Source organism: Pseudophryne corroboree, chromosome 2, assembly GCF_028390025.1.
Source record: "Pseudophryne corroboree isolate aPseCor3 chromosome 2, aPseCor3.hap2, whole genome shotgun sequence".
Lineage (NCBI taxonomy): Eukaryota > Metazoa > Chordata > Amphibia > Anura > Myobatrachidae > Pseudophryne > Pseudophryne corroboree.
In genome coordinates this window covers 484932599-485004687 of record NC_086445.1, presented here as the reverse complement: position 1 = coordinate 485004687, position 72089 = coordinate 484932599, and the positions used below count along the sequence as shown (strand labels likewise).

General features: G+C 44.4%; 5 pseudogenes; 3 read left to right on the top strand and 2 right to left on the bottom strand.

Annotated features, from left to right (window-relative positions):
* Positions 1-35650: 35650 nt before the first annotated feature.
* On the bottom strand, positions 35651-35768 carry LOC135052391 (5S ribosomal RNA; annotated as a pseudogene).
* A 142-nt stretch (positions 35769-35910) lies between these two features.
* Positions 35911-36028, bottom strand: LOC135051930 (5S ribosomal RNA; annotated as a pseudogene).
* Positions 36029-38376: 2348 nt separating this feature from the next.
* LOC135051928 (5S ribosomal RNA) lies at positions 38377-38494 on the top strand (annotated as a pseudogene).
* A 142-nt stretch (positions 38495-38636) lies between these two features.
* Positions 38637-38754, top strand: LOC135051780 (5S ribosomal RNA; annotated as a pseudogene).
* A 3619-nt stretch (positions 38755-42373) lies between these two features.
* Positions 42374-42491, top strand: LOC135052299 (5S ribosomal RNA; annotated as a pseudogene).
* The last annotated feature ends 29598 nt before the right edge of the window (positions 42492-72089 follow it).

Below are 72089 nucleotides of genomic sequence, written 5' to 3'. Positions count from 1 at the left end.
TGGACTAAAGCATCCGCCAACTCCTGGACAGTCTGTGGTGCAACGTGGCGTTGGTGGATGGAGCGAGACATGATGTCCTAGATGTGCTCAATTGGATTCAGGTCTGGGAAACGGGCGGGCCAGTCCATAGCATCAATGCCTTCGTCTTGCAGGAACTGCTGACACACTCCAGCCACATGAGGTCTAGCATTATCTTGCATTAGGAGGAACCCAGGGCCAACCGCACCAGCATATGGTCTCACAAGGGGTCTGAGGATCTCATCTCGGTACCTAATGGCAGTCAGGCTACCTCCGGCGAGCACATGGAGGGCTGTGCGGCCCCCCCAAAGAAATGCCACCCCACGCCATTACTGACCCACTGCCAAACCGGTCATGCTGGAGGATGTTGCAGGCAGCAGAACGTTCTCCTTGGCGTCTCCAGACTCTGTCACGTCTGTCACATGTGCTCAGTGAGAACCTGCTTTCATCTGTGAAGAGAACAGGGCGCCAGTGGCAAATTTGCCAATCTTGGTGTTCTCTGGCAAATGCCAAACATCCTGCACAATGTTGGGCTGTAAGTACAACCCCCACCTGTGGACGTCGGGCCCTCATACCACCCTCATGGAGTCTGTTTCTGATCGTTTGAGTAGACTTGCTGGAGGTCATTTTGCAGGGCTCTGGCAGTGCTCCTCCTGTTCCTCCTTGCACAAAGGCGGAGGTAGCGGTCCTGCTGCTGGGTTGTTGCCCTCCTACGGCCTCCTCCATGTCTCCTGATGTTCTGGCCTGTCTCCTGGTAACGCCTCCATGCTCTGGACACTACGCTGACAGACACAGCAAACCTTCTTGCCACAGCTCGCGTTGATGTGCCATCCTGGATGAGCTGCACTACCTGAGCCACTTGTGTGGGTTGTAAACTCCGTCTCATGCTACCACTAGAGTGAAAGCACCGCCAGCTTTCAAAAGTGACCAAAACATCAGCCAGAAAGCATAGGAGCTGAGAAGTGGTCTGTGGTCACCACCTGCAGATCAACTCCTTTATTGGGGGTGTCTTGCTAATTGCCTATAATTTCCACCTGTTGTCTATTCGATTTGCACAACAGCATGTAAAATTGATTGTCAATCAGTGTTGCTTCCTAAGTGGACAGTTTGATTTCACAGAAGTGTGATTGACTTGGAGTTACATTGTGTTGTTTAAGTGTTCCCTTTATTTTTTTGAGCAGTGTATATAGCATTACGGTACAGTAGGCCACTGCTGTACCTACCTCTGTGTCGTCAAGTATACTATCCATCCATACCTGTGGTGCATTTCAGTTTTGCACAGTTTGCTGACCACCAGTATATAATATATAGCATTACGGTACAGTAGGCCACTGCTGTACCTACCTCTGTGTCGTCAAGTATACTATCCATCCATACCTGTGGTGCATTTCAGTTTTGCACAGTTTGGTGACCACCAGTATATAATATATAGCATTACGGTACAGTAGGCCACTGCTGTACCTACCTCTGTGTCGTCAAGTATACTATCCATCCATACCTGTGGTGCATTTCAGTTTTGCACAGTTTGCTGACCACCAGTATATAATATATAGCATTACGGTACAGTAGGCCACTGCTGTACCTACCTCTGTGTCGTCAAGTATACTATCCATCCATACCTGTGGTGCATTTCAGTTGTGCGCAGTATATATAGTAGTAGGCCATTGCTATTGATACTGGCATATAATTCCACACATTAAAAAATGGAGAACAAAAATGTGGAGGTTAAAATAGGGAAAGATCAAGATCCAGTTCCACCTCGTGCTGAAGCTGCTGCCACTAGTCATGGCCGAGACAATGAAATGCCATCAACGTCGTCTGCCAAGGGCGATGCCCAATGTCATAGTAGAGAGCATGTAAAATCCAAAAAACAAAAGTTCAGTATAATGACCCAAAAATCAAAATTAAAAGCGTCTGATCAGAAGCGTAAACTTGCCAATATGCCATTTACGACACGGAGTGGCAAGGAACGGCTGAGGCCCTGGCCTATGTTCATGGCTAGTGGTTCAGCTTCACATGAGGATGGAAGCACTTATCCTCTCGCTAGAAAAATGAAAAGACTTAAGCTGGCAAAAGCACAGCAAAGAACTGTGCGTTCTTCTAAATCACAAATCCCCAAGGAGAGTCCAATTGTGTCGGTTGCAATGCCTGACCTTCCCAACACTGGACGGGAAGAGCTTGCGCCTTCCACCATTTGTACGCCCCCTGCAAGTGCTGGAAGGAGCACCCGCAGTCCAGTTCCTGATAGTCAAATTGAAGATGTCACTGTTGAAGTACACCAGGATGAGGATATGGGTGTTGCTGGTGCTGGGGAGGAAATTGACAAGGAGGATTCTGATGGTGAGGTGGCTTGTTTAAGTCAGGCACCCGGGGAGACACCTGTTGTCCGTGGGACGAATATGGCCATTGACATGCCTGGTCAAAATCAGGGCCGTCTTAACCGCAGTGTGGGCCCCTGGGCACAGCAATACACTGGGGCCCCTACTCATCCTCCAACGGTAGGGGTGGGGGTTGCTATCAGTGGCAGCTTTGATGTCTCGCGGGTGGTAGGGGGTGTTCTATCTTCCGCACAGCATGTAGGACCTGGAGCAGTAATTTATGCTAATTACTCCTTTACTGAACAGATGGGGCAGGCGGCAGAACACTAAACTGTAGAAGGAGGCATTGGGCTGAATGAAGGGGCCCCGGTACATGACTTCCAGGGTGGTATGGGGTGTTTAATACATAAGGGAGGTGTAGATAGTGGAGTGGGCTTAATTTTCACCATTTTCTGCTGAGAGAACAGCTTACTTGACTGCAGATATCTCAAGTTCCTTAGCTTTGAATGGGATAAAAAAAAACTAGAGAGTCCCATCTGTTAGGGGGTACTGGGACTTGGGTATCACAGTTCAGGAACCAGAGCAATCCACCAACAAATATATAAAACTGCATATTAGGCATGTGGAGCTGGAGCAGGGACCTGCTGCTGGAAGGCTGATATCTCTGGTTTTGGGCATAGTAGAGACAAGCTGCCAGTGTCCACCGAAAGTGGAGAGTCACAGATTTTGAAATGTACCCTCAGAAAAACTCTAAGTCATACAGAGCCCGAACTATCTGGCTGGGAAGAGCAATTAACAGGCTTGGATGGGGACCACTGCTTTGAAGTCCGATATCTCTGGTTCCCCAGGGCCGATTTTCAAAAATCTGGTACCCCTGGAAAGAGGGGACTCTCAGCTATCAGCCTAGGGCCCTTATACTCCTGGGGCCCTTGGGCAAGAGCCCATTGAGCCCATACGAAAAGACGGCCCTGGTCAAAATACAAAAAAAATCACCTCTTTGGTGTGGAATTATTTCAACACAAATGCGGACAACAGGTGTCAAGCCGTGTGTTGCCTTTGTCAAGCTGTAATAAGTAGGGGTAAGGACGTTAACCACCTAGGAACATCCTCCCTTATACGTCACCTGGACTGCATTCATCATAAGTCAGTGACAAGTTCAAAAACTTTGGGTGACAGCGGAAGCAGTCCACTGACAACTAAATCCCTTCCTCTTGTAACCAAGCTCCTGCAAACCACACCACCAACTCCCTCAGTGTCAATTTCCTCCTTACACAGGAAAGCCAATAGTCCTGCAGGCCATGTCACTGGCAAGTCTGACGAGTCCTCTCCTGCCTGGGATTCCTCCGATGCATCCTTGAGTGTAACGCCTACTGCTGCTGGCGCTGCTGTTGTTGCTGTTGGGAGTCGATCGTCATCCCAGAGGGGAAGTCGGAAGACCACTTGTACTACTTCCAGTAAGCAATTGACTGTCCAACAGTCCTTTGCGAGGAAGATAACTCAGGCCTTGGCAGCCTGGGCGGTGAGAAACGTGGTTCCGGTATCCACCGTTAATTCAGAGGCAACTAGAGACTTGATTGAGGTACTGTGTCCCCGGTACCAAATACCATCTAGGTTCCATTTCTCTAGGCAGGCGATACCGAAAATGTACACAGACCTCAGAAAAAGAGTCACCAGTGTCCTAAAAAATGCAGTTGTACCCAATGTCCACTTAACCACGGACATGTGGACAAGTGGAGCAGGGCAGACTCAGGACTATATGACTGTGACAGCCCACTGGGTAGATGTATTGCCTCCAGCAGCAAGAACAGCAGCGGCGGCACCAGTAGCAGCATCTCGCAAACGCCAACTCGTTCCTAGGCAGGCTACGCTTTGTATCACCGCTTTCCAGAAGAGGCACACAGCTGACAACCTCTTACGGAAACTGAGGAAGATCATCGCAGAATGGCTTACCCCAATTGGACTCTCCTGGGGATTTGTGACATCGGACAACGCCAGCGATATTGTGCATGCATTACATCTGGGCATATTCCAGCACGTCCCATGTTTTGCACATACATTGAATTTGGTGGTGCAGAATTATTTAAAAAACGACAGGGGCGTGCAAGAGATGCTGTCGGTGGCCCGAAGAATTGCGGGCCACTTTCGGCATTCAGCCACCGCGTGCCGAAGACTGGAGCACCACCAAACATTCCTGAACCTGCCCTGCCATCATCTGAAGCAAGAGGTGGTAACGAGGTGGAATTCAACCCTCTATATGCTTCAGAGGATGGAGGAGCAGCAAAAGGCCATTCAAGCCTATACATCTGCCCACGATATAGGCAAAGGAGGGGGAATGCACCTGACTCAAGCGCAGTGGAGAATGATTTCAACGTTGTGCAAGGTTCTGCAACCCTTTGAACTTGCCACACGTGAAGTCAGTTCAGACACTGCCAGCCTGAGTCAGGTCATTCCCCTCATCAGGCTTTTGCAGAAGAAGCTGGAGACATTGAAGGAGGAGCTAAAACAGAGCGATTCCGCTAGGCATGTGGGACTTGTGGATGGAGCCCTTAATTCGCTTAACCAGGATTCACGGGTGGTCAATCTGTTGAAATCAGAGCACTACATTTTGGCCACCGTGCTCGATCCTAGATTTAAAACCTACGTTGTGGTGGGGGGGCGTGGCTTGGACGCTGTAGGAGGAAAACGTGCTGTGCAGGAGCTCCTGCATATGCAAGATTAAAACCCACAATACTAGGTGTTCCTTGCACTGGGCTATACCCTGCCTGACCTTACCCATTGCTGTGAACGTCTCCCTGGTCAAGGGGAACCCGGCGGGAGGCCGCAGCAGCATTTTTGAAATTAAGGCCTACTAGAGCTCCAGAGACCGGGACCTCGAGGTTGCCGCCGTCCCGATTTTGAGCTCCGGGCCCGGTTCGCGGGCGGAACGGGACCCGTATCGCCACCAGACTCTGTCTGCCTCTCCCCAGCCTGCCCAGGACCCCTGGCTGCCCGCAGGACGAGGTAACAGCCACCAGACCACGGGGGTTATATATTAAAAGTGCACTTTTCTGACCTGTGCACTGGCCGGCGGCCATCTTGGAGCCTCAGACTGCATCTGTGTGAGCCTCCCCAGAGGAGAGCCGAGTTCCCTGCTGAGAGTCCAGATGAGAGGGGGGAGACGGGGACCCCGGAGCCCTTGGCCCACATCCGCTGACACCACCAACGTTAACAGGGTACCCAGGGCCCTAAGATATAAAAGGCCTGTGACAGGAAGCTGGAGGCGCCAACTTGAATACTGGCAAATAGCCAACACTGCAGTTCTGCCTCTGTCAAGCATCTTTCATTGCAAAATACACCAGCTTCTCCGTGCCTCTATACATGAGGTAGGCGCGGTGCATGCTCACTCCCTGATACTCAAATTTACCTGCACAAGAGAAAGCTAGACATACGTATAAGGATAATACATCCCCGCTAAAGACCGCCGACCGGATGCCGTGGGGTGACTCATCTCTTGCCAGGCCGTTCTGATGTGATCTCCAACGCGATGTGTGGAACTCCCCACCACTCCTGAAGAAGTAAAACTGCCGGTGCATGCATATAGAGCCGACATAGGTTTCTCTCTCCTCCTCCTGGGTCCGATTTAACGTATATACGACACTAGGGTGAGGATTTCCACAACGGGATTATGGCGCCCAAACGCCAAAAAGACCCGACTCCAACCCGCCAGGTCGCCTTCTTTAAACAATCCCCGTCTTTCCAAAGCCAGAAACATTCCGGCATACTGGACTCCGCACCTAAGCAACTCCGGAGTGGCGATGACATATCCGTGACCCCTAGGGTGAATCAAACAAAACTATCTCAACTCGATGATGATGCACCCCTCACACTAGGGTCTATGCGGCAATTACTGGCTTCCTTTAAAGATGACATCTCGATGGAAGTTAAGACAGCGCTTCAAAGTTGCCAACAGTCGGTAGACGCTATAGGCCACCGCACAGATCATCTCGAAAATAAGTGTGAGGAGGTGGTGAAGTCACATAATGAGGTGATTACCCAACTTGAAGAACTCCAGGCCGAAGTCGCGGATCTACGGCAGAAGACGTGTGACCTTGAGGACAGGTCACGCCGTAATAATATAAAACTCTGAGGCATTCCAGAAACCGTCACCAACGCAGAGCTCACTCAATTTGCGACGGACCTCTTCATGGCGCTTCTCCCAACCAACTCTATTGAAGACTTTCTCATCGACCGCATCCATCGCCTACCGAAGGCTAGAAATGCCCCGAAGGAAGCTCCGAGAGACACTCTAATGCGGATGCATTACTTCCATATCAAGGAACGAATATTGCGGGCGGCTATGCGCCAGGACCTGCCAGCCAAGACCCTTGGAGAAGTACAAATCTACGGAGACCTTTCGGCAGCCACCCTAGCCTTGAGACGGTCGTTCTACCCGGTGACTTCGGCGCTTAGGAAAGCTGATATCCTATACCGTTGGGGGTTCCCGACGAAATTGTTGGTAAGACGTAATGGCGTTATGCACGCGATAATCACACCAGAAGCGGGTCTGAAAATACTGGACTCCTGGAGGAGAGAAGATACATCTGAAAAGGCTCCGGCAGCTCTCAAGCTGACGAAGGAGTGGTCGAAGGCAGACAATGGACATTAGACACTGATTTCCTCTACAAGGTTGTATGCCAATGTCAAGCATGACTTTGTTTTTCCTGCATATCTTTATGACATACTGTGCCACTGCTATGCCCTCCTGGATGTTATCCCGGGGGAACATACAGTAGTTATTTTTCCCTATCCATTTACGCTGCACCAGTTTAACTTAGGATGTGTATTGTGTAATGTTATTTATGTTATATGTTGAGCTCCCCGTGAGGAGGCATAGGCCTTGTAGACCCTCGCGGTCAGTTACTTACTTAAATTTTTAGGTTGAATGCTTTAGGAGTGGTGGGGAGATAACTCCCCGCACCTCGCCCCGACCCCATGTGTTGCCTTACTGGGCAACCCTATTTAGCACCCTTGTGGTGCCCGCTCTATGTCCCCTTCTTACTATTCCTTGTACCCTCCCTGTTCTTCCCGTCTCTCCAAGTTTTAACACACACTCATTCTAGCAGATCCTATTACATAAATTTTAATTGCAACCTGATAATAGCACAGTACTCAGATATGCCTAATGGTTAATGTACTATCACTAAATGTAAAGGGGCTGAATTCACGGAATAAACGACGATTGGCCCTACGTCACTTTGCAAAATGTAAGGCACATATAGTAGCCTTGCAGGAGACCCACTTTATGTTCTCGTCACCCCCCTCTTTCAGAGATAATAAATTCCCCTCGGGCTATATGTCCAATGGCCCGAAAAAGAAAGCAGGAGTGGCAATATTATTTTCAAATTCTTGTGAATTTCTCTAGAGTGCCAGATCTCAGACCAAGAAGGCAGGTACCTTATACTGACAGGCAAATTGGAAGATAGGCCGGTCACTATAGCTACGCTATATGCTCCCAACACTAAACAAATACCTTTCCTTAGGAAATTCTTCACAGTCCTTCAGAAGCACCTCACGGGTGCTTTACTACTGTTGGGTGACTTTAACATGGTCCTTGATCCAGCGGTGGATAGATCCCAGGCCCGCCCCCCTCCCAAGGGAGATTCGCAACGCGACAGCTCCCAAGCCTTTAGAAATATGATGCATGAATATGACCTTTATGACGTTTGGAGGGCTAAGAACTGACTTGTAGGGACTATTCGTTCTTCTCCCCAGTCCACGGCTCTTACTCTAGGATCGATCTAGCGATATCGGATAAGTGGACTCTCCAACAGATTGCGAAGGCTTCTATCCTGCCAGTATCGTGGTCTGATCACTCTGCCCTCTCAGTCCGGTGGAACCCCCGCCAAGTGAGGCCCACTCCTACCTTATGGCGCCTTAGGGACTATCTCCTTTTAAACCCGGACGCCCATCGATCTATAGCTCAGGCCCTCTCCCTATATGTTGAAACTAACACCCCAGCAGAAACGTCCGTATTCACGCATTGGTGCGCCCTCAAGGCGGTGATTAGAGGAGCATCAATTCAAGCGGCTGCTTATATTTGCAGGACCTCCCGGGAAAAACAGGTAGAACTCGAAGCCCGTCTTAACGACCTAGATGCTCTGCTTAAGTTGAACCCCTCTAATAAGAAAATATATCGAGACTTGACCCAGGTCAGGGATGAGCTGAATAAATTAGAATTAACGGAGGTCCGTAAAAACCTTTTCCATCTGCGGCAGAAGTTCTATATGCAAGGAGATAGGGCGGGTAGAATGCTTGCTCGCAAATTGCGGGGGGAAAATGCTAAGGAAAGGGTGAAATATATCATCAATTCACACAATATCAAGATAACCGACCCATCAGATATAGCTAACTCCTTTGCCTCTTATTACTCCACCCTCTATAATCTAAAAGACGATGTCTCTACCCCACAACCTACACCAGCTAATATAGCAGCCTTTCTGGAAGAGGTCAACCTTCCCTCCCTCGACCTGGATACTGTGCAGACTTTAAACCAACCATGGTCGCAGAAGGAAATTAGCCAGGCTATAGACTCACTCCCACTAGACAAAGCCCCAGGCCCTGATGGGTTTATAAACAATTTCTACAAATGTTTCAAAGATAATCTGGTCCCTATTCTGGACGGAGTTTTTAATCACGCCTCCTCAATAGGGAACTTTCCAGTTGAGATGCTGGAAGCCCGCGTAGTGGCTTTTCCTAAACCAGGGAAAAATTCAGCCATGATGCCCAACTATCGCCCCATAGCTTTATTAAATACCGATTTGAAAATCTATGCGAAGTTAGTGGCCAACAGGCTTAACCCTCTACTTCCCTCTATAATCCACGGTGACCAGGTGGGCTTCGTTCCCGGCAGACAATCCCCCGACAACACTCGGCGAGTGATAAATGTGCAGGACGCCTTCTCTAGATCAGAATCTCCCCTACTATTGCTCTCGCTTGACGCGGAGAAGGCGTTCGACCGCCTCCACTGGGGATACCTGCAGACGGTTCTACGAAAGTTCGGCCTCACCGGTAGAGTTCTCTCATCCATTATGGCCTTATATTCTCTCCCCTCGGCAAGGGTGTGTGTGAACGGACTGCTCTCATCTTCTTTTCCCATTACGAACGGCACTCGCCAATGGTGCCCCCTATCCCCATTAGTCTTCGCTATGGCAATGGAGCCATTGGCTGAGAAAATTCGATCCTCGCCCTCGATTAAGGGTGTGGAATTTTCGGGACATTCCCATAAGATTTGTCTTTTCGCAGACGATGTCCTTTTGACGCTCACTAGCCCTTCCTCCTCCCTGAGAGCGCTACACACACTCTTGTCCAAATACTCAGCAGTATCCTACTATAAACTTAATAACACTAAGACAGAGGCCCTCCCTATTAATTTCACACCACCCCTCTTGTCCGAACTGAAGGCTTCCTACTCGTACTCATGGCAGGATAGAAGCCTCAAATATCTGGGAATCCATATTACTGCGAAGCTAGACGATCTGATAGCCGCTAACTTCCCCCCTCTTTTGCGCAAATCCACAACTCTAGTCTCGGACTGGATGATGCAGCATGTATCATGGCTGGGGAGAATAGCCGCGTTGAAAATGACCATCCTTCCCAGACTTATGTACCTGTTCCGTGCCATCCCCCTCCTCGTTCCCAACTCCCTTCTAGCCAAATTTAATGCAATATTTAACTCCTATGTTTGGAAAGGCAAGAAACCAAGGTTAGCCAGGAAAACAATGACTCGACCCCAACTAGACGGGGGCCTGGCATATCCGGATCTACACTCATACCAACTGGCTTGCCGACTGGCACAGATAGGGGCATGGTATACCCAACCCACGTATAAATCATGGGTACAACTTGAACAAGGTCTTATAGCCCCGCTACCCCTGACCGATGTATTGTTACTCCCTAAATCTGAGGGCACAGTTTTAATCAATCAATCTCTCTCTGTCCAATCCACTAGGAAAGCTTGGCTAGAGATAGTGCGAAGTGGAAATGATATAACTCTCCCTACCACGACCATATCATTGAATGGAATAGCCTCCTTGATCCCTGATTTGAGATTTGATGGCTGGATATCACAGGGAATCCGGTCCTTACAGGATATTATGGCGCATGGTGCCCTTCTTTCTTTTTTGCCCAGATTCAAGAAACTTTCTTTCTACCACATGGGGAATTTTATAAATATTTGCAGCTTAGACATTGGCTCCATGGAGTCTCGACACCCACTACCCCCCCCCCCCCCCCGCCTCCTTGCCTAAATTTGTTCAAAGGTCCCTGGAAACAGGGGAAGGTAGGGGTGGTATTACCAAATGGTATAATTACATCAATAATCCCCCAAAACTGCAGAAAGCCCCCTCCCAAATAAAATGGGAAGTTGATCTGCGATGCTCAATCTCAGAGGAGGAATGGGAAACGATATACAGATCCTGCTACACAGTTTCTAAATGTATATCACATATAGAACTATCCTACAGATGTAGCCACCTTTATCTTGACCGATTCTCCGCCAAGATGGACGTTTAGTCACGCTAAGGCGATAGCTGAGTTTAATCACAGGCAGGCGCGTTGAGGCGATTCTAGATACTCAGCATACATTACACATCTCCACCACTGGGTGGCTAATGCTCCACTAATCCAGTACTTTTGATCGTACAGTATAGTGGCGGATTGATCTACAGCTCTGGCAATTGGTCAGTGACGACTGTAATGTTAATACTGTAGGCGTAACGGGAGGCGGTGGAAAAAGATGGTGACCTACACTGTGCTTTTAAAATACATGTACAGTACATGAGCGTCTGAGTTCCCTAAGGCATAATGGGAATGGTGGGCTAGCGGGAGGCGATGGAAAATACCGTGCTTTACAAATGCGAGCGTCTGAGTCCCCTAAGGCATAAACCAACACCAATGGGGAGGGGGCCGGGCGCTGTTTGCTGTACTTTTACACATGAAATTGGGAATCTCTCATGAGGCGTTGTGGGCTAGCGATGAAGGCTCCCACCTCCCACGCTGGGGGTCCAGGGTTCGAGACCAGATGTGCCTTTTTTTTTTTTAATTGTAATAATATACTGTATTATTTTATTTTCATTGTAAGACAGTCAATGGAAAGGTGCACACAAGTTACATATAAATCAGAGTACATCTGCAGGAGCGATTCTTTACGCTAAATGCAACTACATAGCGGCAATGAGTAGAAATGAATGTATTCTGATGCAACGAATTGAGCAAAACAGTACAGTAGATCTTTAGCGTTTGTGTATTGCACAGGACCTGAATTCCCTCCCTGTCTACTGCATGATCTGTGCAGGCTCCCAGGGGGAAAGGGCGATGGGGGTAGGGGGAGACGATGGAAAATACCGTGCCTTTGAAATGCAATTATATGAGCGTCCGAGTCCCCTACGGCATAAACCAACACCAATGGGAAGGAAGTGACAACCTTTTTTTTTTTATGTGTTCCCGTAACATTCACTTTAATATTTTTTTTTCTCTCTAATACATCCAATGGAAGGATGCACACAAGTTTCACATAAATCAGAGTAGATCTGCAGGAGCGATTCTTTACACTAAATGCATCTACACAGCGGTAATGAGTAGAAATGAGTGTATTCTGAGTGAGCAAAACAGTACTGTAGATCTTCGGAGTTTGTGTATTGCACAGGACCTGAATTCCCTCCCTGTCCACTGCATGATCTGTGCAGGCTCCCAGGGGGGAAGGGCGATGGGCTAGCAGGAGGCGGTGGCAAATACCGTGCTTTACAAATGCGAGCGTCTGAGTCCCCTAAGGCATAAACCAACACCAATGGGAAGGAATTGCCAACCTTTTTTTTTTTAATGTGTTCCCATGAACAAGCACAAACAGCTAATTAGTACCCTAATAGAACATACTGTACAGAGATACTAAGTACGGTGATTTGGCATCCGGTAAAACAGCTGTTCATGCTAATTAGTACACTAGTAGAACATACTGTACAGAGATACCAAGGATGGTGATTTGGCATCTAGGAACTTTCAGAGGAGCTTTTATCTCTCTCCATTATACATAGAAAGATTAAACTTACCACTCTACGTTACAAGCTGTTCGTGCTAATTAGTACACTAGTAGAACATAGAGTACAGAGATACTAAGGACAGTGATTTGGCATCCAGGAATTTAGGGAGGAGCTTTTATCTCTCTCCATTATACTAAGAAAGATGACAATGGAGAGATTAAAGCTCCTCCCTAAGTTCGTGGATGACAAATCACTGTCCTTAGTATCTGTGTACAGTATATTATACTAGTGTACTAATTAGCACGAACAGCTTGTAACGTACAGTGGCAATTTTAATATTTCTATGTATAATATAGAGAGATAAAAGCTCCTCCCTAAGTTCCTGGTTGCCAAATCACCATCCTTAGTATCTCTGCATAGTATTTTCTATTAGGGTACTAATTAGCACAAACAGCTAATTAGTACCCTAATAGAACATACTGTACAGAGTTACTAAGTACGGTGATTTGGCATCCAGGAACTTACTGAGGAGCTTTTATCTCTCTCCATTATACATAGAAAGATTAAACTTGGTGCTGTACGTTACAAGCTGTTTGTGCTAATTAGTACCCTAAGAGAACATACTGTACAGAGATACGAAGTATGGTGATTTGGCATCCAGTTAAAAGCTGTTCGTGCTAATTAGTACACTAGTAGAACATACTGTACAGAGATACTAAGGATGGTGATTTGGCATCTGGGAACTTCTAGAGGAGCTTTTATCTCTCTCCATTTTACATAGAAAGATTAAACTTGCCGCTGTACGTTACAAGATGTCCGTGCTAATTAGTACCCTAATAGAAAATACTATACAGAGATACTAAGGACGGTGATTTGGCATCTAGGAACTTACAGAGGAGCTTTTATCTCTCTCCATTATACTTAGATAGATTACAATGGAGAGATTAAAGCTCCTCCCTAAATTCGTGGATGCCAAATCACTGTACTTAGTATCTCTGTACAGTATGTTCTACTAGTGTACTAATTAGCACGAACAGCTTGTAACGTACACTGGCAATTTTAATCTTTCTATGTATAATATAGAGAGATAAAAGCTCCTCCCTAAGTTCCTGGTTGCCAAATCACCATCCTTAGTATCTTTGCATAGTATTTTCTATTAGGGTACTAATTAGCACAAACAGCTAATTAGTACACTAGTAGAACATAGAGTACAGAGATACTAAGGACAATAATTTGGCATCCAGGAATTTAGGGAGGAGCTTTTATCTCTCTCCATTATACTTAGATAGATTACAATGGAGAGATTAAAGCTCCTCCCTTAGTTCGTGGATGCCAAATCACTGTACTTAGTATCTCTGTACAGTAAGTTCTACTAGTGTACTAATTAGCACGAACAGCTTGTAACGTACACTGGCAATTTTAATCTTTCTATGTATAATATAGAGAGATAAAAGCTCCTCCCTAAGTTCCTGGTTGCCAAATCACCATCCTTAGTATCTTTGCATAGTATTTTCTATTAGGGTACTAATTAGCACAAACAGCTAATTAGTACACTAGTAGAACATAGAGTACAGAGATACTAAGGACAGTAATTTGGCATCCAGGAATTTAGGGAGGAGCTTTTATCTCTCTCCATTATACTTAGATAGATTACAATGGAGAGATTAAAGCTGCTCCCTAAATTCGTGGATGCCAAATCACTGTACTTAGTATCTCTGTACAGTATGTTCTACTAGTGTACTAATTAGCACGAACAGCTTGTAACGTACAGTGACAAGTGTAATTTTTCTAAGTATAATGGAGTGAGATAAAAACTCCTCCCTATGTTCCTGGATGTCAAATTACCATGCTTAGCATTTCTGTACAGTATTTCCTATCTAGCCAGAAACCCTGTATCCTGTGCAAGCTAGGCGGACAACTGGAGGGGACCCGAAACACGGTTGCTTCCCGTTTCCCTTCCCAGTGTCACATAAACTAGTGGTTGATCTGCCCCGAAAGCCAAGAGTCTCCTCTTTTGTATGGTACAAGTCCTGAGTCTCTAGTACACCCAGAACCAGAGATATCAGTACGCAAAGTGGACCCATTTTCCCAAAGACTATAATGGGACCGTTAATTCAGACCCACCATAGGTTCCGACGCTTGCCATGAGCCTTGTGGGGGTCACAGAAACTTGGGGTTGGTACCCTCCGGCAGCTAATTGTCTCCCCTTCCATACCAACCTAGTGATGAAGGCTCCCACCTCCCATGCTGAGAGTCACAAAGTGCCAACCTTTTTTTTTCTATGTTCCTGTGACATTCACTTTATTATTTTTTTTCTTTGTTGTACATTCAATGAAAGGGTGCACACAGGTCTCACATAAATCAAAGTAAATCTGCAGCAGCGATTCATTCCGCTATATACAAATACACAGCGGTAATGAGTATAAATTAGTGTATTCCGACGCAACTAACTGAGCAACACAGTACTGTAGATCGTCAGCATTTGTGTATTGTACCTGACCTGAACTCCCTCCCTGTCCACTACATGACCTGTGCAGGCTCCCAGGGGGGAAGGGCGATGGGGGTAGGGAGAGGCGGTGGAAAACACTGTGCTTTTGAAATACAAGTATTAACGTCCGAGTCCCCTAAGGCATAAACCAACACCAATGGGAAGGAAGTACCAACCTATTTTTAATGTGTTCCTGTAACATTCACTTTATTATTATTATTTTTCTTTGTTATACATTCAATGGACTGGTGCACACAGGTTTCACATAAATCAGAGTGGGCGGTGGATTTTCCTACATACAGTAGTATACTGTTGCACATGTCTTGTAACCTGATCGGAACTCCCTCCCTGTCTACTGCATGTACTTTGCAGGCTCCCAGGGGGGGAAGGGTAAAGTGGGATGGGGGTAGGGTGAGGCAGTGGAAAATACCGTGTTCAAAGAAAAGGCATAATCAAAACCATGAGGAACTTTGCGGTGTATCGTTATGCGCAAAGACCTCACTTATCCCTATCACCCCTGTGTATTTTAGCTAGGGGATTCTGACGCTCCTTCAGCATTGCCCCATGACCTACCAAATCTGTGCTGTTACTTGCTCCATAGCCGAGGGCCTCCATTGGGCGAGGAGTCACAGGCGGTAGCCATTTCAATTAAGTCTGCCCTGCTACAGAATTGTATGTATACCATATGGTGCATAGACCCTAAACAGTACAACTGCTCCTGCAGCTTTGCCCTAGTTTATGTGAATAACTCCCTCCCTGTCTACTGCATGACCTGTGCAGGATCCCAGGGGGGAAGGGCGGTGGGCAAGCGGGAGGCGGTGGAAAATACTGTGCTTTTGAAATGCAAGTACTGTATGAGTCTGAGTCCCCAGTATGTTCTTCTAGTGTATTAATTAGCACGAACAGCTTGTAACGTACAGTTGCAAGTTTAATCTTTCTATGTATAATGGAGAGAGATAACAGCTCCTCTGGATGTTCCTAGATGCCAAATCACCATCCTTAGTATCTCTGTACAGTATGTTCTACTAGTGTACTAATTAGCACGAACAGCTTTTAACTGGATGCCAAATCACCGTCCTTAGTATCTCTATACAGTATGTTCTATTAGGGTACTAATTAGCAAGAACAGCTTGTAAAGTACAGCGGCAAGTTTAATCTTTCTATGTATAATGGAGAGAGATAAAAGCTCCTCAGTAAATTCCTGGATGCCAAATCACCGTCCTTAGTATCTCTGTACAGTATGTTTTACTAGTGTACTAATTAGCACGAACAGCTTGTAACGTGCCGCGGCAAGTTTAATCTTTCTATGTATAATGGAGAGAGATAAAAGCTCCTCAGTAAGTTCCTGGATGCCAAATCACCGTACTTAGTATCTCTGTACAGTATGTTCTATTAGGGTACTAATTAGCTGTTTGTGCTAATTAGTACCCTAATAGAAAATACTATGCAGAGATACTAAGTTTGGTGATTTGGCAACCAGGAACTTAGGGAGAAGCTTTTATCTCTCAATATTATACATAGAAAGATTAAAATTGCCACTGTGTGTTACATGCTGTTCTTGCTAATTAGTACACTAGTAGAACAAACTGTACATAGATACTAAGTACAGTGATTTGGCATCCAGGAACTTAGGGAGGAGCTTTTATCTCTCTCCATTGTAATCTTTCTAAGTATAATGGAGAGAGATAAAAGCTCCTCCCTAAGTTCGTGGATGCCAAATCACTGTCCGTAGTATCTCTGTACAGCATGTTCTTCTAGTGTACTAATTAGCACGAGCAGCTTGTAACATACAGTGGCAGGTTTGATCTTTCTCCCCCGTAAATTCCTGGTTGCCAAATCACCGTCTTTAGTATCTCTGTATAGTATTTTCTATTAGGGTACTAGTTTGCACGAACAGCTAATTAGTACCCTAATAGAACATACTGTACAGAGATACTAAGTACGGTGATTTGGCATCCAGGAACTTACTGAGGAGCTTTTATCTCTCTCCATTATACATAGAAAGATTAAACCTGCCATGTACGTTACAAGCTGTTCATGCTAATTAGTACCCTAATAGGACATACTGTATAGAGATACTAAGTTCGGTGATTTGGCATTCCGTTAATAGCCGTTTGTGCTAATTAGTACACTAGTAGAACATACTGTACAGAGATACTAAGGACGGTGATTTGGCATCTAGGAACTTTCAGAGGAGCTTTTATCTCTCTCCATTATACATAGAAATATTAAACTTTCCACTGTACGTTATAAGCTGTTCATGCTAATTAGTACACTAGTAGAACATAGAATACAGAGATACTAAAGACTGTAATTTGGCACCCAGGAACTTAGGGAGGAGCTTTTATCTCTCTCCATTATACTTAGAAAGATTACAATGGAGAGAGATTAAAGCTCCTCCCTAAGTTCGTGGATGCCAAATCACTGTCCTTAGTATCTCTGTACAGTATGTTCTACTAGTGTACTAATTAGCACGAACAGCTTGTAACGTACAGTGGCAAGTGTAATTTTTCTAAGTATAATGGAGAGAGATAAAAACTCCTCCCTATGTTCCTGGATGTCAAATTACTATGCTTAGCATTTCTGTACAGTATTTCCTATCTAGCCAGAAACCCTGCATCCTGTGCAAGCTAGGCGGACAACTGGAGGGGACCCGAAACACGGTTGATTCCCGTTTCCTTTTCCAGTGTCACATAAACTAGTGGTTGGTCTGCCCCGAAAGCCAAGAGTCTCCTCTTTTGTATGGTACCAGTCCTGAGTCTCTGGGACACCCAGAACCAGAGATATCAGTACGCAAAATGGACCCATTTTCCCATAGACTATAATGGGCCCGTTAATTCAGACCCACCATGGGTTCCGACGCTTGCCATGAGCCTTGTGGGGGTCACAGAAACTTGGGGTTAATACCCTCCGGTAGCTAATTGTCTCCCCTTCCATACCAACCTAGCGATGAAGGCTCCCACCTCCCACGCTGAGAGTCCCAAAGTGCCAACCTTTTTTTTTCTATGTTCCCTTGACATTCACTTTATTTATTTATTTTCTTTGTTATACATTCAATGAAAGGCTGCACACAGGTTTCACATAAATCAGAGTAGGTGGAGGATTTTCCTACATACAGTAGTATACTGTTGCACATGTCTTGTAACCTGATCGGAACTCCCTCCCTGTCTACTGCATGTACTTTGCAGGCTCCCAGGGGGGAAGGGGAAAGTGGGATGGGGGTAGGGCGAGGCAGTGGAAAATACCGTGTTCAAAGAAAAGGCATAATCAAAACCATGGGGTACTTTGCGGTGTATCGTTATGTGCATTGACCTCGCTTATCCCTATCACCCCTGTGTATTTTAGCTAGGGGATTCTGACGCTCCTTCAGCATTGCTTCAAATCTGTGCTGTTACTTGCTCCATAACCGAGTGCCTCCATGGAGCTAGGAGTCAAAGGTGGTAGCCATTTCAATTGAGTTTGCCCTGCTATAGAATTGTATGTGTACCGTAAAGTGCATAGAACCTTGACAGTAGAAACTCTCCTGCAGCTTTGCCCTGCTTTATGTAAAACTTGTGTTTTGTCAGTTTGCCATGCGATCGAGCCCGGTGTAACGTAATGTGCATAGACCTCACTTATCTCTATCGCCCCTGTGTATTTTGGCTAGGGGATTGTGACGCTCCTTCAGCATGGCCCCGTAGCCATCGCTGTCTGCCACGAGGTGGGGGTTCAGGGGTAATGGTCATTTTGCCAGTGTGCTATGCGATTGAGTCCGGTGTACCGTAATGTGCAGACCTAGCTTATCCCTATCGCCCCTGTGTATTTTAGCTAGGGGATTGTGACGCTCCTTCAGCATTGCCCCATAGCCTGTAACATCTGGACTGTTACTTGCTCCGTAGCCTAGGGCCTCTGTGGGGCAAGGAGTCATAGGTGGTAGCCATTTCTATTGAGTCTGCCCAGCTACAGAATTGAATGTGTACTGTACGGTGCATAGAACCTTAACAGTAGAACCGCTCATGCAGCTTTGCCCTGGTTTATGTGAATAAAAAAATAATAAAGTGTCTGGAAAAAACTAACATACATTTGTACTTTAGGAATCGAACTCAGGACTCTGAGTATAGGAAGCGGAACACTTCACCACTTCGCCGCAGACAGATGAATAAATCCATTGGTTTTGATTATGCTGTAATGACTACGGGATTAGGACGCTAACATACTGTACAAAATTCCTAATCTCAAGAGGCAATAGTGAACTTCTAACACGTCCATTTGCGACAGTGTACACTACTGGTTTTCTGTTGTTTTGTCTGCGGGACTTGGACGCTCACATATTCATAAAGTACTGTAGATGGATCATATACTGTATGCTGTATTATCTGTGTCTGTATCGTATATACTGTATTAAATAATGCAGCGTAATGAGTATTTACTGTATGCAGCGTAATGAGACGCCTTAGTAAAGTAGTCCTTATTATATATTTCAGTATTGTATTTTACGGGAGACCACACGCATGCTCAGTGGTGATTGTAAAAAGCGACATCTGGTGGCTGATCGCAGGTATTACACGTAAAGGTAACGCCAAACGCTCTGTCTGCCTCCGTGCGACTAGGTACGCCTCTCTGTGACTAGGCGCGCCTCCCTACGCTGCGTATGCTCGATCGGGACAAACGCCTCAGCCAGTCAAGATAAAGGTGGCTACATCTGTATAAACTTCTTCACCGCCTGTATTTCACCCCTTCCCGCCTCCATACGATGCAACCCTCCACATCTAAAATGTGCTGGAGGTATTGTGGCATGGTTGGTACTTTACTGCATGTTTTCTGGGATTGCCCTGTGCTTACCCCCCTGTGGACTTCGGTCTTCCACCTTATAGACTCAGTGCTAGGCCAACATATCTCCCCCCATCCACGACTGGCCCTCTTACATCTATACTATGGTGATTTAACGCCAGGAGACCGCTATATCCTCGGCCATATCCTTATCTCGACAAAACTTTCAATTGCTCGCCTATGGCGTTCCACCGAGGCTCCACATATCTCTGCTATAGAAATGGACGTTCAGTCGCACTACGAATTCGAGACTGCGGGTGTGGCCTATGCCTCTACCTCAACATCCCCACTGCTCCGATGGTTCCCGTGGTCCACCTATTGGCTTAACCGTTCACCAAACCCCACGCCCCCTCCAGACGCTTAGGTATATCCGCTGCTAGCTTAATCTAATCCCTATGACGGCATGTTTATTTTTGCATTGCTCTTTTTACGTACAATGTTTTGTATAATGCTCTATATGTTATTTTGTATTATGCTGACTGTTGTGTGTACCGCCCCTACCCCCCCCCCTCCCTTTTCTTTTCTGTATCCCTATCCCAATTCCTTTGTTTACCCGCACAATAATAAAAATGAATATTTAAAAAAAAAAACCTACGTTGTATCTCTCTTTCCGGCAGACACAAGTCTGCAGAGGTTAAAAGACCTGCTGGTGAGAAAATTGTCAAGTCAAGCGGAACGTGACCCATCAACATCTCCTCCTTCACATTCTCCCACAACTGGGGGTGCGAGGAAAAGGCTAAGAATTCTGAGCCCATCCGCTGGCGGTGATGCAGGGCAGTCTGGAGTGAGTGCTGACATCTGGTCCGGACTGAAGGACCTGCCGACGATTACTGACATGTCGTCTACTGTCACTGCATATGATTCTCTCACCATTGAAAGAATGGTGGAGGATTATATGAGTGACCGCATCCAAGTAGGCACATCAGACAGTCCGTACGTATACTGGCAGGAAAAAGAGGCAATTTGGAGGCCCTTGCACAAACTGGCTTTATTCTACCTAAGTTGCCCTCCCTCCAGTGTGTACTCCGAAAGAGTGTTTAGTGCAGCCGCTCACCTTGTCAGCAATCGGCGTACGAGGTTACTTCCAGAAAATGTGGAGAAGATGATGTTCATCAAAATTAATTATAATCAATTCCTCCGTGGAGACATTCACCAGCAGCAATTGCCTCCACAAAGTACACAGGGACCTGAGATGGTGGATTCCAGTGGGGACAAATTAATAATCTGTGAGGAGGGGGATGTACACAGTGAAAGGGGTGAGGAATCGGAGGATGATGATGAGGTGGACATCTTGCCTCTGTAGAGCCAGTTTGTGCAAGGAGAGATTGATTGCTTCTTTTTTTGGTGGGGGCCCAAACCAACCAGTCATTTCAGTCACAGTCGTGTGGCAGACCCTGTCGCTGAAATGATGGGTTCGTTAAAGTGTGCATGTCCTGTTTATACAACATAAGGGTGGGTGGGAGGGCCCAAGGACAATTCCATCTTGCACCTCTTTTTTCTTTCATTTTTCTTTGCATCATGTGCTGTTTGGGGACAATTTTTTTGAAGTGCCATCCTGCCTGACACTGCAGTGCCATTTCTAGATGGGCCAGGTGTTTGTGTCGGCCACTTGTGTCGCTTAGCTTAGTCACACAGCGACCTTGGTGCGCCTCTTTTTTTCTTTGCATCATGTGCTGTTTGGGGACAATTTTTTTGAAGTGCCATCCTGCCTGACACTGCAGTGCCACTCCTAGATGGGCCAGGTGTTTGTGTCGGCCACTTGTGTCGCTTAGCTTAGTCACACAGCGACCTTGGTGCGCCTCTTTTTTTCTTTGCATCATGTGCTGTTTGGGGACTATTTTTTTGAAGTGCCATCCTGCCTGACACTGCAGTGCCACTCCTAGATGGGCCAGGTGTTTGTGTCGGCCACTTGTGTCGCTTAGCTTAGCCATCCAGCGACCTCGGTGCAAATTTTAAGACTAAAAATAATATTGTGAGGTGTTCAGAATAGACTGAAAATGAGTGTAATTTATGGTTATTGAGGTTAATAATACTATGGGATCAAAATGACCCCCAAATTCTATGATTTAAGCTGTTTTTGAGGGTTTTTTGTAAAAAAACACCCGAATCCAAAACACACCCGAATCCGACAAAAAATTTTCAGGGAGGTTTTGCCAAAACACATCCCAATCCAAAACACGGCCGCGGAACCGAATCCAAAACCAAAACACAAAACCCGAAAAATGGTAGGTGCACATCACTAGTATAGACGGGATCCGCAGGAGACATGGGCACTTTAAGACTTTAAATGGGTGTGAACTGGCTCCTCCCTCTATGCCCCTCCTCCAGACTCCAGTTAGATTCTGTGCCCAGTGAGACTGGAAGCACACTGAGGAGCTCTCCAGAGTTTCTCAGAAAAAAATACTTTGTTAGGTTTATTATTTTCAGGGAGACCTGCTGGCAACAGGCTCCCTGCATCGTGGGACTGAGGGGAGAGAAGCAGACCTACTTCTGTGAGTTCAAAGGCTCTGCTTCTGAGGCTACTGGACACCATTAGCTCCAGAAGGTCCGATCACTTAGTGCATCTAGTTGCTCGTTCCCGGAGCCGCGCTGTCACCCCCCTTGCAGAGCCAGAAGAAAGAAGCTGGGTGAGTAAAAGAAGGGAAGACTTCAGTGACGGCAGAAGACTTCAGTGTTGAGGTACCATGCAGCGGTCGCGCTGCGCGCCATGCTCCCACACACACAGTGGCACTAGCAGGGTGCAGGGGGGGCGCCCTGGGCAGCATGAATACTGAAGTTTTAACTGGCAAATAAGTATATTAAAAGTGCCTAGGCACTAAATATAGACCCCCTCCAGTATAATTATGTAGATTTGAGCGGGACTGAAGCGCGCCAGTGAGGGGACGTGGCTTAGCCCTCACAGCTCTGACCAGTGCCATTTTCTCTTCACAGAAGCTGCAGAGACACTAGCCCTGACCTCCACACTGCTGTACAAGTAGCAGAGTGCAAAACTGGGGGGCACAGTAGATTTGGTGCTATTATCTTATATTATGAAAGCGCTTGCAGGTCTGAGGCATTGTATGTAAGGTCTCAGTACCGGGTTGGGCGCTCGGTTGTGAGCTGGCAAACTCCCTCTGTGTCTTTCTAACAGGCTTTGCTGTGGGTCTGTCCCCTATAGCCCCGTGTGATTGTAGGTGTCGGTGCGTGTGTGTCGACATGTCTGAGGCTGAGTGCTCTTCCCAGGAGGAAGCCGGAGTGGGGACAGAAAAGGAGGTGGGAGTGACCCTGTCGGCACCGCCGGCTGCTGAGTGGGTAAATATGTTGAGTGTTTTGAATGCAAATGTGGCTCGGTTGACTAAGAAATTAGAGAAATCAGAGTCTAAGAACCAGACATGGAAGAAATCCATGGAAGATGTATTGTCACAGAAACGTGCATTTACCCAGATAGCAGATACAGATACCAACACGGACTCTGATTCCAGTGTCGACTATAGTGATGCCAGATTAAATCCTAAACTGGCTAAGAGCATTCAGTACATGATTGTGGTGATAAAAGACGTATTACATATCACGGAGGACTCTGCTGTTCCTGATACTAGGGTCTGTATGTTTAAAGGAAAGAAACCTGAGGTAACGTTTCCTCCCTCTCATGAACTGAATGCTCTTTTTGAAAAGGCTTGGGAAAATCCTGACAAGAAGGTACAGGTTCCCAAAAGAATTCCAGTGGCATATCCGTTCCCCTCGGGGGACAGGGAAAAGTGGGAGTCATCCCCCACAGTGGACAAAGCTCTATCGCGTCTGTCCAAGAAAGTGTCGCTTACGTCTCCGGACACGGCAGCCCTAAAGGAGCCTGCGGATCGTAAGCAGGAAAATACACTAAAATCCATTTATGTCACTGTGTAACCATCGCAAATCACGGCCAATGTTGTGTCCTCAGACACAGCCCTCGAATCCTTGCTAATGCTAACAGGAGGCATCTATCACGTACAGACATCTCCTGCTGCATTAGAATTTTTATTTGACAGAATTGCACAGCTGCTTCCTTGCAGCTCTGCAATTCGATACAAAAATGAATTGGGCCCTTAGTCCTTGGTTGGGACTGTGCGGTGCACACTGTAGTAAGTAAAGAACTAGCAATAGGCCATCTGCTCCAAACCTGGCTAAAAATATACTATTTGATTTGACACTTCTTTGCCCTTCCTTCTAATGTCTCCTATTTATTTGTCTTTCCAACATGTTGTCTTTATTATCCCATATCGCTCTCTCCATCCCGTTTGCTTTTGTCTCAAATTTTATATGTATAACTCTCTTTGTCTGCATCACTTTTACCTGTCTCCTGCAGCGGCTACTAACACCATCAGTCTTCATCAGTTTGTTCAAGCTTAAATACTTGGCCACTCGCATTGAAGGAAAAGCAGTGTGCGGTGGATACAATTTTCGGCATAGGAAATATATCTTAAAATTGATCTAAATGCAACCAAATTCACAAACACAGAGCAAAATTTGAAAATGGTGTGCCTTGGGCGCCCCCTTATCAGTGGCTCAATCAAGCCCTGAGGAAGAGATTGCAGATCTCGAAACGCGTTGGTATTAGGATACCTACACGTGGGAACTACCAACATCCTCTCACTTGATTTGGGACGGACGGACTCTGTTGGATAAGCTTAGGAGCCAGTGTAGTGTGAAGTCTGGACCACCCTGCAGTTTACACCACCTGCGGCTCCTTAGCTACCTTCTGGGTACGCTTTTGTTTTATCTTTGTTTTTATCATATTGTTTGTGGACTCACATTCCTTATGTGTTTCATATGTTAATAAACTGTATATGTTTTTTATATATCGTAAACAATTGGCATGTTATTATAGCCATCCATTTTCCATTTGCAAGTAAACCATTGTGTTGGTCATTATATTGAGCCACTGATAAGGGGGCGCCCAAGGCACACCAATTTCAAATTTTGCTCTGTGTTTTTTTTTGGGGAAAGAAGGAAATCCCTAGGTGTGTCCAAGGCAGCCCATCTTTTAGCGCCAAATAAGCCCCTTTGAACTCTTTTGATTGGTGCAAATTCACAAACAAGCTATCTTTGCTTTGAGCCTATATTCATGATGTCTGGAATCATTAATGTTGATAACAATGTTTTTGGTTTTATCTTATCTTGTAATACACTTTAAAATATATAGTGGCCAGTCAGGTTTCCATTTACAGTAGTAAGAAGTAAAATTTTCTAAATGTTCAGCGGAATATTTGCCTCAGTGCACATTTAAGGGCCTTTTCATTAAGCACTGCTAATTTAGTATCCACATTGTTGCGAGTAGCATTTGAGGATACTAAAACACCACAGCAATGTTGAATTTCAGCTGTCCTCAAGATCTCTCAACTTATAGGCAATATGAGATAACCCATTGAAGTGTATAATAATTTACAAACTCTGAATGACAGAAACACATCACTTCCAACCAGAACTCAGGATGTGACCATGCAATTATTTTTTTTAAATTCTGTACTGCATCTCTGTACCACCATGGCAGTGCATGAATGTGTGGTGCAACTCAGATGCAAGTGTAGATGAAACACATTGCACAAGAAAAAAAGACATTGGCCCCTACAGGTGAAAACACACATTGACCCCCACAGGAAACAATAAAACAAATTGGCCCCCATAGGGAAGGGGGGATGTATAATATAGCTTTTGGTATTACAATTTGCTTCAAATATTCACTGCAGTTTTAAAGGCCCAGTGACTTATTTATTAACATTTATGTAGCACTAGCATATTCCATTGCACTTTCTTTCAAAGTTGGGTAGGGGCGGATTGGGAACTGAATGGTTCCTGGGAAAATGTATAGAAGTTTCCTCACACGGGCAGCACAAGGGGTATACCGTGTAACCATAGCAGCAGCACCACCCCTCACATGTCAAGAAACAAAATAAACCCCACATTCACATCGGCCCACCGGAAATATTCCCTGTGGGCCTTATGACCAATCTGCCCCTGTTTTAATCTACTGCACTATGTTGTTTGTTAATGTCTAAAGATGTATGAAATTATGTTGATACTTGGTTACTAAGGTAACATGTCTCATTTCCGGTGACCCTCTGATTGGCCGCCAGGCAAATAAATACCATGTGACTCACACTTACTGCATGCCTTGATAAAGGTTCATTCTGACCAAAACACATCAGCAAGGGGAGTGAGAGCAGCTTACTCCTACTCATTCAAGTATCAGAGGTATGTTTTTCCCACTCATGTAATGTCTGGACTTGTTAATGTGAACGTGAGAGTACACCTTTATTCCATCTTACTTCTGAAAATGAATATGTAGACAGTATATTGCTCTCCCCTGGCAACTTTTGTATTATATTTTAAATTTGATACATATTTTATCTCGTTTACGGGATGTGTGCTATTAAAAGCATTTTTCAATTTACAATTTCTGTGGAATACTTTTTCTTATGTAAGCCCATCACCACATGGGTCTACGAAGAAAGAGAAGGAAGACCATATGTGAATGACACAGTTTTTAATAACCATTACCTGTTACCTGAGTGGCTGAATATCCTTACAAAGAGCTAGATATAGGGTTGAGTTTACCTAAAAGTAAAAAAAAAAATTAAGAGCAGACTAGATGGGCCGAGTGGTTCTTATTGGCTGACAAATTCTCTGTTTCTATAAAATCTTGAGAATAGTGACTGTAATGGTGGAGTTTGGGGAACTCTGACTCAGGCAATCAGGTAAAGTGGCTTTATCAGATTTTTAAAGATTTACTAACCTTAGTAACTTCTAGGGTGGCCAATCCCAGGATCAGGATCGGCGGGATCCCAAGATTTAGACCAAAAATTGTCCGGGATTAAATACCGGGATTTGGAAGGTCAAATCCCAGGAATTGCGGGATAAGGCGGCTTTGTTTTTTTAAAGATGGGCAGCGTTAAGCATCCTCAGGAGGCTCAGGCACTGCCCGGCTCCCCCTGCACAGTGTGACGTGAAGTCAGAGGTCACGCTGTGCAGTCAGCCGGTCGCCGTCACCCGCTACCAAGCCAGAAGGTAGTGTCCCACCCACCCGCCCCCGTAGTATGGTGAGTTATGTGTAGTGTGCTTGAGGGGCGGGGCGGATGGACACACAGGAAAAAAGTCAATCCCAGGTATTCCAGGATTGACCATTTTTCAATCTCGATACCCAGGATTAAAAAAATGGCCCGGGATAGGCCACCCTAGTAACTTCCTCTGTGCTACAGTGTATTCCAGCCAAACACTGTATCATTTAAGTCAGCATAAGCTGCTTGTACGTCCTGGAGGAATGGCATTTATTTAGGATGTGTGTTGTTTTAATCAGTGGACTGTTCGGACCTTGCTCCTCCCCCTGTTGTTACGTGTCACATGCTTGTGACATTGTGGGTCAATTAGCCTGGTAGGATTTAGACTTAACCATACTGGTATTCAGGCGCAGTTTCTCCAGTCTGGCGCACTCTTCCTTTGCCGGCATCTGTGGGAGAGGTAAAGACCTCCAATTCAGCTGCAGAGATAGGGAGTAGAACCGCGGCAGCGGCTGTGCAGCTCTGAGTAGCTGAGGCTGTAGCAACCAAGACCACCCAGCATCTGTTCACATGAGAGTCGGAACTGAAAGTATCTACATATGCTTCTAAAAGGTTTCCATATATCCAAGTGATGAGAATTAACATATATAATTCTAGGGTGTTTTTTTACTTTTTTTTAATCATATAGGACCAGTCACCCCTATCAGGAGGCTGTGAAAGCATCCCCACCTCCCCTCTGTTTGTCAAGGTAAGGAATAAATAGGTTGGAGACAAATACGTAATATACTCAGTAGGTTCATAGAAACAATTAAAAAATATATTACCAATATGAAATTTGTTTATGAGCCTATTCTGGAAAAGTGGGAATGGCCAAAATAATATAGCTAATGTTTTGTGAATATTTTTCTTTTTGGTATTTGCAAATTGTACTCAATAATTTAAATGTTTTAATGAACAGTGTATGGTGATAACAAAAATTCATAAAGAAATGTATTACAAATTAGACAAAAACTTATATGCAATGTACATGTAAAATATTCTCCATTTCAGTGCTCATTGTTGCAGAAACTCAATCAAGAGTTTAACAATCTGACATAGAGCAGGTAATTTTTAATTTTTTGGATAATGAGTATCTTAAAAGTTTGTGTCAGCATTTGCTTTGAAAATACCATAACCGTTACCAGTAATATTTATTTCAACGGCTCCTATTCTTCCACAACGTAGAAAAAAAAAAAGAGATTTAAATGTCTGTACTGCTCTAGAAAATCTTTAGAAAAGCAGTCTTTATACAAGAGATAACCTATAAAGCACTCGGTGGAAAAAATGCAATTAATATGATAAGTTAGAGGTTTCAAAGCAAAGTCTCAATGAAAAGCACCGCAATCTAAGCATGCCAAAATACAATTTAACTGAACAATACAGAGAAAACTGAATAGACATCAAGATTGAGATTTCCGTTGGTAATGCAGATTTTGTTTTTGGAACAATACCATTTCTGAAGGATAACAATCAACTGAAACTGCTTAGGCTTTATACAGAGCCAAACAAGCTTTGAGATGGGCCTGTCAATCTTACGGAGACGTCGTGCAGTCTCCAGAGAGGACCACTGAGGTGGAAAGAAGTTCTAACCATATGCAGTAGCATTTCTGTACTGTGTATTAGTGACAGACCTATCAACAAGCATGAAACATATTTATTGTTAATAAGTTTTTTTTATACCTTCTGGGACAATATGAGCCTTTCTACAATGGGGGATTCCAAATGCTTGATATTGGAACAAAGCAAATAAAAATAAAACTATAAAAATAATAAGATTGTAGCAGACACCTTTTGTAATTGCTTTATGAAAATATTAAGTATGGCTGAGTCACAAAGTGTTGCTTATTCGAAGATTGTTAATAAATAGATTGATGCTAACAGTACATTTTAATGGGTAAAAATGCTTTTACCCTGAATTCAACTATTGTGGGTGCAGGTATTGCCATTGCTATGGAGCCAGTTGCTTAGGCGCTAGCCTCCCTTACACCCATATCATAAATGTTTGGAGAGCAGCACTCTGCAGTGTTTCCTAAATGCGAAAGCACTCACTCACTCATCACTAATTCTCTTACTTCTCAATATGTTAGGAAGCTGAAATGTAACATAGGTATTCTTCAGGTGGGAAATAGGAAAACGACGTAATTAGAATTTTAATAAACCTCCCCTAAGGGGATGAAAAGGGGGATGACATAATGACGTCATTACAGATGCGTGGCTTGCGTTGCGTGAACGATAATGCCCAAATGGACAAATGGATCAAAATTGTGTTTGTACCTCCAGTGTGTAGAATTTAATCAAAAGAAAAAATGCAAAAATCCCTCACTCTCTGACTCTCTGACTCACTGACTGACTGATCACTAATTCTCTTACTTCTCGATATGTTAGAAAGCTGAAATTTTACATAGGTATTCTACAAGTGGGAAAAAGGAAAACTACATAAATAGAATTTTGAAAAACCTCCCCTACGAGGATGAAAAGGGTGTTGACATAATTACATCATTACTGATGTGTGGCTTGCATTGCAGGAACGATAACGCCCAAATGGACAATCAGATCAAAATTTGGATTGCACCTCCAGTGTGTAGAATTTCATAAACTAGAAAAATACGAAAGCCCTCACTTTCTCGCTCACCCACTCACTCACTCACTGACTCATCACTAAGTCTCTTACTTCCCGATATGATAGCAAGATAAAATTTAACATAGGTATTCTGCAGGTGGGAAACAGGAAAACTGCGTAATTAGAATTTTAATAAACCTCCCTAAGGGGATGAAAAGGGGGTTGACATAATGACATCATTATTGATGTGTGGCTTGCGTTGCGTGAATGATAAAACCCAAACGGACAATCGGATCAAAATTTGGATTGCACCTCCAGTGTGTAGAATTTAATAAACTACAAAAATGGTCCTGTCACTTTTTACCATATCTGCTACGGGTGCTCCTCGGGTAACGGCAAGAACCATGGATTAATATTTACTTCCATTAAGTCGTCTCAAATTAACAGCTCTATAGATTTACCAAATGTTTAACACTCATTTATATTTACAACCATATAAATCAGAAACTCCCGTGTGAAGAACGGGTGGAACAGCTAGTATAAATAAATAAATATATAGCGTTGGTTTTAAAACTCTAATTCAGTTAAATACTGTCAACTGAGCTTCATCTGTTTGTGCATTTTTCCTGGTACTCTTTCCATTGTGCCGCTTCAAGTTTTTTTGTTTCTATGCAGCAAAAGTACAGGTAAGTTATTTCCAGGTACTCTAGGGGGGAATTCAATTGGTATCGCGTCCCAATCTCCCATCTAGGAGGCGATATCAAATTGATTTGCACCTATTAGTGACAGGTTTAGCTGTGTAAAACAATTAAACCCGACTAAACTAATGGGCGCGATAGCGAAAAGTGCCGTTTGGGCACCCAGACGAGTCACCTTCCTCACATTTCAGCTCGCCACCCATAGGACTTGTGCAATTTTCAATGGTGTGACCAATGGTGACCTTTTCCTTAATATAATGAAACAAAGAACGGACATTCATATTTCGGACATACCTTACAAAACTTAATCTGGGATGTAGTCAGGAGACCGCCGGGATTCCGCTTGCTTCAAAGCCTGACAGTCGGCATGCCGACTAACAGGGACTATTCCCACTTATGGGTCTCCACGACACTCATAGGTTAGGAATAAAACCTGTGCAAGTCACCAAGCCTGCTGCAGGGTGAGCACAGCGAGCCCACAAGGGTCTTTGTTGCACTCACTTCCCCTGCCAACAATCTAAAACTCGGGATTCCAGCATTGGTATGGTGACCGGTGTGATCCTAAACACCAGTCACACAAAACCAAGCAATCCTACTGTATATGGTGCCTTCAGTATAAGAACAGTCTATTTAATGGGGTTAGTGACTGGCAGGAAGTGCTATTCCTTGTTGTTACATATTGGATGCAGTTGAGGCACCCCCCCCCCCCAGTAAATTAGCTCTCAATTTTAAAGCACAAGCATGTATGTATGTATGTATGTATGTATGTATGTATGTAATGACCTCTGTTGCCCAGAGCATGCAGACATGTCTGCAGTACTCTAAAGTATTTTAGCTGTTAAATTGAGGTTTCCCAGATTGTTGCATACATATCTTCCAACAACTCTTTACTCTCTTCTAAGGAGGTCACTCTGTCAGCTGCAGTGATTGGTTGATTGGTCATCTTGCAATCTAATCACCAGATTGAGGCTGTCTTCAAGAGATTGAGATTATTATTTCATAAGGATTTTCAAGCATCTAATGACTTCTTCATATTCCCCATGGTCAACAGGTTTCAAGTTAAAGTCAGATATATAAGAATGGGAAGTAGCAGAAAGTTTTATGAATTCATAGCTGCCAGAGGATCTTCTGAGAGAGTATGTGGTGAAGTAATGTGGCATGAAACTGGGTGCCTGGATCCTTATGCTTCTTTTTAATGTCGAGTTCCAATTTTTCCCCATCAGAAGTGTACAGGTGCACAGTATATCAAGCACCAAAAATGGCCCAATAACCAGTACAGAACCACCATCACAATTGACCCAATAAACAGTACAGAAGCACCATTACCATTCATCATCCCCCAAAATTAGAGAGTCATCTAGTGCCAAGTGGAGGCCATCACTATGAGATTGAGAGGCACGGAGAGGAGTAGTAGTGCGTAAAGGTGTGTCCTAGGTATGCTAGACAAGGAGACAATAGTGCTGAATAAAATATATCCAGGAATCTTCCACGGCCAAGTGGGAATTAAGAGTAAAACAGACTAGCTATCCCTGTATTCCCAGAGGACCTTGGGTATAAAATGCTGAAGCGGAGGGCGCTACTCCGCAGACTACAATGTTTCTCCATAGTGGTACACGTGTGTGTGTGTGTGTGTGTGTGTGTGTGTGTGTGTGTGTGTGTGTGTGTGTGTGTGTGTGTGTGTGTACCACTTAGCTCCAGGGAAGACCTGCGATTTACCCGCTCCAGATGCTGGTCCAGCATCCTTCACTGCTACCTGCATTCTGCACACACTCACATGCATGTAAAACCCATTACAGAGTCTCTCACTGTTTAGAGTTATCACCCCTCTTTACAGAAGCTGAAAGGTGAGGAGCTTATTATATATTTGCAAATGAGTTTATTAAAATTTTTGCATTTTGTGTACAAATAGAGGACCAACTTCATTACTGGTTTATGACAGTTTGCTGGGGGAATTTATTTAGCATTTTCTTGTGTAAATAACCCCTCCCTTTCAAACACCTGTTTCGGCTTACAAATGGCTTTGAACAACATCGTTTTCATGTGCTATGATATTTATCTAAGTTCTAAACAGCAAAACATTAAGAACCTGATGAGCACCGTACACCAGTCTGCAGAGCATATCCTGCATATTATAATTCTATGCCTGTAGTTCCAAGCATGCAAAGCAAACTAGACTTTAATTCAGCACCAGCCCCCAAATGGCAAGCTTTACAGAAGTGTGAATGTTAATACTTTACTACTACTAGACTAGTTCAATAATTTTGGTATAAAATGAGTGTGGGACTCATGGCAAAAAATAACCGACAGGAAATTAAGTTAGAAAAAATAATGATGTTCTGTAATATGCATCTCTTTCATTTTGTGTCTGATGAATACATGATATAACCATATGAAATGAAAAAGAAAAATATATAAATGTAAATCTAGCATTAAAGTTATTGGTGTAAATGAAAGCGTAATCAGCAGTAGCTTCATGGAAACCTATTGGATATCTCAGTAAATCTCTCCTGACTGATGTGCAATTATACCAGATGCAAAAACATACTGAGCAGACACATTACAGCAGGCAGACAGTGCTGGTAATGGAGGAAGTGATTGCTTATATGGATGACAGCACAGTTTTTATTCTCTTGGTACAGAACAGGGTATGTGGTTTTAAATGGAAATTATTGCTTATTTATAATTTACTATTTACCAGACCGTCAAAGTGACGGAAAAACATAACAGTAATGTCAGCGCAGGCAGCTGTGTGTGCCCAAATGGAGTAAGACTTGATTTGCTCCGTTAGGCGCCATCTAGTGGCCGCTGGTGTGCAAAACACTTAAACTACCCCATAAATGCGAGGAGCAGTGCTAGCCCTTTATTATATAGGATTGTCATTTAAGCAATAGCTTATCCTTATTTGATTAAGTGGGATATATAATGGAGCACCTATATTGGAAATACTGGAAAGATGTTGTGCACAAACTAATCAGATGTTTAGTCTGCACGTACCTAAATCATTAAATGGACTAGTGCTGTACTGCTGTGAACATAAAACAATATAGTTACACTTGAAACAATAGATAATAATAAAATAGTTATGTTTGCCTGATGCCCTCCTATATTAAGTGTAGATAAGCAGCAATGGCGGCGGCAGTCATGGTCATATAGATGTGCAAAGATTTTCTACATTTCAGTTTTATTGAAAAATCGCTGCTAAACAATGTCTTATATATGATATAATGTCCGAGTTCGGTAGCATCCCAGACAGGGATATAAGGAAGATCCATTTCAAAAGAGGTCACACACTGGGATGTTCGCACATACACAGTAGGAATGGCTTTTAACACCTTTCCACAAGCCTGCTTTGTTCTGGAATAACTTGTGTGACTCTACATTACCAACTGAAAAGAAAAGTTTCCTGTAGTTTATTTAATTAATACTTGTTCAAAATACACCGTTTGTATACAACAGAAGCAACTAGATATATCAATAACCAAATGAAATCATGAATCCCATTATAGCTTCTGGACAACTCACAGAATTGAGAAAAAAACTGTTTAATCTCTCACCAAATGCAACCTATACTTGCTCTGTCATTGATAACCCAATGTATCTGTACACCTCCAACTTTGGCCCTCATTACGGGTTGATCGCTCGCTAGCTATTTTTTGCAGCGCAGCGATCAGATAGTCGCCGCCTCTAGGGGAGTGTATTTTCGCTTTGCAAGTAAGCGAACGCTTGTGCAGCTGAGTGGGACAAAAAAGATTTTTGCCGTTTCTGAGTAGCTCTGGACTTACTCAGCCCTTGCGATCACTTCAGCCTGTCCGGTCCCAGAATTGACGTCAGACACCCGCCCTGCAAACACTTGGACACGCCTGTGTTTTCCCTACCACTCCCAGAAAACGGTCAGTTGACACCCATAAACACCCTCTTCCTGTCAATCTCCTTGTGATCGGTTGTGCGAATGGATTAGTCGCTAGAAGCATTGCACAGCAATGATGCTGTTTGTACCCATATGACGCGCCTGCGCATTGCGGTGCATACGCATGCGCAGTAGCAACCTGATCGCTGCGCTGCGAAAAATGGCAGCGAGCGATCAACTCGGAATGAGGGCCTTTATACTTTCACTCTGCTCAACACGAGAGGCAGTTCACCTGGGCAGGTATCTTGGCAGGGCAAAACATGAAATGAAAGTCCAAACAGAAGTTCCTTGGTTGGGCAGATCCAGAAAACATGAACAGGTAACATTAAAACATCATTGAACATCAATGACCCAGCCCTAAGTGCTGGGATCAGACAGTCTAAATAGGCAGCTGCCAGGTGTAGTCTATGCAGGTAATTAAATTAGCAAATACCCAAAACCTGAATTTAAACCAGAGTCCAAAGAGCAGCACCTCTGGTAAGGACCAGTACTGCAGTTCATAAAACAACATTCTTCTGTAAAAACAGCAAAACAGAGTTCTAAAATTTAGTTTACATTATTTTCTGAGATTTACTCTTATATTCAAAGATTTTACTTTTAGATTGCTGATTTGAATACAAAAAGTGGTGATTGTTGGGTCATGTCAAGTGCAGGTTAAAAATTGTCTTTGCTCAAACTTGTCTTTGCTAATTTATTCATCTTGTGATTTAGGTAGTGTTCTTTGTCTATGGTGGGTTACTTTAATCATAAGACAAGTCAGGATGAAGATCATAATAAGAGACAGGAGATGTCAGCAGAGGAGGATGTAAGTGCTGATCTACCTCAGTCTTCGTCTCAAATGTCTCAGCATGCTTAGTCAAAATCCTCACCAGCAAAGATGGTAGGCAGAGATGGAACAAAATAGGAGATCATCAACTTGTCATCTGGAAGAAGGGCTGCTGTGAACATCCAGGAGGAGTGAGGAGGTCCCCTATGCACCCCTGCCACCGAGTGTATGATTTAGTCATCTGCATTTTGACAAACTGATGCTTCGTATCATGCAAAGGGTGTTTGTACAAAAGGTATCTCTGTGGATGATCTCTGACACAATGCCAAGGGACAGATTTCAGGAGATTCTTAGATTCTCAGTTTTGACGAGAAATTATGCTGGAAAATATATATTGTGGAACCGCACTAGTCTGACAATAGTGTTGAAATATAATGAAAAAATGAAAAAAACCAATATATATGCAGTTAATGAATGATTCTTAAACTGCTAATGATTGGCGGTGCTCCCAGGAATTTTGTAGGTTAGACTACAATAAAAAGGAGAGAAAAGACAAAAAACCCTTGTTTGGGAGCACTCCTTAGTAAAGATCAGATTATGAGTAGTGAAAGGAAATAAAATAAAACTTAACCTTTATTTATTTCTTGAAGATAAAAGTAAAATAATAATGAATATAATTATAACAAAAAAATGGTGTCTATAATAAAGGAGCTTGTTGACTAATAAAAAACACTTGTTGACCTTTTTAACATATGAGGTACAAGATGATTGAAAGAGGTGAAAATATCAAGCGACAGTGATATGTTATATATCTGTATATACGTTGAAAGTATATATAGTATGTTGTGTATGGATGCCGTGTGGTACCAAACGGTATTAAAGGCATCAAGAAAAATCATCACTGAGCATGCCCAAAATGTAGGTGTACCTGGTAGCGTGGTTGTAGTGTAAAACTGGAGATTGAAATACCAGAGAGGTAAGAAAAAATGGGAGAATAAGTCAGAGGTTATATTTAGTGAAAAAGGGCCCACTGCAACTGGTATTCTCAGGAGGTTTCCCTTCCGGATACTGACCAGGCCATGCCTGCTTAGCTTCCGAGATCGGACAAGATCGGGCGTATTCAGGGTAGTATGGCCGTGGGCCGATTGTTAGGATGAAATTAATTGAAATGACAAAAGAAGATCACTGCTACTATCTGTACCATACATAAATCAGAGAAAAATAGATTCAATACGTTTTTCCAGAGGCAAAAGTGTGGTGAAAGGATATTATTCTTGAAAGAGGGGCCCACTGCACCTGGTATTCTCAGGAGGTTCCCCTTCCTGATACTGCCCAGGCCATGCCTGCTTAGCTTCCGAGATTGGACAGGATCGGGCGTATTCAGGGTAGTATGGCCGTGGGCCAAATGTGAAAAAAGGTAATAGAAAAACCACACTCTGCTGGCTGTACTTCACATATAATGAAAAAATTGTTCTGAAATGGTATTTTCCAGATAGGAGTGTATGTTGGTGGTGGAGAAATGTTGATGAGGGGAATTGAAGAGGGATGGAAAAGAAAAAAAGGGGGGGAATATGAATGTGTGTTGGAAAAATTGTGAAGCTAAGTGTGTGTGAGAGATGTGTGTCTGCTGATAGAAAATAGGGTATGAAGTGGTGATTGTGTGTGGTAATAAAATGTGATGAAGAGATGAGATGTTGCAGATGTGGAGTGGTGATTATGTGTGGTAATGGAATGTGATGAAAAGATGAGATGTTGCAGATGAATGCTGTATGAAAATTGGGGCTGGGTCAAATTGGTTGTTGACTTTTGAGCTCTGGGTCAGCTCCCCAGAAAATAGCAGAAATAATGCTATTAGTAAAAGTTCTTTACAAGAAACACAAAATATAAATCAAAATAAATGGATAATCATGTAATTGTTAAGAGCTCACGGCTGGCTCACATAACATTATACAAAAATAAATAGGCGAAAAAATGAACAGAAAATGGCAGAATCAAACGTAATGCATATATGCCATATTGATATGCTGGTTAATCTTGAATAAATGTCAAGTAAAAAAAGGAAATCAAAATATACCATAGGTACACCACAATAATAGGTATCAGAAATCAAGGTAAAGTAACCTAGTCTCATATATGGGCATGAGCGGGAGAAAGGTACAATATAAGTGCTTATTATTCATGTGAAATGATACTAAGCATAAAGGATATATGGGTAGCCAAATTGTGCTACCGGAGAATGCACAATATCAGTACCAAATATTGCTGTGGGACGATATTAAATATATTGGGTATGTGGGTAAACACTTTTTGTCACACAGAGTAATGGATGTAAGTACGAAATACAAATATAAAAAACCCTGGTGGTCTAGTGTGTTGTTTACCGCCGCCGCAAGGTATGCGGCCCGTGTCGTTGTTTCCTCACACAGAGTCCCGCTGCGGTGATGAGCGCGGCCGCCCGTTTCCGGACTGGGCGTCCGCGATGACGTCACTAAGGACGTACTCGACGTACGTTTCACCTCTTCAGGCTTGGTCACGAGAGCTTCTCTCTCATGCTCTCATGTGTCCAGGTTATAAGTACTTATAACCTGGACACATGAGAGCATGAGAGAGAAGCTCTCGTGACCAAGCCTGAAGAGGTGAAACGTACGTCGAGTACGTCCTTAGTGACGTCATCGCGGACGCCCAGTCCGGAAACGGGCGGCCGCGCTCATCACCGCAGCGGGACTCTGTGTGAGGAAACAACGACACGGGCCGCATACCTTGCGGCGGCGGTAAACAACACACTAGACCACCAGGGTTTTTTATATTTGTATTTCGTACTTACATCCATTACTCTGTGTGACAAAAAGTGTTTACCCACATACCCAATATATTTAATATCGTCCCACAGCAATATTTGGTACTGATATTGTGCATTCTCCGGTAGCACAATTTGGCTACCCATATATCCTTTATGCTTAGTATCATTTCACATGAATAACAAGCACTTATATTGTACCTTTCTCCCGCTCATGCCCATATATGAGACTAGGTTACTTTACCTTGATTTCTGATACCTATTATTGTGGTGTACCTATGGTATATTTTGATTTCCTTTTTTTACTTGACATTTATTCAAGATTAACCAGCATATCAATATGGCATATATGCATTACGTTTGATTCTGCCATTTTCTGTTCATTTTTTCGCCTATTTATTTTTGTATAATGTTATGTGAGCCAGCCGTGAGCTCTTAACAATTACATGATTATCCATTTATTTTGATTTATATTTTGTGTTTCTTGTAAAGAACTTTTACTAATAGCATTATTTCTGCTATTTTCTGGGGAGCTGACCCAGAGCTCAAAAGTCAACACCAATTTGACCCAGCCCCAATTTTCATACAGCATTCATCTGCAACATCTCATCTTTTCATCACATTCCATTACCACACATAATCACCACTCCACATCTGCAACATCTCATCTCTTCATCACATTTTATTACCACACACAATCACCACTTCATACCCTATTTTCTATCAGCAGACACACATCTCACACACACACTTAGCTTCACAATTTTTCCAACACACATTCATATTCCCCCCCCTTTTTTTCTTTTCCATCCCTCTTCAATTCCCCTCATCAACATTTCTCCACCACCAACATACACTCCTATCTGGAAAATACCATTTCAGAACAATTTTTTCATTATATGTGAAGTACAGCCAGCAGAGTGTGGTTTTTCTATTACCTTTTTTCACATTTGGCCCACGGCCATACTACCCTGAATACGCCCGATCCTGTCCAATCTCGGAAGCTAAGCAGGCATGGCCTGGGCAGTATCAGGAAGGGGAACCTCCTGAGAATACCAGGTGCAGTGGGCCCCTCTTTCAAGAATAATATCCTTTCACCACACTTTTGCCTCTGGAAAAACGTATTGAATCTATTTTTCTCTGATTTATGTATGGTACAGATAGTAGCAGTGATCTTCTTTTGTCATTTCAATTAATTTCATCCTAACAATCGGCCCACGGCCATACTACCCTGAATACGCCCGATCTTGTCCGATCTCGGAAGCTAAGCAGGCATGGCCTGGTCAGTATCCGGAAGGGAAACCTCCTGAGAATACCAGGTGCAGTGGGCCCTTTTTCACTAAATATAACCTCTGACTTATTCTCCCATTTTTTCTTACCTCTCTGGTATTTCAATCTCCAGTTTTACACTACAACCACGCTACCAGGTACACCTACATTTTGGGCATGCTCAGTGATGATTTTTCTTGATGCCTTTAATACCGTTTGGTACCACACGGCATCCATACACAACATACTATATATACTTTCAACGTATATACAGATATATAACGTATCACTGTCGCTTGATATTTTCACCTCTTTCAATCATCTTGTACCTCATATGTTAAAAAGGTCAACAAGTGTTTTTTATTAGTCAACAAGCTCCTTTATTATAGACACCATTTTTTTGTTATAATTATATTCATTATTATTTTACTTTTATCTTCAAGAAATAAATAAAGGTTAAGTTTTATTTTATTTCCTTTCACTACTCATAATCTGATCTTTACTAAGGAGTGCTCCCAAACAAGGGTTTTTTGTCTTTTCTCTCCTTTTTATTGTTGACGAGAAATTAACCTGAGCTGAACACCTGACATCTGACAATTTGGGAGACATTTGGGAGAAATTGCCTTAGTTGTTACCACACACAGGTTAAAATATAACTATTGATGGGCAATTATTTCCAAACGAAACAAGGTGCAGGTTTACTCAATTTTTGCCAACTAAGCACAACAAATACGTAGTAATCAAATTCTGGATTACTGCAGAAGAAGTATATATGCAATGCCTTCCCATTCCTCGGCATGGAGGATGCCCATCCAGACAAGCAGCCACTAGTAAAGTATGCTGTTATCCACCTCATGGAGCCATTTCTAAACCAAGGAAGAAATATGATGACAGGCAACTTCTTCATGTCTCTTTAACTTACTAAGTAGCTCAAGAAAAGAAAACAGAAGATTTGTTGTGAAATCCCTGATAAGATGAAGAATCACAATGCAGAAAAAAACTCCACTACCATCTTGCAACACCCTGGCAACAAAGACTGCACCTTGACTGTGTATAAAGGGAAATTAAGAACGTCATTCTTCTCAGTACACTGCCTGCTAAAGTAGCAAAGAAGGAAAGAAGAAACTAGAAACTGTAGCTTTCTATAAAGCCATGAAGTATGGGGTGGATGTCATTCTCCAAATGACTCGTAAATACGCCACTAAGGAAGCATGTAGGAGATGGTCGAAGCAGATCTTCTACAATATCTTGGACATGGTGGCAATCAATGCCTGGATCACCTACAATCAAGTAACAAACAGAAAGATGAAAAGGAAGAAGTTCATTCTTCAGCTGGCAAATTAACTAAAGTGAGGAAAAGAGCAAGAAGAAAGACAGCAAGAAGAAGTTGTTGCAGGACCAAGGTCATCTAAAAAGCAAGAAATGTCAAATCGGTCTGTGAAAAGTCAATAAGACCAGTGATTTCCGAGAGAAAGGCCACAAGGCCATGGGCATAAAATGTGCAGGAAAATTACAAATCATGTGTACAAAATGTGATTAGGAAGTTCAGTCAAGAGCCACATAATCCTTTTTAGAAAAATTATAAGCATGGTACATTGCTGGACTGAGAAGTAAAATCTTTGTAGTTAAATTGGCGATCTAACAGTATCACACTATCAAGTCAAATCTTTTACTTTAAGATACAATAACAAGGGACAGATTATCATAGAAATGAATAGGGAGGTACCTACTGTATTGGCTGAGAGCAGTCACCGCCATAGCAACTGTTCCCACGCTTTCTGTCATTCTTTCCTATGGCAGTGTCTGCAAGTGGCCTATTATTTCACGTAGGCACTGTACACAGAATACAGTGGATGTCCCATGGGTTTATTATTTTACTAAAACCATTGGATTGCTTACTTGGACTGAAGAGGTGTCCATCCAAGGATTTGGTATGTACAGTATAATTTTTTCTTTTTTTTAAATACAGGATTACCGGTGGCAGTGTCTGATGACTGTGGAAATTTGAATATTTTGTTTACAGGTGTACTAAGGGTGCCAAAGGGCCCTTAATGTCCAAACATGCTCGCCTTTTTTGTTCTGCACTAGCCTCTGAAGAAGCTGATATACTCAGTGAAATGTATTAGTCAGACTTACTTTCTGGGTACATCCTGAGATGCATTGAACTAGTTTTTCCTCACCCATCTTTGTTTTAAGTGCCCCCGTATTACCAAGGGTCCTGGATCTCTGCTGACTTATATTTCTGACTGCACCATAACATAGGATACCGACTATATTATCCACTATCATTCTGGCACTTAATACCAACTGCAGCCTGGTTTTCATCATGATGCCCTTTTCCCGGACAGGGCTACACAGGCTGCCACACATCCGGATCTACTCACGGTGCTACAATTGGCCATCTAGGAAGGATTATCAAACATACACCAGATCTGGTAATATTTTCCATTTGGAGAGACTTAATCCATTCTGGAGTGTTGCTACCCTCAAAGGGTCCCATTAGTACCTATAACAAAGTACTTTTTAATCTTTTTTTTATTCTTTATTTTTAGGTCATTATATGCAAATCTTGTGATATACCAATAGCCTCCTTGTAATATGCGTTTTCACATTTATATCTGAATTTTTTACATGTTCATATATTTTTATGAGCTACAATAGCTATCTGCTAATATTTATATTTTGGATTATTGCTATATTTCATTATATATGATATTGTTAAGATATTATGAACAGCTCATTAAATTGTGCTGTCCTTATCCTCTACTGTTTTACCTATCTTACAGGAGACTATACCGTATACTGCCAGCACTTTAGTGATACTGCTACCAGAGACTATTATTTTATTTATTTTTATATATATTTTTTACTTATTTATATGTTTCTTACTGTTTACCTCTCCTAAACACAGAGATTGAGCTCAGTGCATCACCCAGGGTTCATTTTGACTTTCAAGTTGATAGCTTGCAATTAGAATCAGTAGGACAGTTAGTGGATTTAAGGAAACGAAAAAGGTGTCTACACATATAAGTTCTATTTCTTTTGCGGTACTGCAGACAGATTGGAAACATTTTTATGTATAGACAAAGTGGGGTGTCACTCCGCACTGGACAATGAAGATACTTATTTCAAACTTAATAACAACAATATGAAACCAGCCTTGGCAAAAAATAGTATGACTATCTGTCAATATTACAGCTGCTGGTGGTGCGCCATATCGTCAGAATAAACATCATGAATGTAGGAAAGAGAAAAGAAAGAACTCCTTTTGTTGGCGCACTCTTTATACAAAACTAGTTATGAGAAGAGAATTTAATACATATTTGAAACAACTACATCTGGGATATAATATAACTTGCTCAGTGCCATATTGGTTATTGTGTTATATTATTAGTAATCTGTCTTTATTATTATATTGCTTTATTGAGAGAGTATTTCTCACTGTGGTCCCTTCTAACACATGAATTAAACTATTCTACTTTTCTGGGACTCTCATTGGTGATCCAGTCAAAATCCTAACCCATGGCAGTTTTCCAACTGGTGGGCTTATACTGACTGCCTAACACCAAAAGCAGATCCTGCTTTGGTTTCTCTAAAAACTCTATATCCTCCTCTCCCCTCTTTTGCTTTTTTTCACGAACTCTCAGCAATGATTCAGGGGACCTTTTTGCGACAATACCAAGCTACTACCACACCATACTGCATGTGCCCAATCTCGTCTGATCTTGGAAGCTATACAGTATAGGGCCGAGCCAATACCAAGTGGGAGACCACCTGGGAATACCCGGTGTAGTAGGTGTGAATTATTGGGACACTCCAGACTAACATTGACAGCAGATTCAGCTCTGTTATCTTCCTTTTTTCTCTACATTTCCTTTGACACCGATAAGGTGATAATAGATCTACCGTTCACAAAAATCTGCAATATCTTTATGTGAATAGTCCCATATGGTGGACTGAATGAAATATATGTTTATAATTTGAGGTTGCGCTCAGATAAGATCCAATCCAGGACCTGACTTGGTTTCCTACTCTTTACCACTCACAACATTGGCTGGTACAAGACAAATATACTAATAAATAATATATTGATATTTTAAGGTAACAATACAGGCTGCTGCCCTATCATTAAGAGTATTTTTACTTCTTTATTCTTTTTAGGAGACATTATTTTAGCTTAAACTCATTAAAGGTTGTTTTAAATCATTCATGATATCATCACTACTAACGAAATTCTCTACTCATAACTAGTTTTGTATAAAGAGTGCGCCAACAAAAGGAGTTCTTTCTTTTTCTCTTTCCTACATTCAGATTGGAAACATTTGGTTGATCATATACAGACTCCCAAGCGGGCCGCTTCTAAGCAGAAATCACTAAAGGAGTTGGCGAATTTAGGAAAGAGATGTCTCCATATGCGCAAAACTTCTATTCGCCACTGCGACCCGCGGGTGAGACAGCGAAACAGTACAAGAAAAGAAGAACTGTCCTGCCAAAATCAGGACAGTTGGGAAGTATGCATACACCAGGTAAAAGTTCCAAATGCAGGGGGGGGGTTCCACAGCTTCCACAGACTGCAGGTCATAAGCAGGTTACAGGTCACAGGTCACAACAGTTTACAGCAAGATTTAGCAAAATACAAGTATCACAGCTTTCCAGAACCCCTAACAGCCACACCCTGGACTATCACCTGGGCAACTAGTTCACAATCAGGAGCCCTGAACTCTGTTTCCAGCAGATGTTTAAGCTAAGCTCTCAGGTGCTATACACATCTGAAATAGCTAATTTCTCTCTATATATATATATATGTACATGGGATGTAGTTATGTGACCGGCGGTCACAATACCTCCCCCTACATCTCGCCCCCTCGGCATGCCGACGAACAGGGGCTACTCACCGGGACAACCCACCACCGAGCCCGTAGCATGCCTGCAAGTGGCTTGTTGCGCCCAGCCGGCATTCCGTTGCCGGTATGCTGACAAGCGGTGTCCTGACCGCTGGTCACACATAGTACACATATATATATATATATATATATATATATATATATAAATCCGCAATTAGGGCAGCACTCCTAGTAATAAATACAGCAGCTCCGGTGCCCTCCTAGGTGCCCAAATAGGCCCACAGCATACTTCCAGGTGCGGCGGCACTCGGATATAGATACGTTTAAGGCAGAATGTACAACGTTTCGGAGAACTTTATTTCCACTCCGTCATCAGGTAAAGATGACGGAGTGGAAATAAAGTTCTCCGAAACGTTGTACATTCTGCCTTAAACGTATCTATATCCAAGTGCTGCCGTACCTGGAAGTATGTATATATATATATATATATATATATATATATATATAGCCATCAGAACCTCACATATGCCACACACAAATCGGTGTCTGATTTTGGTTGCTATAATTGCCCCACTTCCGGCACTGTTCGCAGCCCCTGATTGCCACGCTTCCGGTCACAGGTAAACGAGTCCGTTTACAGTATATAGCGACACTATACACGTATACAGGGTATGCTCTGGGTTTCCGGCGATTACGGAGCCTAGTGTGTATACCCTGATATTATGGGTTTCTGTACTAGTTTGTGAATTCTTACCACTTCCGGTACGGACCGGCACTTCCGGTGGCGGACCAATTTAAGCACTGCACCCGGTGTCAGCAAACTATCAAGCATGCTTGTGTATGCCTGACTGATGCTGATAACCGTGAAAACTATGTGTTATATTCACTGTCACCTTTTTTTGATCTGCTTGCATTTTTTAACTATTGGAGGTTGATGTAACTGTATATACACACTGACGCGGCATGGTGGTTACGATTTGTCTGTTTATTTAATTGATTATGGGACACTGTTGCTGCTGGTTGGGGATTATATTATTGGATGTAGTTTGTTCAGAGGACTACTAGTGGAATTATCTACAATTATTGCCCTACCAGTAGATATCCTCTATTGGAGCATTATATTAATATATAAAACCTTTTATTTATTTATTTATTTATTAGCAGTTTCTTATATAGCTCAGCATATTCCGTTGCGCTTTACAATTAGAACAACAATTATAGAACAAAACTGGGCAAAGACAGACAGACAGAGGTAGGAAGGCCCTGCTCGCAAGCTAACTGTCACGATCCGGGTATCTGGACGCCATTACTTGCCTTTTAGATGCCTTCTGAGGCTTGCTCAGCGTTCCAGGGCCGGATCTCATCTGTGTTACTGATGTCCACATTCTGCATATCCCTCCTGTCCCTCTGAGACGCTGTCACAGCGGCGCCATGTTTGAATCTAGCATGGCGTCTCCCGTCCTCCGCGGCCTCCGCCGCCGCTCCTGTGTTCCAGTATGCAGGTTGTCAGAGTGGTGCCCCATGCCTGCCGCGGCCTCCGCTGTCATCCATGTTTCTCAGTGTGCAGTTGTCAGTTTGGCGTCTCCTGTCCTCCGCGGCCGGCGCCGCCATTTGCTGCTATGTTTCCACATGGTTTTCCAAACCAACTTTCCCTCCAAGTACTAACATGGGCGCAGCCATGTTTGCTCCAGTCACATGCTCAATCTCCACCAATCCGCTGCACTGTGAATCTGCATGATTGGCCAGCCAATGCCTGCCCTGCAGCAGGTATAAGTATCCTGTGCCTGAACCAGGAAATGGTCAGTGCTTTGAATGTCAAACCTTGTTCCAGTATCTCTCTCCTGTGGTTGTTTCTCCAGGTTCCAGCTCCTGTCTCCAGCATCCACTACGAGACCCGCACCTGCCTTCCATCCTGCGGTGCAGCCTGACTCTGCAGCCCTCCGTGGCTATTCCAGCTTCCAGCTATTAACCCATCTGCTTCCAGCGGTCAGCTTCCAGCAGTATCCAGTTTCTTTAAAGTGCCGGTGTTATTCCAGTGGATCCCTACTTCCCAGCAGTATCCACTACCACCGGTAACCTCTTGTCAACTCTTCTGTTTCCACGCTCCCTAGCATCTTACAGTATCTACTCCGTATCTTCATCACCTGTCTGGTTCCATCCAGCATCCACTCCGTGTCTTCATCACCTGTCTGGTTCCATCCAGCATCCACTCCGTGTCTTCATCACCTGGCTGATTCCATTCAGCATCCACTCCGTGTCTCTACCACCTGGCTGGTTCCATCCAGTATCTACAACAGTCTGTTCAAGTTACCAACTACATCTATACTTCTACTGGCGTGTTCCTCGGCTATCTTCACTACTACAACCAGGCCTGGTAAGTTTATTCGTGTCTATATCCGAGTGCTGCCGTACCTGGAAGTATGTATATATATATATATATATATATATATCAATCAGAACCTCAGATATGCCACACACAAATCGGTGTCTGATTTTGGTTGCTATAATTGCCCCACTTCCGGCACTGTTCACAGCCCCTGATTGCCACGCTTCCGGTCACAGGTAAACGAGTCCGTTTACAGTATATAGCGACACTATACACGTATACAGGGTATGCTCTGGGTTTCCGGCGATTACGGAGCCTAGTGTGTATACCCTGATATTATGGGTTTCTGTATTAGTTTGTGAATTCTTACCACTTCCGGTACGGACCGGCACTTCCGGTGGCGGACCGATTTAAGCACTGCACCCGGTGTCAGCAAACTATCAAGCATGCTTGTGTATGCCTGACTGATGCTGATAACCGTGAAAACTATGTGTTATATTCACTGTCACCTTTTTTTGATCTGCTTGCATTTTTTAACTATTGGAGGTTGATGTAACTGTATATACACACTGACGCGGCATGGTGGTTACGATTTGTCTGTTTATTTAATTGATTATGGGACACTGTTGCTGCTGGTTGGGGATTATATTATTGGATGTAGTTTGTTCAGAGGACTACTAGTGGAATTATCTACAATTATTGCCCTACCAGTAGATATCCTCTATTGGAGCATTATATTAATATATAAAACCTTTTATTTATTTATTTATTTATTTATTAGCAGTTTCTTATATAGCTCAGCATATTCTGTTGCGCTTTACAATTAGAACAACAATTATAGAACAAAACTGGGCAAAGACAGACAGACAGAGGTAGGAAGGCCCTGCTCGCAAGCTTACTGTCACGATCCGGGTATCTGGACGCCATTACTTGCCTTTTAGATGCCTTCTGAGGCTTGCTCAGCGTTCCAGGGCCGGATCTCATCTGTGTTACTGATGTCCACATTCTGCATATACCTCCTGTCACTCTGAGACGCTGTCACAGCGGCGCCATGTTTGAATCTAGCATGGCGTTTCCCGTCCTCCGCGGCCTCCGCCGCCGCTCCTGTGTTCCAGTATGCAGGTTGTCAGAGTGGTGCCCCATGCCTGCCGCGGCCTCCGCTCTCATCCATGTGTCTCAGTGTGCAGTTGTCAGTTTGGCGTCTCCTGTCCTCCGCGGCCGGCGCCGCCATTTGCTGCTATGTTTCCACATGGTTTTCCAAACCAACTTTCCCTCCAAGTACTAACATGGGCGCAGCCATGTTTGCTCCAGTCACATGCTCAATCTCCACCAATCCGCTGCACTGTGAATCTGCATGATTGGCCAGCCAATGCCTGCCCTGCAGCAGGTATAAGTATCCTGTGCCTGAACCAGGAAATGGTCAGTGCTTTGAATGTCAAATCTTGTTCCAGTATCTCTCTCCTGTGGTTGTTTCTCCAGGTTCCAGCTCCTGTCTCCAGCATCCACTACGAGACCCGCACCTGCCTTCCATCCTGCGGTGCAGCCTGACTCTGCAGCCCTCCGTGGCTATTCCAGCTTCCAGCTATTAACCCATCTGCTTCCAGCGGTCAGCTTCCAGCAGTATCCAGTTTCTTTAAAGTGCCGGTGTTATTCCAGTGGATCCCTACTTCCCAGCAGTATCCACTACCACCGGTAACCTCTTGTCAACTCTTCTGTTTCCACGCTCCCTAGCATCTTACAGTATCTACTCCGTATCTTCATCACCTGTCTGGTTCCATCCAGCATCCACTCCGTGTCTTCATCACCTGTCTGGTTCCATCCAGCATCCACTCCGTGTCTTCATCACCTGGCTGATTCCATTCAGCATCCACTCCGTGTCTCTACCACCTGGCTGGTTCCATCCAGTATCTACAACAGTCTGTTCAAGTTAGCAACTACATCTATACTTCTACTGGCGTGTTCCTCGGCTATCTTCACTACTACAACCAGGCCTGGTAAGGTTATTCCATCAAAGGACTTTAACATCTATTCCTCAACCTACCAGTGCTCTGTGATACCTCCCACGGTTATAGTGATCCAGGAACTGTATTATTTGCCACTTGCTTTTATCAACTGTGAATACTGTTGTTTATACACAGAGTCTGTTAATAAAACCTTTTATTGACTTTTAACCTGGTTGTCATGGTCACACCTTCGGGTAATCCTTCTACACTTACATGTCCAGGGGTCTGATTAAACCTTCCAAGTTTAATTTCATTTCAGCCCCTACAACTGAGGCTTCCTCCTGTCAGCCTAAACCCTCAGTTGTGACAGTAAGCACTGACCCTATGAATCCAGTCAGAGACCAGGATCAAGCGGCCAGGCCGATGCAAGAACTGGCAGCCAGACTCGAACATCAGGAGGCTGCAAAAGGCCACATCATCCGCTGTCTCCAGGATCTCTCTACCCGACTGGATGGGATTCAAACGACCCTCCGTGGACCTGGCACGTCCGGTGCGTCCACCACAGTGACACCAGCTGTAACCCCACCCACCTTACCCATTTCTACTCCACGTCTTCATCTTCCAACGCCAGCAAAATTTGACGGATCGCCAAGATTCTGCAGGGGATTTCTCAACCAATGTGAAATCCATTTTGAGCTACAACCTGGCAATTTCCCCAGTGACCGTACTAAAATTGCCTATATTATTTCCCCTTCTCAGTGGCGCAGCCCTTGACTGGGCATCACCTTTATGGGAGAAGTCTGATACCCTGTTGTCTTCCTATACTGATTTTATAGCTACATTCAGGCGCATCTTCGACGAGCCAGGCCGGGTAACCTCTGCTTCATCTGAGATTCTCCGTTTACGCCAGGGAACACGTACTGTGGGACAGTATCTCATACAGTTCAAAATCATGGCATCCGAACTGGCATGGAACGACGAGGCCCTGTATGCTGCATTCTGGACGCATCAAAGAAGAATTAGCTACCAGAGACTTGCCTTCTAAGTTGGATGAGCTAATTTCACTATGCACAAAGGTTGATCTCCGTTTTAGAGAAAGAGCAACTGAGCGAGGAAGATCATCTATCCCAAAGTCTTCTGCTCCTCCTCCTCGTCAACCGTCTCCATCCAAAGATGAGCCCATGCAAATTGGCCGTTCCCGTCTATCTCCCGCTGAGCGCCGGAGACGTCTCTCTGAGTCTCTTTGTCTCTACTGTGCAGCTCCGTCTCACGCTATTAATGCCTGTCCCAAACGTCCGGGAAACTCCAAATCCTAGCTCGCCAAGGAGAGGGCCGGCTAGGAGTAATGATCTCCTCTCCATCTCCTCATGATTGTAATCTCCCAGTCTCGCTTCAAATTGCTCAACGTTATAGGAACGTCATTGCCCTCCTTGATTCCGGAGCAGCTGGGAATTTCATAACCGAAGCTTATGTTAAACGGTGGTCCCTACCCACCGAGAGACTTCCTACGTCTATTTCCTTGACTGCCGTGGATGGCAGTAAGATATTTGACGCAGTTATTTCTTTAAGGACTCTACCAGTTCGTCTGAGAGTGGGAGTTCTTCATTCAGAATTTATTTCCTTTTTAGTGATTCCAAGAGCCACACATCCAGTGGTTGTGGGCCTTCCATGGCTCCGTCTTCACAATCCATCGATTGACTGGACGACTACGCAAATACTAGCATGGGGTCCCTCCTGTGCTGAGACCTGTTTGTCCAAAGTGCTTCCTGTTTGTTCTTCCTCCCCCAGGTCGTCTGATGTTCCACCTCCTCCATATCAAGACAACACAGATGTGTTCAGTAAAGCCTCCGCTGATATCCTTCCTCCTCATAGAGAATGGGACTGTCCAATTGATCTCATCCCAGGGAAGGTTCCACCTCGAGGCCGAACTTATCCGTTGTCCCTTCCAGAGACGCATTCCATGGAGGAGTACATCAAAGAGAACCTGGCGACGGGTTTTATTCGACCTTCCTCTTCTCCAGCTGGCGCAGGCTTCTTTTTTTGTTAAATAGAAAGACGGTGGTCTGCGGCCGTGCATTGACTACAGAGGTTTGAACGACATTACCGTTAAGAACCGTTATCCTTTACCCTTGATTACAGAGCTCTTCGATAGAGTTAGCGGAGCTACCATCTTTACAAAGTTGGATTTGAGGGGTGCCTACAATCTCATCCCGATCCGTGAGGGTGACGAGTGGAAGACCGCCTTTAACACCCGGGATGGACACTATGAGTACCTTGTCATGCCCTTCGGATTGAGCACCGCTCCAGCTGTTTTCCAGCATTTCGTAAATGAAATCTTCAGAGACATCCTGTACCGCCAAGTCGTGGTTTATCTAGATGATATCCTTATCTTTGCCAATAATCTAGAGGAACATCGTTTCTGGGTAAAGGAGGTTCTGTCCCGTCTCCGTGTCAATCATCTCTATTGCAAATTAGAGAAATGTGTTTTTGAAGTCAAATCTATTCCGTTTCCAGGTTACATTGTGTCCGGTTCCGGACTAGAGATGGATCCTGAGAAACTACAAGCAATCCAGAATTGGCCGATTCCCCTAACCCTCAAAGGGGTCCAGAGGTTCTTAGGGTTCGCCAATTACTACAGAAAGTTTATACGAGACTTTTCCACCATTGTGGCGCCTATCACTGCTTTTACCAAGAAGGGTGCTAACCCGTCCAAGTGGTCTGAAGAAGCTACGCAAGCTTTTTATCTATTAAAGCAACGCTTCATCTCTGCACCAGTTCTGAAACAGCCCAACATCGACTCTCCTTTCATCCTTGAGGTAGATGCCTCCTCCGTTGGAGTAGGAGCGGTGTTATCCCAGAGGGCTAAAGATGGTCATCTACATCCTTGCAGTTTCTTCTCCCAGAAGTTCTCCCCAGCTGAGCGCAACTATGCCATTGGCGACCAGGAGTTGCTAGCCATCAAGCTCGCCCTGGAAGAATGGAGATATCTGTTAGAGGGAGCTTCCCATTCAGTCACTATACTTACCGACCACAAAAATCTTTTATATCTGAAAAGCGCACAATGTCTTAACCCTCGTCAAGCCAGATGGGCACTTTTCTTTTTCAGGTTCGACTTTAAACTCCAGTTCTGTCCGGGTTCTCAGAATCGCAAGGCTGATGCCCTTTCCCGCTCATGGGAGCAAGAAAATGAGTGAGAGTCTTCGGACAAGCATCCTATTATTAATCCGTTGGCATTCTCCACGGTAGGGATGGACTCTACGCCTCCACCAGGGAAAAGTTTTGTGAAGCCGGTGTTAAGGAAGAAGCTCATGCATTGGGCCCACGCTTCCCGTTTTGCCGGACATACAGGCATCCAGAAAACCCTTGAGTTTATCTCTAGGTCCTATTGGTGGCCAACTCTGAAGAAGGACGTCATGGAGTTTATTGCCTCTTGCCCAAAGTGTGCCCAACACAAAGTCTCCCGCCAGTCGCCTGCTGGGCAACTGGTTCCATTATCTGTTCCCCGTCGACCGTGGACCCATTTGTCGATGGACTTCGTTACAGATCTGCCTATGTGCAACAAGTTTAATACCATCTGGGTGGTAGTTGACCGGTTCACCAAGATGGCACATTTCATACCTCTCACCGGTCTTCCGTCAGCTTCCAAGCTGGCTCAAGTGTTTATTCAAGAGATCTTCCGACTCCACGGTCTTTCTGAAGAGATCATCTCTGATCGTGGTGTACAATTTGTAGCCAAGTTTTGGCAAAGTTTATGTAAAGCCCTCCAAGTCAAGTTAAAGTTTTCTACAGCTTATCATCCTCAGACCAATGGTCAAACCGAGAGGGTGAATCAGGACTTGGAGGCCTTTCTCCGCATTTATGTGTCTTCCTCTCAAGATGACTGGGTTCAACTCCTTCCTTGGGCCGAGTTCAGCCACAACAATCAATACCATTCCTCATCTTCTTCAACACCATTCTTCATCAACTATGGATTCCACCCTAAAGTTCCAGAATTCCAACCGCTTCCAGCAACTTCTGTTCCAGCAGTGGATGTCACCTTGCATCAGTTTTCTAACAACTGGAATAGTGTGCGAGCGGCCCTGCTCAAAGCCTCGTTCAGGTACAAGAAGTTTGCTGATAGAAAGCGTAGAGCGGTTCCTGCTCTCAAGGTGGGTGATCGTGTGTGGTTGTCCACGAAGAATTTGAGGTTGAGAGTTCCCAGCATGAAGTTTGCACCTCGTTACATCGGTCCTTTCAAAATTGAACAAGTCATCAATCCTGTTGCCTACAAACTCCAGTTACCTCCCTTCCTGAAGATACCCAGGACATTAACATAGTAACATAGTAACATAGTAACATAGTATCTGAGGTTGAAAAAAGACAATTGTCCATCGAGTTCAACCTATTTGTGGTGTCCTATGCATGATGATTTGACTAAAATTTCTGACTGATGCTGCTGTCAGCCATTGCATTTTATCCCTATTTATAGTAACTATAATGCATGACTATGCACCATACCCCTGGATATCCTTATCCAATAGGAATTTATCTAACCCATTCTTAAAGGTGTTGACAGATTCCGCCATTACAACTCCCTCGGGAGTTTCCCTGTTGAAACCGCTGATCCTGAATCTGTTTCATTCTGCACTTCCTCCAGCTCCGAAGGTCCAAACTCAACGGGGAGTTGAGTATGAAGTGGCCAAGATTCTGGACTCACGTTTCCGTTACGGTCAATTGCAGTATCTTATTGACTGGAAGGGCTATGGTCCTGAAGAACGCTCTTGGACCAATGAGTCAGATGTCCATGCTCCTGCCTTGGTCCAGAATTTCCACTCTAAGTTTCCTCAAAAGCCGAAGAAGAGTCCTGGGGCCACTCCTAAAGGGGGGGGTGCTGTCACGATCCGGGTATCTGGACACCATTACTTGCCTTTTAGATGCCTTCTGAGGCTTGCTCAGCGTTCCAGGGCCGGATCTCATCTGTGTTACTGATGTCCACATTCTGCATATCCCTCCTGTCACTCTGAGACGCTGTCACAGCGGCGCCATGTTTGAATCTAGCATGGCGTCTCCCGTCCTCTGCGGCCTCCGCCGCCGCTCCTGTGTTCCAGTATGCAGGTTGTCAGAGTGGTGCCCCATGCCTGCCGCGGCCTCCGCTGTCATCCATGTGTCTCAGTGTGCAGTTGTCAGTTTGGCGTCTCCTGTCCTCCGCGGCCGGCGCCGCCATTTGCTGCTATGTTTCCACATGGTTTTCCAAACCAACTTTCCCTCCAAGTATTAACATGGGCGCAGCCATGTTTGCTCCAGTCACATGCTCAATCTCCACCAATCCGCTGCACTGTGAATCTGCATGATTGGCCAGCCAATGCCTGCCCTGCAGCAGGTATAAATATCCTGTGCCTGAACCAGGAAATGGTCAGTGCTTTGAATGTCAAACCTTGTTCCAGTGTCTCTCTCCTGTGGTTGTTTCTCCAGGTTCCAGCTCCTGTCTCCAGCATCCACTACGAGACCCGCACCTGCCTTCCATCCTGTGGTGCAGCCTGACTCTGCAGCCCTCCGTGGCTATTCCAGCTTCCAGCTATTAACCCATCTGCTTCCAGCGGTCAGCTTCCAGCAGTATCCAGTTTCTTTAAAGTGCCGGTGTTATTCCAGCGGATCCCTACTTCCCAGCAGTATCCACTACCACCGGTAACCTTTTGTCAACTCTTCTGTTTCCACGCTCCCTAGCATCTTACAGTATCTACTCCGTATCTTCATCACCTGTCTGGTTCCATCCAGCATCCACTCCGTGTCTTCATCACCTGTCTGGTTCCATCCAGCATCCACTCCGTGTCTTCATCACCTGGCTGGTTCCATCCAGCATCCACTCCGTGTCTTCATCACCTGGCTGATTCCATGCAGCATCCACTCCGTGTCTCTACCACCTGGCTGGTTCCATCCAGTATCTACAACAGTCTGTTCAAGTTACCAACTACATCTATACTTCTACTGGCGTGTTCCTCGGCTATCTTCACTACTACAACAAGGCCTGGTAAGGTTATTCCATCAAAGGACTTTAACATCTATTCCTCAACCTACCAGTGCTCTGCGATACCTCCCACGGTTATAGTGATCCAGGAACTGTATTATTTGCCACTTGCTTTTATCAACTGTGAATACTGTTGTTTATACATGGAGTCTGTTAATAAAACCTTTTATTGACTTTTAACCTGGTTGTCATGGTCACACCTTCGGGTAATCCTTCTACACTTACATGTCCAGGGGTCTGATTAAACCTTCCAAGTTTAATTTCATTTCAGCCCCTACAACTGAGGCTTCCTCCTGTCAGCCTAAACCCTCAGTTGTGACACTTACAATCTATAGGGAAATAGGCATTGATACACAAGGATAGATGCTACCTGTCACATAATGGTTCCCCAGGTTGCTAGGTTCTTAATGGGTTGTATATGATATGATCACCCAGCAATGTTGGAAGACAAAATGTGAGTTTATGTGGACTGTACAGAGGAGATGTAACTAGATAGGGAAGCTATGAAGGTTATGTGTGTGGGTCTGAAATTTGGTAGGCTTGTCTGAAGAGATGAGTTTTCAGAGAACGTTTAAAGGTTTGGAGACTAGAGGAGAGTCTTATTGTGCGTGGGAGTGCATTCCACAGAGTGGGTGAAGCCCGGGTAAAGTCCTGTAATTTTGAGTGGGAACAGGTAATACATGTGGATGAGAGACGCAAATCTTGTGCAGAGCGGAGAGGTCTGGTAGGGAGATATTTTGAGATGAGTGAGGAGATGTATGATGGTGCAGTTTGGTTAATAGCCTTGTATGTAAGTAAAAGTATTTTATATTTGACACGGTAGAATACCGGTAACCAATGGAGGGACTGACAGAGCGGATCAGCAGATGAAGAACGTCTGGCGAGGAAGATTAGCCTCTCAGCTGCATTTAAAATGTGTATATGCAAACATTGAACGGGCCTGTCAGGCTTTTATGCTACATTGGGTAACGTTTGTCAATTAGTAGCTGTTATTTGACTGTTACTAACAAACATTATGGACTGTATGGACAGGTCCATGATTTTGGTATAGTTTGAGATCACATGCCTATGTTTAAAGTTTTTTGTCCACTAACGATACTTTTGGGGACTTTTTTAAGTTCTGGTATTGACATTTATTATTTATTACAGCTGTGCTACATTTCTTAAAATATTGTATTATATCTACGGTTACAGTTTTTGTAATATAAATATTGAATAGAGATCATGAGGGATCGCCTTGTCTTAGCAATTATTATATTATGATTACCCACCATAGCGCACACCATGCTCTTCTAAAACTTTATATGTTTGTTTATTTTGACATATATTTAACTGGATTTCTCAAAGACAATGTGTATATGCAAACATTGAACGGGCCTGTCAGGCTTTCATGTTTCCGTATTTGTCTGTTGTTTAACAAAAATCCTCTATGTTTTATAAATATTTTTTGTGTATTAATTTTATAGTGTTGTCATAGCCTGGATAAAGACTCCTAAATGGAGTCGAAACGTCGGCAATTAATTTCTTGGATTACAAGCATGCACATTTGAATAAATTGGATATTTTTGAATTACTATGGAGAGTGCCTTCCTTTAGTGTATTAAGGACTGTGACGCAATAAAGTATTTGCATTCTATTTAGTCTCTTGAGTGCCGCCTACCCAACCGTTCTACATAGGTGATTCAACACCGTGGATGGCACCGGAGCAAGAAAATTGTGAGACAAGGGGTGAGTGCCGGCTACAGCACAAGTATATATATACATATATATATATATATTGTCGAAGTCAAAAATATTACATAAAAAGAACATACAAACTACACACATTATGAGTCGCTATACTTGCAAATACGCGCAGCGAGCACAGCAATATATGGTAACACACGCATTTACACGGACATGCCACAGAGTAGGATTCGACACTTATTTCATACAGTACATAACTATAATATCAAGCGCCAGACATCATGATGATTTAAAATTATATATAATGAAGTAATGTCATGTATGTGTATTATTTGAACGAAACCAGATACACCTGTCATATTTGGTATTTAAGCAACCAGATTAATATGTAGATTCATTTGATACTTGTTATAAAGTTGTAGGACATTGCAACAAATAATTATGATTAAATGTATAAAACCTAAAATCACTTTTATTAGAACAATAGATATTCCAAACAGGTAGTGGACAGGAAGCTCAGGCCAGCCCCCTCAGACGTCCCCAAGGCTGAACCTGATCAGCACATGAACAAACCAGTTACTCATCATGAATGAGAGTCCCCTCCCCCAAAAACTAGATAACACGTTGCTGATCACACAGGAGGGCAGTTGCTGTTTGGTCTCAGATGATGATGGAGTGCCAGCATGATTTTACAGAGAGAGAGAGTGATATGGAGAGACTTTTATACGAGAAAGATATGGTGATGTATTTACTGTAACTGGCCTGTAACTGTAACTGTATGTAACTGTATGTTTTAACGGCTTACTGTGTGAGTTGTAACAATGTAATTATGTGTATACGGTACATTGTAATATATTGAATACATATCCTTTTATTATTATTATTATTATCCTTTATATGGCGCCACAAGGGTTCCGCAGCGCCCAATTACAGAGTACATATGCACATGATCAAAACAGGAAAACAGTGACTTACAGTTGAAGACAATTTAGGACAAGTACAGGGTAACTAAGCATAACTACACCAGTAAATGACAGAGATAAGTTCCAGGTGGCCAAAAAACTGCGCGATTTGGGCAGTTGAGGATTATTAAAGTAAGAAAAGGATAAGAACATGAGGGAAGAGGGCCCTACTCGTGAGAGCTTACATTCTAAGGGGAGGGGTAGACAGACAGGGGTGACACAGATGGGGTACATAGAGAGCGTGGAACAGAGGGTTAGGATGAGATTTGGCTGGGTTTGGTAAAGAAATGGGTCTTAAGAGCCCGTTTGAGACTTCCGGTTCCGGCGCCCATGTGAGGAGAAGCTGATTGCTGCAGCTCTCCTGCACCCTCGGTAACCGGAGCACACAGCGCCTCCCGTTCGTGGCTTTTCTCCGCACCTGGCGCACACTACCTGTGGGAAAGTGCTGGGGACTGGATGGAAAGGTTTCTGTCCTCCCCCATGCCCCCTAAAGCCCAGAGATTGAGGTCTGAAAAACGGCGGGGGAATCCAAGATGGCCGCCGCAACTAGCTCACAAACGAGTCTGCAGGCTGCTGGCAGCATTAAACAGGCTTCTGCAAAACACATTTCTCCCTCAGGTGAGCCTGACTGTTCCCCTGCCTCTCCAGTGACTTATGCTGATGTAGTGAGAGCTGTTAGGGATGCCATGGAGCCTATCATGGATGCACATGCTGCTAAAATGCAGCAGGCAGTAAAAGACCTAAAATCCCAAATCAAGTAGTTATCTAAGACTGTTCTTACAAATGAACAAAGGCTGGGGGAGACTTTTCAGGATGTTGGGGATCTTAAGCACAGATATGATGAGCACCAGAAATCTCACTTCCAGCTGCTGAACAAGGTTGACGATCTTGAAAATAGATCGAGGAGATCGAATCTTCGGGTGCTGGGGCTCCCTGAGTCACTGAAAGGTCCTGATTTGACTCTTTCTTTACAAACGTCCCTCCTTGATTTGTTGCATATCCAAGATGAATGCACTGGCTTAGTTATCGAGAGAGCCCACAGACTGGGTCCCCCACGTTCTTCACCTAATAGCAGACCACGTGTGGTTATATTTAAATGTCTGAACTTTCTCCATAAGGAGGCAATATGGACGGCATCCAGGAGGCATAGGAATTTACAATGGGAGGGAGCTCGTTTGGCCATTTTCCAGGACTACTCTGCGGAGGTATCCCGGGCACGTCGGGAATTTACCCCACTTTGCTCCCGTTTGGTAAAGGCGAATAAAAAATTTGCTCTGCTCTTCCCTGCAAGACTACGCCTGTTTGATGGAAATTCTTTCCGGGACTTTACAAATCTTGCAGATGCAGAGGCTTATGTTTCTGAGGCATCCAAGGCAGATGACGACTCCTCTCAGGCGGATGACACCCTGGATCGAGATGGCTGAGTATTGCTCCTGGACTTCGCTGTTTTCGGTTATGTCTGCCAATTTAATTATTGCTGTAGAATCTGCTGCAGGTGTTTTTTCCCCCAAAAGAGACTTTGGTCTTATACAGCGGGCTGAACCTTTTTGCCTTGTTTTCTGTTTTAGATTTTTCTTATTCATCTGTTGTCTTTTTGTGGCTATGTAATCTTTCTAGAATGGTTATATATGCTTAGCGGAGATATCTCCCCCTACTTCTTATGTGACAGGCTGCTTTTTTCTTTTTCTGTAACATGCTCTGTGTGCTCTGATATTTTCTTGTTATTTTTCCTATGTATATTTTCATATATTATGTTGCCGAGGGTGGGTAAGGGCGCCCCCTCCCTCATTTTTTCCTCAGGTTTTCATAATTCTGGCTGGCTCATTGGCGGTCTATGACGGCCTCTGTGCTTGCTTGAACCGGTTGTTCTCGTTTTCTGAAGTTATGATTGTCCTTAGCAGGACTTTCTTTCACAATGTTAATGTTATATTTTGTGTGTTTTCTATGTTTCTGTCCCTCTTTTCTTCTCCCCCTCCCCTTCTCCTCCTAATGTGTCCACCCCGGTATGATTTGTATCTGTTTTTCAGCGGCTGTAGATATCATGATCACTGCGGAGGTTTTCAGGTTTTCCCAGTTCATTTGATGCATGGCTAGTTTGAGTGTCAGCACGTGGAATGTGGGAATGTGGGAGGGATCAACTCCCCAGCTAAATGCAGAAAGATTTTGCTCTATCTTCGGAAGGTGGGGATGGATGTTGTTTTCATTCAGGAATCTCACCTTATGCCAAATGAGGTGGTAAAACTGAACACTATGGGTTGGTCTGTGGTAGCCTCTTCCTCCTTCTCTTCTAAGGCTAGGGGAGTGATTATTTTAGCTCAGGGTCGGTATGTACTGGCAGATGTCACATTGTATGCATCCAGGTTCCTACTTTGTAATATCTATGCTCCCAATCAGTACTCTAAGCAATTTTATACGAACATGGTCACTAAGCTACTAAGCTACTCTGAAATTCCTATAATCTTGGGTGGAGATTTTAATTTATATTCTTCTCCAACCTTGGATAAATCCCCCCCCATCGCGCTCCCCCCTCGTTACCACGTATTGGTATCCCCTATATTTGCTCGCAGTTGTCCTTAGTGGATGTGTGGCGCGCATGCTACCCATTAGAAAGGGAATATACATGCCTCTCAGCTGCGCACCACACGTTCTCGAGGATTGATTATCTGCTGTTATCTGACTCCTTTTTCTCAAAAGTGTCTGACTCTAAAATTGAGGATATCTGTATTTCGGACCATGCTTTATGCTGGATGAAATTGATGCTCCTCTCAGAAAAATCCCCTTTTTGCTCCTGGCACTTCCCCTCTCATTTAAGTGGCTCTCTGAAATTCCGCTCCTCATTAGATGCAGCGTGGATGGATTATCATACGCACAATGGAGAAACCCTGAGCGATGATCCTGCTCTTTTCTGGCAGGCGTCAAAATCAGTTATTCGGGGGCACATTATGTCCTATAGTAAAAAAAGGGATTTAGATTTAAACTCACAATACTAGGAAGCCCAGGCGGCTCTTACTCACTCTTTTCAGGAATTTAAATCCTCCCCTCCCCTTCTACTAGGGAACGGTACCTTACACAAAAAACACTGTTTGATACCCTCCTTTCTCAAATGGAAGCTAAATATTCATTTTCAAGAGACTGTGGCATTTACAGATATGGCAATAAGTCTGGCAAACTGTTATCCGGTTTGTTAAAAGGCAGACACCCTAAAGTGGTCATTCACTCTCTGCTCACCCAAGGTGGGGATAGAGTACGGACCTCGGCCGAGATTGCTGAGGTGCTACAGTCTTTTTATACCACTTTTTATGCACGTCCTGTTATTAACCAGACCCACAAGTCTAGCTTTTGGTCTTCTACTGATCTGCCTCAAATGTCAGAGTTGCACTGTACCTCTCTTCTTGCACCTATCACCACTGAGGAAGTTTCTTTAGCAATAGCTGGACTGAAGACTGGGAAGACTCCGGGCCCTGACGGTTTTGCCAATGACTACTATAAAATTCTATCTACTAGACTGTGCAAACCTCTTTCTGTCTTATTTAATTCCTTTATGCAGGGTGCTTCCTTGCCCCAATATTTTAATTCCGCGGTCATATAGGTTATCCCGAAGCCTGGCCGGGATCCTGAGTCTCCCAGTTCTTATCGTCCGATCTCCCTTCTAAACACGGATTATAAATTGTTCACTAAAATCCTCTCGAATAGACTCAAATTCATAGTCCCTGATATAGTTCATACAGACCAGACTGGATTTGTCTGAGGTCGGCAATCAGTGAGCAATATCCGAAAGGTCTTGACTGTTATGCAGGCCTTTCAGCTTTCCAAACCCACTGACACTAATGTATTATTGTCACTTGATGCCGAAAAGGCGTTCGACCTGGTCACCAGGGTCCATCTGTATGAAACGCTTCACCGCTTTGGTGCACCTGAGGACTTTGTCTCTCTTATTTCCCGATTATATGAATCTCCCTCCACTCAAGTTTTGGGGAATGGTATCCTCTCATCCCCTTTTCTTATCCAGAGTGGCACACGTCAGGGCTGCCCCTTGTCACCTTTATTATTTGCCTTAGCTTTAGAACCCCTAGCTGTTTCCCTGAGAAATTCTCCCAGATTTACAGGCATAAAAATAATGGACACCATGGTAAAATTATCACTGTATGCTGACGACATGCTTCTATTTATTTCTCAGCATGATACGTCCATCCCTGCGATTGTCTCCCTGATTGAACAATTTGGTTCCTTTGCGGGATACAAAATTAATATATCTAAATCCGAGCTTCTCCTCCTTTCAGGAGACTCTTCCCTCTTTCCATTACACCCGGTCCTGTCCCGATTCCCAGTGGCTCGAGATAGTCTTAGATATTTAGGAGTTCAGATCCCTACTTCCCTCCCGGATCTATATGCGGTTAATTTTGGTCCTATTTTGTCCAAGGTGTCTAAAATCCTTACAGGCTGGGCGTCTCTGCCCTTGTCTCTTATGGATCGCGCAGAAGTTATTAAATCTGTTGTTTTTCCCAAGATTGCTTATTTTCTTCTTATGCTCCCTATTGCCCTTGTTGAGAAAGATGTCCTTTTTCTTAAACAGTGTTTCACTAGATTTCTATGGGCAGGTAAATGACCAAGAGTCCCATACGCTAGGTTACAGCTATTACGTGAAGAGGAAGGTATGGGAATCCCGGATCCTGTTCTATTTAGTAGAGCAGCGATGTACCGCTATATCACAGACTGGCTTTGGGGCAAATCAGTATTTACGAACTTGCCACTTGAACTGGCCGTATTCCATCCTTTCTCCCCGGCTGCACTCTTACACACCCCAAACTCCCGTCTCCCATCTGAGATAAAACATAATATTCTATTTTGGCATACATATCGAGCATGGCAGGCCACTCACACTAAAGCCCAGAGAAAACCTGACACCTCTCTTCACACTACATTTTGGGGTAACCCATGTTTCCTTCCTGGCCTTGATAACGCACATTTTTTGAGTTGGAGAGAAAAGGGGATCGCAGCTATTAGAGACATATACGACCCAGGAGGCAACGCAGTGCTTTCTTTCTCTGATATCCAGATAAAATTTGGTATTTCCCACCGGGAATTTTTTATGTACCTGCAGGCTAGACACTTTGCTCAATCCCAGTCTCACCCAATGATTTCTGAGGCTACCACAGACCCGCTGTGCACCTTAATGGTGCTTACTAAAGATTGTCCTTACCATCTTAGTTACTTCAGAAACACCTTTAGGGTCTTATATAGAGACCTGCTCTGGGATTCCGCGTTGTCTTCATGGGCCAGAGATATCCCCAATATGGGATCGTGCGCTGAATTGTTAGATAACATTTTACCCACTTTTAGGTTCTTATACTCTGCCTCTTTGCAAGAGGTTCACTTGAAGACGCTCCAAAGGGCATATATAGCGCCTAATCAGAGGGCACACATGGTCCCAGACGACACTGGCTGTTGCATAAAATGTACTGCGCAGAGTGCCACCTTGTACCACAATATGTGGTCTTGCAGGAAAATATCTAAGTTTTGGTACAAGGTGGTCGCTTATCTCAATACAGTATTTAACTTACGGTTAATAAAACGCCCGAGGGCTTGTTTGCTACTTGATTTTAGGGAGTGGTCTCTTGGGCCTGAAGATAGAGACATTGTTCCGGTACTCTCTGTTATCCTGACAATTGCCAAGAAACAAATTCTTAATAATTGGATCAAACCGTCTACCCCTTCTTTGATGGCTGTGAAACACATGACCCTCCGGATTATTTATTTTGAGAGGTGTGCTACTCTTCCTGATATTGAATTGGGGGTCAGGCGGTTTGCCAAGAAGTGGGAGAGGTATATTGATACTCTAGACCCGGATGTACAGTCGTTCATTTATAAACTTTTTGAGACCACAACGTGGTATCTATATAGACAAATCGATAGGGCCTCTTGACAACCTAGGCCCATGTACTGTTCTTTTGGGACCCCTGCTGTTTTCTTAGGAAATGCAATTATATTAATTTTAATACCCCCATGCTGTATGTTTAGTCTGATGCCATATGGGTACTGAACCTTCTCTTTGGTTAGAATGGCTAACCATGCCTGAATTACTTCTTTAATATTTTTACTTAGGACTTCTTTGGCCACTACTCATTCATGATATGATTATGCTTGTATTGTTTTCCCCATTTGTTTCCCCCCCCCCCCCCTCCTGTCTTCTTTACTGACCTCTCGGGTATACTGATGTCCTGTGAATCCTCAGGTAGAATTGTATGCTTAGCCTTAGGTATATGGTGATGTCTTATGCTAAGACGCACGTCGGTAATGTTTTCTTCCTTTCCTAGACCTCATGTAGGTTAAGATTGTTTATCCTTTACCTCTTACTCAAGCCTACAAGTACCGACTATGTATCTGTGGTTTCACTGATGTGGCTTAAAAGCACCTTACGATGGATTATTGTAACTATACCGGTTTCTCTCCGGTTTTTGGTATGTCTGTATCATGACGGTCTTCCCTGTTCTTGTATTTCTATAAAAAATCTAATAAAAATTGTTGAATTAAAAAAAAAAAAGAGCCGTTTGAAGTTTTGTAGAGAGGTGGAGAGTCTGAGGGGGAGAGGTAAAGAATTCCAGAGAAAGGGAGCAGCACGTGAAAAATCTTGGAGATAGGAGTCATGCGATTTTAATAACAAATATATACATCAATGAGCTTTGGAACTCAGATAATGTGTGGGTGTATTGTTTTCTCTTATGGGATGCAGTGTTTTGCTATAAATATAGCGCACATTCATGGGATATGGTAATAAGAGGTGCAGGCGTTTACAATATATATTAGAGCGGGCATTTTAAATATTTGTGAGAAAGCAATTTGGCATTCACAATATATATATATATATATATATATACACACACACACACACACACACACACACACACACACACACATACTCTAGCTAATAGGATTTTAATTTTCTACCGGTAAATCCAGAAGCTTCCAGAACGGGCGGGAACATACAGAGATGTCTGCAGCACCGCCTGCCCAAACTGGGTATGCTCTTTGGCCAGGGTATCAAACTTATAGAACTCCACAAAGGTGTTCTTCCCCCGATCAGGTAGCAGCTCGACATAGTTGCAAGGCTGAGACCCCACGGGCAGTCGCCTAGGAAGACCCCAACGATCTTGTGGAGTGGGCCTTCAGAGACTGTGGAACAGGTAAGGCTGCTGACACACAGGCCTGTTGGATAGTCAGTCTAAGCCAACGAGTAATGGACTGCTTAAAAGCAGGGCAACCATTTTTATGCACATCATAGAATACAAACAGGGAATCCGTCTTTCTGATCCGAGTCGTCCTCTTAATATAGATCTTCAAGGCTAGCACAGTATCCAATGCGTCCGGAGGAGCAGAAGTGCCAGAACTTGACAGGACCACTGTAGGTTGGTTCAAGTGGAATGCAGAGACAACCTTCGGCAGGAACTGCTGCCTAGTCCAGAGCTCTGTTCTTTTACACGACAAGGCCCCCAATTCACAGACACGCCTAGTAGAAGCCAGGACCAGTGATATTACCGTCTTACACGTAAGGTACTTTTCTTCTGCCGTTATCAACGGTTCAAACCAGGAGGACTATAGAAAATTCAATACCACATTCAAATTCCAGGGTGCCGTTGGTGGCACAAAGGGAGGCTGTATGTGAAGTACCCCTTGCAAGAAGGTCTGAACTTCTGGCAAAACTACCAACTTCTGGAAGAAAATAGAGAGGGACGAAATTTCTTTCTGCCCAGAGAAGTATCTGTGACACTTCTCTCATGCAGGATCTGCTCTTTCTTCCGCCCTGATGTATGCCATGGCGTTGTCTGACTGAACTTGAATGGCCTGATCCCAAAGTAGTGGAGAGGCCTGAAGCAGAGCATTGTAGATCGCCCGAAGTTCCAGAATGTTGATCGGAAGTAGGGCTTCGAGGGCTGACCACCTTTCCTGGAACTGAGCCCCTCCGGTAACAGCTCCCCATCCTCTCAGACTCGCATCTGTTGTGAGGAGGATCCAATCCTGAATCCCAAAACTTTGACCTTCAAGCAAGTTTGAGGACTGTAGCCACCACAGGAGGAAAATCCTGGCCTGAGGTGAGAGGCGTATGATTCGATGTATCTGAAGATGTGAGCCGGACCACTTGCTCAAGAGATCCAATTGAAAAGTTCCTCGTAGGAGACTACCATCTTTCCCAACAATCGTATGCAAAGATGGATGGAGATCCGATTCAGCCTTAGGACTGCACGGACCATCTCCTGGAGCGTCCTTGCCTTGTCCTCTGGGAGGAATACCTTCTGAGCCACTGTATCCAGAAACATCCCCAGGAACAGGAGCCGCTGAGTAGGCAAGAGATCGTCCAAGTAAGGGACGATGTTAACCCCCTGGACTCGGAGCTGAAACATAATTTCCGCCATCACCTTCATGAAGACCCTCGAAGCTGTGGACAGGCCCAAGGGCAGCGCCTGGAAATGGTAATGGTCGTTCAACAGGATGACCCATAGGTAAGCCTGGTGAGGTGGCCAAATCGGAATATGAAGATAAGCATCCTTTATATCCAGTAAAACCATAAACGCCCATTCTTCCATACCCCAAATCACTGCTCGAAAGGATTCCATCTTGAACTTGAAGACCCTTAGGTAAGGGTTCAAGGATTTTAGATTCAAAATGGGCCTTACCGAACTGTCTGGCTTTGGTTCCAGGTTGGAGTAGTAACCCTCCCCCTGTTGTTGCAGTGGCACTGGAACAATGACTTGGGATTGTCAGGATGGCCTCGCGTATCCTCCAAAACTGGTAAGCATAATTTGAAAAATCAGTGGGGAGGAGCACTGTTGAACTCCAGCTTGTAGCCCTGAGAAATTAGATCCCTTTCCCAGGCATCCTGGCAGGAGCTTTCCCAGATGCGGCTGAAGTGATGCAACCAAGCTCCCACCTCAAGATTCCCTCGGGTGGGGGGACACTATCATGCCGAGGCCTTGGTGGAAGCAGTGCTGGTGCTTTGTTCCTGAGAAATGACAGTGGCTGGTTTTCTTGTCTTGCCTCTGGTGCCTCTTGTAGCATTTGAGGCGCTTCTGGTTCTTGACCTAAATCTAGCGGTCCGAAAGGACTGTAAAGATGGCCCTGGGTAGGAGCGCATGGCCGGTGGGGCCCCAGCAGGGAGAAACGTGGACTTTCCCGCAGTAGCCTTTGAAATCCATGTATCCAACTTGACCCCGAATAACCACTCGCCTGAGAAAGGAAGCGCCTCCACATTGGGCTTAGAATCTGCATCCGCTATCCACTGACGCAGCCGCAAGGCTCTGTGCACAGACACAGCCATGGCAGTAGTCCTTGCATTAATAGCGCCTATCTCCTTGATAGAGTCACACAGGACGCGTGCAGTATCCTGAATGTGTTTTACCAGTGTAAGGTCTTTGTGATACACCAGCTGCTGTGTAAATAGATTTTAATGTAGTCTCTATTTTCCTGTCCCCATGATCCTTTAAGATAGAGGTGCCAGGGACCAGTAATACCACCTTTTTATGTAGTCGTGAGACAGATGCGTCCACAGCAGGGAGGTCTTCCCAATTTTTCCTGCCTTCAGGGGTAAATGGGAAGGTGCTTAGAAAGCATCTAGTCACCTGGAATCTTTTATCAGGGTTTTTCCAGGCTGACTTAAACATGTCATCAAGTTCCTTAGAATCAGGGAAGGTGACGCTAACTCTTTTTTGTGAAGAGAAGAATGACTGCTGTATTGCAGCGTCTTCCGCTGTGATTTTTAACACATCCCTGATAGCAAGTATTAGGGGTTCAATCCCCTGTACCGGAGATGGATCCTCTGTAACAGGTTCCAGCTTTTCCCCCTCCTCCAGACCATCTTCATCAGATTCAAAGAGTGAGTCAGGCAGCCCACGCTTATGTGGCCCTGAACTAGGGAGAGGGGTCTGTCTGCCATAAGCCTTTGCAGCCAGGTCTGCTACAGCCTGCTGCAGCTGCTGTGTCTTTTGACTATTTGCAGAGAGCTGAGAGGACATGTCTGCCATCATGGATTTCATAGAAACTAACCAGGGTGGCTCTTGAACCTCCTCCCCAGCTGCCTCACTAACTTGGAAGGACTGGCTACATTGTTCACATGAGAGAGAACCAGCCACTGAGGGGGAGAATATGCAGTAGCGGATCTTGCCATGGGCAAGCAGGACTTTTGCTACGCATCTAGTTTCCCTTCGTGGAGAGGACCTTTGCTGTGCGGTGCGCGATGACGTCATCGTGCACCGCACAGCGTTTCAGCGGCGCTACTGTACTGAACAGGGGGCATAACGGACCACACCCCCTGCATGAAGCCACACCCCCTATTTCCCGCCCGGGGCGCAAAAAGCGCTGGAACCGGCCCTGAGAATATGGTATTACAAACCATGCATAATTGGTGTTTTACCATGTTTATAGGAGACAAAAACACACACACAACCACACAGACAAGTATATAGCAAGCCTGCCCACACTGGAATGTGAGTAGGAGACCCAGAGAGAGAAAATAACCAGCACACCAAGCCTAGCAGACTCAGTAAGACTGCAGGCTGTATATTACACTGTGAGTTTGGTGTAAACACCTGAGCTTGTCCCTTTCAGGACTCTATTTTTATGTATAGTAGCGGCTCTCCCCCTGTACCAGTTTCCTGCGTATCTGGAGTGTCCCTGGAGGAGCTGTGTGCCGTGATGCTGCTGGAAGCAGAGGAAGGTGCCAGGAAGCCACTGGTCCATGCTCTGAGTTAGCTCTGCTCCCTATAATGGCGTTGGAGCTATGCATCTTTTTTATACTGGCAAATGTCTCCTGTGGTAGCAAACGTAGTAAAATGATCTGTTTGCACCAAACCACTGGCCATTCTACACAGGGGGCCATAGGACCCCCCAGGGAGGGTTCGTATGCCGCCCCTGCGATCACGCCGCACCAAGAACCAGGGGACCTCCTTAGCAAGACCCCTGGTGTGTACTCACCACCCTTCTCACCTTCAGGCTCATGTTAGGCGTGCTGCAGGTGTGTGCGCTAAGGTGCCGTGCCCGCAGTACAACAACCCTTCACGACAGTGGTGCTTCAGTGGGGAAGCAGCTCTTACCCATTACAGAGGCCAGTGACCGTCCCCCCTAACTCCCACTTGGTGCAGGTATACTGTTGCCCAAAAAGCATACCGAAAAAAAACTAACTTTTAAAAGAAACTGAAGAAAAATCCTCTGGAGTTCCAGAGTGTGCATCCTCTCCTGAGGGCACATTTTTCTAAACTGGCTGAGGGAGGGAGCACAGAGGGGAGGAGCCAGTACAACAAACTGAAGAAATTTAAAGTGCACCTGCTCCTTTGGACCCCATCTATACCCCATCGTACTAAGTGACCCTAGGATCCCTTATGGATGCTAGAGAAATATATATATATATATATATATATTTTGACCAAATGTGTGGCACACCTTTGCTTTATGGAAGTGAAGGCACCGGCAGAGTATTATTCCTAAATTGGGAGTGCCAGACCCTTGACAGATTATAAATATATATATATATATATATATATATATATTTATATACATACACATACAGTGGGGCAAAAAAGCATTTAGACAGCCATCGATTGTGCAAGTTGACCCACTTAAAAAGATGAGAGAGATCTGTAATTTCCATCATAGGTACACTTCAACTGTGAGAGACAGAATCTAAAAAAAAAAAAAACAGGAAATCACATTGTATGATTTTTAAACAATTTACTTGTATATTCTTGTGGAAAATAAATATTTGGACACCTACCAAGCAGCAAGATTTCTGGCTCTCACAGACCTGTTACTTCTTCTTTAAGAAGCTCTTCTAGGTTCCGGTTCCAGCATTGCATGGAGTGACATGCAGCTCGTGTAGCTCCGGTGCCTGCTGCCATTAACAGCCCCATATTGCCCGTTCTGGGCGTCCACTGAGAGGCCTGCCATACCCGCTCACCCTCTGCAGCTCCGGCCACCCTGTATGGACCGTTTCCTGGCCCCCGCTATGCAGGGAAAGAACTCCCGCGCCAGGTCTGAGGTCTGCGGATCGGCTTCTAAAATGGCCGCCGCGGCCTACCTGGACGCCGGAGCTCACCCAGTGGCTGCACCCGCTGCTCCTGCGGCCCTTGTCCCCTCCAGCTCTCCTGCCCTGGTGGGCTCCACGGCTGCTGGGACCCCATCGCCCTCAGATATACCTGGGCATCCATTATCTTATGCTGACATTGTCAGGGCAGTAAAAGAAACTGTTCAGCCTTTATTCCAGGAACAAACACAGTTGCATGCTGCTGCACTACAACAGGCTGTCTTAGATATCAAAAGTCAGTACAAACAGCTGTCTAAACATGTTTTACAAGTGGAACATACTGCTGGTGAGAATTTCCAACAAATTGCCGAACTTTCTGACATCTCTGCTAAATTGCAGAAATCTGAAAACCTGGTATGGTGAAAGATTGACGACCTGGAAAATAGGTCGTACCGCAATGACCTTCGGCTTATTGGGCTTCCGGAGTCGGTTAAGGGACAGGCTCTTTATCATTTCCTCCGACATACTCTTTCTGATCTTCTTGAAATACAAGATGTCTGCTCGGACCTAATGGTGGAACGTGCACATAGGACGGGCCCCACTCGCCCCTCCTCCACTTCATCACGACCGCGTGCTGTGCTGTTTCGGTGTCTCAACTTTCTCCATAAAGAAGCTCTCTGGTCGGCTTCCCGTCATGTACGGGATCTTGTTTGGGAAGATGCCAAATTGTTACTCTTTCAGGATTTTTCTCCGGAGCTCACCAGACTTCGTAAGGCATTCTCACCTATCTGCTCTAAATTGGTCCAGGAGGGCCGAAAATTTGCACTACTCTACCCTGCGCGCTTGAGGATCTTTGACGGCACGTCCTTTAAGGATTTTCATACCTCGGAGGATGCTGCTGCTTATCTTTCGGAAGCCGCCACCTCTGACCCGTCGCTGAAATAGCCGTGCTCTCCTGAATCTGATCTGGAACGCTCCTCATCCCTTGTTGCTTTGTTGCTGCTTTATATATTGCATATTTCTCTCTCCCTAACCTTGTGGACTATGTGATCCTCTGTCGGTCTATTTGGACTTGTTCACCACATCCACGCTGGTCCTCTGGGTGATGTATATGTACCTCTAGAACAGGCATGTCCAAACTGCGGCCCTCCAGCTGTTTTGAAACTACATTTCCCAGCATGCCCTGACACAGTTTTGCTGTCACAGAATGCTAAAGCTGTGTCAGGGCATGCTGGGATGTGTAGTTTCTCAACAGCTGGAGGGCCACAGTTTGGACATGCCTGCTCTAGAGTAACATAAGTGCATTCTCTGTTATGTGTTCCCATGTATACGTTTGTTCTTGTGAAGTTATATATTCATGCTACCTGTTTTGTGTTCTGCCTCCACCCGTTTGGTAGCCGGTTGATATTACCTTGGCACTCACCTACATTCCCCCATCTCCCCTTAACTCCCCCTCCCTTCTCCTCCACTCCTCCCCCATGCTGCTCGATATAGTGGTACTGGATAGGAGCAATGTCCTCGTCGCTGTATACGGTTATTGCCTCACTTGACTTACCGTGAAGTTCTTTTCTAATTGTTATTGCGGGACCCCCCCGTGGGTCTTGTTTCCTTTTCTCGTTTCTATGTCTATACTGCTCTTTTGTTTTCCCCTTCCCTCCCTCCCTCCTGTGTCTCTCTCTCCCATCCGTTACCTATGGGATTGTAGGATGTTTTCATTTGTGATTGCCCCCAATCATATGTCTTATGTCTGCCATTAAAGTGGGTACGTGGAACGTGGGGGGTATTCACTCTCCCATCAAAAGGAAGAAAATACTGCTTTATTTAAATAAAATGCATATGGATCTAGTGTTTTTGCAGGAAACGCACCTTCATTCCCCGGAGACCCAAAAGCTGGGTGTCCTCGGTTGGCAGGTGCTTTCTGATGCTCCCTACTCCTCTAAGGCTAGGGGTGTACTTATCCTTGCTAAATGCAACCTGCATATAGAGGTTCTCACCTCTTTGTGTGATCCTGCTGGTAGATTCCTTATTCTTGAGATTTTACTTCATAACACCAAATATGTTTTATATACTGTTTATGCCCCAAATTCTTATTCGATGGTATTTTTCAAGAGTCTTATTACTAAATTGTGCTCATTTATGTCTTTCCCAATGATTGTGGGCGGAGACTTCAATGTTGTGGTCTCCGCTTATATGGACTCGAATTCCTCCGCTCGTGCACGCCTCCCCCCTGCCCTAGGTGTCCCCTTCTTTGCTCAGCAATTACATCTGACTGATGCTTGGAGATATCTTCACCCCACTGATAGGGAGTACTCGTGTCTCTCGGCTGCCCATGGCACCTTGTCCAGAATTTATTTTTTATTGTTGTCGGATTCTCTGATCCCTCAAAGTAGTGAGGCTCAGATGGAAACGATATCCCTTTCTGATCATGCTTTGGTCTGGGCTTGCTTCACTACTTCGCTAGATCGCGGCTCTTTTAAATGTTGGCGTTTCCCGACTTCATTCACCTCCTCATTGCAGTTTTGGAATAGGTTGGAGGCATTTTGGGAAGAGTTCAGACTGGATAATGCGAGTACTTTTGAGACTGATCCTTTATTGTTTTGGCAGACCTCCAAAGCGGTTCTCCAGGGTAGGCTTGTGGAATATGTTTCCTCAAGAAAGAAACAGTTTCTTTCTGAATTTAAAACATCTCAACGATGCCTAACTGATGCTTACCAACAATTTAAACAGTCTCCCTCTCCTGCCTCAGAGAAAACATACTTAGAATGCAAATCCAAATTTAACGCTGTATTAGCACTAATGGGAGATTGCCATACCTTTCACAAAAACCACAGTTTTTACAGATTTGGCAATAAAACAGGCCGTCTCCTCTCTAATCTTCTGTGGGGTTCTGGGTCTTCCTCGGTGATCCAGTTGCTTAAACGCAGTGATGCCTCATTGGCTACTAAGTCTGTAGACATGGCGCAGCTCCTCTCAGAATTTTACATGGATATTTATGCCCATTCCCCTGTTGATGTGCCCACTAAAACTTCTTTCTGGAATTCTGTTTCCCTACCTCAAATCCCGCCTTCAGTTGCTGAGGGCTTCTGCTCCCCGATCACCGCTCGGGAGGTGGAGGCTGCTATCAAACATTTAAAACCCTTAAAAGCCCCTGGACCTGATGGGTTCTCTGGTGAATTCTATAAAATTCTCCAGCCTAAACTGCTGGATATTTTGGTTCTGGTGTTCAATGCAATTCTAACCTCTCACTCCCTCCCTTTATACTTTAATGATGCTCTGGTCCGTCTTCTTCCCAAGCCCGGGAGGGATCCCCATCTCCCCGGCTCCTACCGCCCCATTTCTCTCCTTAATGTTGACTATAAACTTTTTACAGAAATTATTGCTGACAGATTAAAAGTGCTTCCCTCAATTATTCATCCGGATCAAACCGGTTTCATCTCGGGCAGGCATTCCACTAATAATATCCGTAAAGTTCTTGCAGCGGCTAGCTGGTTGCACTCCAGCGGAGACCCGGACCCCTAATACGTCCTTTCATTGGACGCGGAAAAGGCGTTTGACCTTGTTACTTGGGACCACCTGCATACCATGCTGGAGAGGTTTGGGTTTCCGCTGGACTTGATCAACATGC